Source organism: Patagioenas fasciata, chromosome 14 (genome assembly GCF_037038585.1).
Source record: "Patagioenas fasciata isolate bPatFas1 chromosome 14, bPatFas1.hap1, whole genome shotgun sequence".
Lineage (NCBI taxonomy): Eukaryota > Metazoa > Chordata > Aves > Columbiformes > Columbidae > Patagioenas > Patagioenas fasciata.
Window position 1 is genome coordinate 6,628,902 of NC_092533.1, and position 72,089 is coordinate 6,700,990.

Below are 72,089 nucleotides of genomic sequence, written 5' to 3' on the forward strand. Positions count from 1 at the left end.
CTCACAAGCATCCATTTCTGATACTGATGGAGACCAGCATTCCATGGCTGAACCTTTCTCTGGCTCAGAACTACTACTGTTGGGTCAGCCAAGGAACAAAAAGCACCAGAGCTCTGCAGGGCATTTCAAACCAGTCTCAGGACAGCTACTCCTGTTCAAACAGGCCAGGAGAGCTTGCAGAACTTTCAAACTGTAGTGCCCACAGCTGGCCATTGGGATGAGTCTCCATGGAGAAGTAAACACGTTGGAAGTATACGTGTAAGGGATGGTTAGAAATTTCTGTGGAAGGACAATGTGAGCTGTATTTGGAAGATGAAGAGTACAACTGCATACTAATAGGAGGTGTAGAAGAGGAATGATACCAGCTTAAGTTTTATTACCTTATTTGCTTTAAATACATTTTAAACAGACACTGCTCAACTCAAGAAGACTTAAACTGAGCCGATTATTCTGTGATCAATAACTTACATTACTTTTAAAGCCAGCTGTGACTCTTCACAGAGAGGCTTATGTTTCTTTGATGAAAGCAGTTTAAATTTACACTGTGGTTTCGAAATCGGGCCACATCCTGGCACAGATAAGCCTTATGTGCCTCTGATGTTTCCTCTCTACTCAGGGAGTTTCAAATTGTCCATCCCCTACAAACACTCCACTCAGACTCCAAGCAGGCCACCTGCAGCTCAAACACACAACTCCTGCTACTTGAAAGGAACACACCAAAAAGCCTCTTTCAAAGAAAACCTTCCAGGCAGCTGTGTTTGAAGAGGCAGAGACAAAAGCTTTTGCAACTAGTGCAGTCTTCAGAGGCTCTCCTGGGCACATGACTAAATAGCAGACTTCCCTGGTGAACCCGTCTTTTTCACTTCTGCATCAGTTTCTGCGAAGGATGATTTTTAGTTGGTAGCTCAGACAGGACTCCTCATCTCAGGCAAGCGAACCCCAAACTCATTCCCTGCTACAGGAGGTGGTTCTCTCCTCCTTGCTGTTCTGTACCAGGGCGGCGACCTCAGGGCACTAAGCACTTGACTAAAGCCCAACAGGGAAGAACCTCCCTTGAAAGCAATATGATATCCTACAGTAACTGTGCCTGAGGCTTGGCATCACTTCTACACAAGGTCTGGGGTTTTTTTTGTGTGTATGTTTGTGGTTTTGTTGTTTTTTTCCCCTGCTGAGTATGTCCAGCCCTGACCCCTGCCAGCCTGTAGATGTTTCCCAGAGTTAGTGTTGCTGCTAGATCCACATGACTCAATGAAGATGTATATGCACCTCACCAGAGTAGGTCCAGGTGCAGTCTAAGTGTCAATGTACGAACACATCCAGGTGTCCTACCTCTCATCTGTCATGCTCAAATCCCTTTAAATCTTCTCCCTCCCAGGGTTTCTGATCTACAGACAGCCTGCAAGCAAAACACAGGCTCTCCAGGTGATGTAATAACATTGTGATGTTATTCCCTCTTTGTTGCAAATGCCACTTCTCAACTTGAGTAATTAGGCTTTGAATAAGCCACTTTTTCTCCCTCAACCCCTGCTTGTACCACACTCCATCCTTTTTTGGCCCTAATTACAGAGAATAATAAATCCAGCTAGACAGTGCTTTTCTGAAAGGCAATTTGGTTTGACTTTTCTCAGCACTAATGAGCTCGTTAATAGAGGGATTTTCCCTCTCCCTCCCCTCTTCTAATCTATGTTTCCTTAAATAGCATCACACACACCAGTTGCTCTCCACGCCAAGCAGGTGAGACCTCTCCCTGACCCATCTTCTCCCCTGCTCTGAGGGAGAAAGGCAGAGGTCTGCATCTCCCAACCTTTTCCTTCTGTCAGAGGAGATGGAAAGCAAGTATGATTAATAACTGTTTATTAACTAGCACCAAGAGGATCACTCTTCAGTTCACAAGAGTGGCAGACAGAAATGCTGGGCTTCTACGAGCCTGCCCAGTCAGAACCACTGGGAGCTGGTTTAGCTGCTGGCCCAAACAGGAAAAAGACAGCACACAAATCTTGTCAAAACTTAGCTTTTTTGTTCACCAAAACAAAACTTTAAAGCATCTCATTTATCTGCCAAGCGAAATCTTTCAAGTGGCCTACAGGAAAAATGTTCCACCTCAGTCTCTCCTGTGAGAAGCGAAGGACTTGAAGGGGTAAAGTTCTCAAAAGATTAACAGCTTCTGCCTGTTCCGTGTTCAATAAAAGCCCTGCCAGAAACACAGATTCATTTTTTTCCCCTCCACGTGGAGAAATAACAGTATCTTCACATCTAAACAAAATTTCCTAACAAGGACTCTTGTCAGCAAGTATGTGAAAATCTAATGCCCAGTTTTTGTCCCCAACAAACTTTATCAGCATTTGCATGGACAGACGTTAAGCTGGATAAATTACTATTAACCTGAATCTAAGCATTCCACTTAAAGGTACAGGATGGAAATCACCACATGGCTGACTGTGTCTACAAAGTGGATACAAGACCCTAGAGCTCCAGATTCCATTCTCCATATTAAAAATTAAGTATTTTGTGTTTCTCAGCTTCTAGTTGGAAGTTTGTCAGAAACAATTCCACAAATTCAACCCAAATTCATAGATGGTTTCAGTTGCCTTCACTCAGAATATTCTCATGCCTGTTCTGGATCTAGAGTCATGTCCACTGTTCTGAAGAGCATACAGGTGATCCCTAAGTGTTTCTCTTCTTGAATCATTCACAGTATAAATCTAACCTAAAATAGCAAGTCCAAGACAACAAGGGAAGGTCTTTGTGGTGATGTGTGAGGTACAGAGAGATAACAATGACAGTAAATATTTCAGTTTTGACTTCTCACTCCGCATTTTTTTCCCATAAGCTCCTTATTTGAGAAAACTATTTTCCCATATCTCTCTGTAGCCTATTTATTATCATCTCTATTAATACACCTTCTTTCCCTGCTGAATCACTGCAATTTATCATTACATTAGATGATGAAATAGGTCTATTGTTTTAAACAAGGAGATTACTACTACCAACAGGATATTTCTCCATTGTAAAACTCCACCTTCCTCACCAAATGCAGGAGAATCATTGCTTAAAGCAGCCCTGAGGTGATCCAAGGTGTGAGGAACAAACAGAGAGGTGACATCCTGCTGTAAGAATGTATGGATCAAGTGAAAAATGACAGTGAAAGAAAACACATGCCGTTGTGACCATTGTTCACTCTGGAGTTTTCTAATAGTACTTTTTCTTAAGTTTATCTTTTATATAGATGAGGCTGTCAATAACTAATATGACACGTCACAGTCTAGATAACAAGAACCATCTCTCTGTGCATATGCCAGCGATTAATCACAGAACAAAAGGTCAGTCAGGAAAAGCATTCAGCTAAATATGAAGCCGCTTTCTGCTGGAAACCTATGCCAGCCTCTTGTATCCTTTTTGCGTCACACAGGTCCCAAAAACTGTCCCTTACAAGACCCTGAAATTTAACACCAGCACAAACATAGAACATATCTTCAACTCCACTGTGGCCAGGCAAGCAGGTTTGGTTCTTGCAAGTTCCTCTGCATTATCTCATCTTGTGGACACAATCTGTTTGTGAAATTAAAATTGCAATTACCACCACTGCTTGGAACTGCTGTATGAGGGCAGTGGCAAAGCCTCAGTGTTTCCTTGGGGCTGTTTATGCCCCAGAAATTGTGTCAACAAGAGGCAGAACAAAGATCAAGAGGGAGAGAACCCCTGCACCCCTATAGCTCCTCTCCAGAAAACCGCTTCACTGCAAGGGCTGCACTTCACTGCTTGCCTTTCCTCCCACATCCAGCCACTTTTACTGCAGACAGGAGCCTTGGCAGTGTGCAACAGAAATCAGTCAACACCAGGCACCACAGAAAACAAAAACCTCCAGTATCATTCCCTACCAATCCCCAGATCCAGCCTCTCCACACAACTAGTTTTAAGATGTTATTTTATTTCATTCTTGATTGCTAAGGAGGTAGTCCATCTTCTGCCCCCAGAGGTCTGCAGTACAGAGAGAAGAATAAGGATTTTTTGCCTCTGCCACAGTTTACCTGTGGTGAACTTTCTTCTATAAGGAATACAGGCAAAATCAGGGCAAAAATCAACCCTACCAAGTATTCTTCCTACATGCCAGTGTACTCGTCTGCTCCAGATGTGACCTCTTCTGGAAAAACACACTCTGGCTGGGCTATTCAGAGGCTTGTCTCAGATTCCTGCAATGAAGGAACCTATTAATTCCAAGTAAGGGCTCATTCTCTAAAGAGCTGCTGATAAAATTGCACTGATAAAATGAAGGTAATTTAAAGGTCAGATGAAATCCAACTCGTGTTCATCCTTCTTATAATGGAACATCACCAAGATGCTTCGTCAGCAAAGGGATATTTATATGTTTTAGGTCGTGTTTTTTTTTTTTTTTTTTAAGAAAAATTGCTTATCTGTAACAGAGACTCTGAACGTCTGATAGGAAACCTTCCCACATTAATCTATCCAACAGCTGGCGTCCTGCTGCCTGCCTGGGTGTCCCTTTCTGGAAATTAAATCTCCTATCATCTTTTTATCACACTTTGGAGAAAAGAAATGGGAACTAAATGGAGTGTTCACATGAGCAGCAGCAGGAGCTGAAACTGATAGGGCTGCATTAAGTCAAGTGTGCAAGAGATGAGCATGAGAGAAGTTACTGCTACACCGACACATTCTTCCTCCTTTGCTCTGTGCCCATGATGTTTTTCACCAGCCCAGTTCAGCTGCCCACACCATCCCATTATTTGACATTGGGCCCACAAGCCACACAGATTGGCCTGGGAACCAAATACCAAGTCTCTTTTATACATCTGTTGTATTAGGTTACTAAATGAAAAAATCTTCATCCTTTCCACAGTAGGATAAGCTATATCAAAGAGGAACATGCTTGCACTGCAACAGAAACAAGCTTTTCATGGTAGGCATGAGCTGACGGCGCCAAGGGATTCAAACTCAAAAGAGAAACTCCAGGATATTGAATATATCAGACCAGAGTGTTTCCTTCCCCGATCAGTGCTCCGTTTTCAGATCTGAACTGAAAGATATGACTGTTGGAAATTCCAGAGTGTTTGGCTAACATTGTCAAATAGCCCATTGAAACTCGAAGTAGTTCTGTGCTGAAGGAGGCTGTTTCCACTCAGAAGGACATGACAGTGTAGCCGCATCTAGGTAGCCCAAGCACCACGCACACTGTTAAACCTGATTTGAGACAGAAGTCTAGGCTAAAGCTGGACTTACTAGAGTGTTTCCAGTGTGCTAAGATTGTGTGTGCTGAGATACCCTAGAGCCCAAATAAACAGGGGCTTCCATACCATGAAATCCAATCCACATGCTGCTTCTCATCTTTTACACACCCTATTATTTGCTGACCAAACTCAGAAATCTGACATCCCTATCAGGAATATACAGCGAAACTGTGCCTGCCTGCAACACATGAAGCTTTCCCGCTGCCAGAATTCAACTGGTATGAGGTTCAGATAAACTTCCCCTTGCTGATTGAGGAGACAGAGCTCAGCTGGCTGCTGCTACCTGCTGCAGCAAGAGACTTGCAATCAGGTCTCTCCTTCCCTTCAGTCTATTCTCTGCGCCCATCTTTCACATGCTCCTCCCCAAATCTGTGTAATTAATATTAAACTTTACGGTTTTGTCCTATTAACACAATTTGCCCTTTCCAGAGGCAGATTAAAGAGTTTCCACTGGGGATTTCTTCTCTACTTTACAATCTTGCTTCTGTGATCAGTGCTGTCTGTCTCTCTCACTAGCTCCTAAGGGAAAAGGAGTGGGAGGGAAAGAGAAGACAAACACTTACTAGCAACTCCTTCAAAGAGCTAGAGATTGTGAATTAAACTGATTATTAACTCCCATCTTAACAACAAAGCAGGCTCCCCTTTTCTCCCTCCTTCTGCTTCTCCTGTGGAAATGATAACAGGTGATCGCACAAATCATGTGCATCAAGTTTCACACAAGTAATTTACTTGGCAACATAAAATCAACAGAACCCTCTTTGCCTTTCTCTCTTTTTTTTTTGGGGGGGTGGGGTGTGGAGGAGGGGTGAGGGATGGGGGGATGTTACTCAGTGAGAAGTACACATACATAAAATATTAGAGTATATAGCGGTAAAACTCTGAGCTTGCACATGAATTCCCGTTTGCATGACCCTTCCAGTTTGGGTCTTGGAACAGGAAAGACAGACACAGGTTGGCCCTGAAGCAGCTCTAATTCCCTTCCCAGCTAGGTTCTCTCTGATATTTTAATCCTGAATTCTTAAGAGGCATTTAGGGACAAACCTGACTCATCGATACATGTCACCTGCATTCAGCATCACAAGGGCTGGCAGAAAGTACCCATACTACCGTCACACATTGCCACACAAAAACCCATGCCCCACCACAACCAAGCTTCTCCAAAAGTCCTCACTCTGGCTCCTCTCTAACAGTAGTGTCCAGAGGTGCCACAAGTCCAAAAGAGCAAGAAGTGCTGGTCCCCATTAAAACCCCCATTCACCACCAAAATCTTCAGCCACCTACAAATTTAGTAATCTGTCGAATACACTCCACACCTGCATCACTTGCGTTTCCCAGAGACAATTGACAGACAAGATTCTCCTTCCTAAAAGCACCAGCGCCAGGAAAAAGTCTGACCAGCTGGCATCATTGAGGGCTACACATATGTACAATGCTGTACATTATCTGGTTTACTAAAACACTCCGTAAGTAAATAACTATTTATGGGACTGTGATGGCAAATGGGTAACTGAATTCAGACACTCACAACATCATCAAGAAAATCTGGCCAATGACAATTCACTAGGACAGCTCATCATAATAATTAAAACACAGTATTTAAAATCTCATTATAGGATACATGTTTACAGTAGATAAGCTGTTTATAATCAAGATGCATTTAGTGTACAGCAAGCCTCTTATAAAATCTGAATTAAGTGCAGAACAACCTGTAGTCATACAGCATTTATTTAAAATGTTTCAGGATGCAGCAGCTTTTTCAGCAAAGAGAACTTAATCAGTCCCTTGAGCTTTCCGTTCTGCTGCTAGGACAAGGAAAGTGCAGCTGTATTGATTTCTAATATACAGCACTGCCACGTGAGCCATTTTATTGGGCCAACAAACTGTTTAACAGACAAGTTCCCAGAGGTCTCAGGTTTTATCCAGGAGCATAGACACACCCTCTATAGGTAGGTGATGTAGCATTAACTGGAATTTACAAGAAAATACATCATATTACCCAGTGCCAGGAGAAGAGTCTGTGCTTCAGACTGCCTAAAATTCATTGTAACACCCCATTTCATTTATTTATTACTTTGTCTATCTTCTGCTATTGTGGTGTTTTCTGTACTGGATTCCTCTTAAGCTTTCCAAATTAGCACGGGCTTTTTCAGGAAAATGCGTTGGTTTAGCAGTCCTAAAAAAAGTATCCCTCTGTTTAATTTATATATGCATTACCCTGTTCCTAGTAATTCTGAGTGAATATTTAGATTCAGTAGGGCTTGCAGATGTGCCTCTTACACTTCCCAGGGAGACCTGTCCAACTTCAGCCAAGTTATGAACCTTTGTAAAGTGTTGGTTCTCATAGCCTTATAGAAGTTCTCACAAATTTCTGCTCAGTTGGAATTAGAGAGCTGCTTGTGCACATTCGTAGGACAAAAACACAGATGTAGACATTCCTACACAGTCTTTGAGCTCTCATATATGAGACTTCTGGGGATTCCTGGAACGCTGAGACTTGCAAGAGACTTTTCTAGGATTCCTTGGATTTACCAGGAATGTCAGTTAAATGAGAAGCAGCCCATCTCCAGGATCTGAAAACTCTATGCATGTGAGATAAAGTAAGTACTGTGACAGCTCACCTTTGGAAGCCATGGAGTGTTTTAAATCTGAATGTCGGTTCTCTATCCCAGTAGTTGCCCAGAGGAATTCAACAAGTAGGACAGCTGCAATCTAGCAGCCACAGACTTTGGAACAGAAGTGCTTCCTGGTTTAAAAGTCTAGAAGTGAAAAATGTCTTCTGAAGAGATGGATGGCACTTTATGTGGGGAAAAAGAGGCTTTCAAAGTTCTTGAACATTTCTGGAAATGGATATGCATATCCTTGAGGTGGGACACACAACACAGCCCAGATTTGCAAGCACTTTCCCTGTGAGAGACTCCAGTGGATAGCTTGGAGATACGACAAAATCCCTTTCTGGAAAGCAAAAAGTGTCCACCCATTTTTGGTGGACCAGTAAGGGTAGAAGCTTCTACCAAACCTGAAGGAATGTTGCTACATACAGAATTGCTCTCTGGGTTACCTATCACACCACATATTGTGTGATGATATATATGGATTACATACTGTGCTACTAATAGTTTGGGAGCTATGATCTTATGCTGGTTTCTCTACAACACTCATCAGAAATAAAAAAGATGTTATGGTTTCAGCTTATATTTCTTACCCAGAAAGCCCATGCAGGTGTTATTGGTTATTACATATACACACACACTTACATATAACACATTTATGTGTGTATATATGTATGTCCTGATAGTTTGATTATTCCTCCACAGACAATTCAGTCAGCTTTCAAGTACTAAGAAAAGTGCATTAGAATAGCTAGTGTCTGTACAATAAAGCTTTCAAAAATGTAATTCAGTACCTAAGGTCTGACCTGTTGCCAGAGTCCTTTCACTTCAAATAATATGAATACAAAAAGTGCAATATCAGAAATATCTCCAATATTTTTGTCCACACACAAGTCAGGTGATAGTGACCACAGTTCTCTTTCTCCCTGATAGTGAATTACACTGCTTCAAGCCAACGCTACTCCCTGCTTTACTTTCCCTATCACAGCCCAAGATGGTTCAAGAAAAAAAAAAAAAAAAAGCTGTCAGATAGAATTATACACCAATTCTACACCAGATGAAGGGAGTGTTTTTCCCACAGATAAGTTATCTGGGAGGAGAAAGGGAGATTTCTTCTCACAGAGAGGAGTCTATCCATCTATCCAGTGTTAAGACCATGACACATTACATGAAGAGTTAAAAAGCTGAGTTATATTTGCACTTTCATGTGCAAGCAGAAATGTGTGTGGATGCATTTTAGCATCTGCTACATTTAGACAATGAGCTAAAGGAGAGTACAACACCACAAGCTTCCTTGGATCCCACTGAAAGATGCCCGTTGATTTGATTTACTGCCTTTGTTTCCAGACGACAGCTTTGTAGATTCAGTAATCAAGCAGCAAATGCAAAGTGGAGCTACGTCTGGTCATATGCATGGAGATTTAATGAGGGGCTTGTGATTCCCCATGTCTCAGCCAAGCTGTTTCTCACCCTCAGTCTTTCGTGTCCTCCCTGAAACCTAACAAAGCCTTTTCTTTTTGCGCAGCCTACATAAATCACTTTCGTCCAATTCAATTGCTGTGGTACAAAACTATTTTCATGGGGAGGGAGAGGTATATAAAAGAAAAAATACTGGCATGGTGCAACATCATGAATGGACTTCAGTTTCCTTTCTCTCACTTGTCCAAAGGAAATGCATAATAATACACCATTTTTTTTTACCATAAAGAATTGTATTGATGCATGGGGTGTGGGGAGGGAAGGGAGGCACAGAAATCAGAGCTAGCATATTTTTGCAAAAAAATTTCCATTCTGTTTACAGCCCAGATTTTACACTTCCATTCCTTTTAATAAATACAGGTCACTGATACTTAGCAGGAATTTGCAAAGGCTTTGCAACTTTCAACTATTTCAGGCACACAGCAGGTAAAGGCAGCAACAAAACTGTACTGCAAAACTTGTAACCTGTAGCACTTTAGTGACCTTGCATTAGTTGAACTGTAGACAGACAAGCTGTCTGCCTTGAGAGTCATTAGAACCCATCATTATTTAAATATTTTGATGAGGGAAGAGAATTCATATTCTGATAGAAAAAAACAATCTTGAAGTTAAAGCAAAAAGAATTATGATTTGGAGATTCAGTGTCCTTCTCCAACATAAGACTTTAGTAATACCCACTGTGCAAGAGAAAGGTCATTAATCATCAGTATCTTAGGAAAGTCAAGAGATTCCATTCATTCATGCTGGCAGCCATTTAGAGGAGGAGCCTCATCAAGTGGTATGATCAAGTAGAGCGTGTACAAGATTACATCAAAGAGGAGCATTCCCTTCATTCAGATTTGGCAGAAGACAAGTCATCAAAGATGACTATGCCAAATTCCCTTTGTTGAATCCAATGATTAGTCCACATTGTCTAATTCCCTTCACCAGCTGGTGGATAATATCACACAAAATGTACAAAACAGAGCACACTGAACAAACTTTGCAGCTCCTCGGTGGATGAAATTTTGTGCAAGCCCTTTGCAAACAGTTGGCTGAGAGATGGCATGGAAGAGGGCTTGTACCTGTCATAGGGTTTGACTCAGCAACCTGCAAAGAAATACATAGCCCAAGGCAATAACAAGCTACTTAGCAAGTATATTAAAATCCCTGTTCTGTCTTTCACCTGAGGCATGAAATATGGCACCTGAGGCAAGGTTTTTAGGTGAGGTAAGCATCTCAACTCGCACACAACCCAGCTGAGATTTTCAAATGGCACCTTTCACCTCCAGTAGAATTTTCAAAAACAGTTATCAGTAAATCTAGTGCAGAAGTGCCCGTAGTAACCCAACCCTATATCAGCTCTCTGCCTGAAATAGAGGGGTAAAATCAAGATGTTTTTTTGAAAGCCAAACAAGTAGCTCATATCAGTGAAGCTCAAGTAAATTCTGCAAATCCACAGGGGCAGAGTTTCGAACAATAAAATAAAATGCAGCTTGGTAATAAGTCTTTTGCCTAATGACCTCTCAAAATCACTGCTTACCGCACTAGGGAATAACTGCTTTGGGTGGCAATGAAGCAGCCAGAGCTGCCATACCTCATGAGTAAAATAACCTCAAAGTGTGTCCACTAACTTGAACAATTCAAGAGAACACTGATACTGAAGCAAAAAACATGTTCTACCAGGGACAGACCCCTACTGATACATTACATCTCAGCGGTGCTATGAAACCTGAAGGCACCTCCGATGGGTGAAAAGTCTTTTCTTCTGCTAATGCCATGTGAAAAGCTACCCTGTTATCAGCACTTCCCGGTGCACTGGAAACTGAGATTGTTAACAAGAGCAGTTCCATACCTCCCTTCAGAGCCAAAAAGCTTAATTGAAGTGGATGGAGGATGAGACCCTTTTTATTCATTAAAAGAAGAGGGATCTTACATGAGTTCTTTTTTTCTTTTAGATATCTGACATGCAAATATTTCCATTGCCAAGAGCCAAAAAAAAGAAAAAAAAAAACACAAACAAAAAAAAAACCCCACCAAAACGCAACACCCCACACCAAACAAACAAACAAAACCACCACCAACAAAACCCACCACCACACACCAGAAAAACAAACCCCACACAACACTGTAGCTGGTTTCTTTCACAAGTACCTGCACAGCCTGTAAGGAAGGAGGAGGATATGGAGGCCTCAGCAATTCTGTACAAGACACTTCTACTTGACTACTAGGCACATTTGAGAGAACATAAATATTGTGTATAGTAACAACACCTTGTGTGTGGGGGTGGATGTGCACGGATGTAAAAACCTTCCCCAGCCCAAAGTATCAAGGTAAGTTTTGCTCCAGCTTAAAAGAAGAGAAAGAAAAAAAAAGTAGTTGGTAGACACTTTTCTGGCCCCTAGTTCCTGGTTACACAGAATTCAGTTCAATCCATTGGTTGTTGCACCAGTTATGTTTCACTGCTGGCCACAACTTTTAAAAGGTAGACCTGTTTATATGTAAATACTGACCTCTTAAATGAGATGACATTTTATCCCACTCCAGCAGTTACCCTGCAATAACCATCTTTGTGGTATCTTACGTTGAACAAAATTCATCACTCGCAGCCCAGAATGAAGATAACACAGAAGCCTCCCAGACGATCCCACCTACAGTGAGCTTTATAAGACTCATCACTTTGAAACAAACTGATAAATACAAGGTGAAAACACAAGTAGCTCCAATTAAGACCCTCATTTGGCATCATTGTAAATGATCTTCAACTCTGTCATTTGCACAAGTGTCAAAGACAGACAAATGCCTTTTGAAACTATTTGGATTCTGCTTGAAAATATAAGAAACCTGGCAAGTAAACAGTCTAAAAAAATCACAACACACTACAGCAAAACTAAGCAGAGAGCTAAACTGAACTGAAGAGCAAGGCAGGACAGATCCAGGGAGAGGAGTTCAGCCAACCAGTACCTGATGATTGGGGTTACTTATAGTAACAGTGATAAAATTGACTTCCAGCCATTATTAGATCTCCAGTTCATCTGCCCTTAGCTTCTCAGAGAGCAAGAAGTAGCTAAAAATCAGGCAGTGTACCGAACCGATCTGGGTAACTTCACCATGGATATCCCTATGGGCAAGTTTCAATAGAAGTTGGTTGGCTGTTTTTTGAATCATCTGTGTTAAGTCAAAGGATGGGAACTCCAAGGATCTGGAGCCACCCTGACCAGGGCCTGCCATTTACAAGCAGAACATACTGTACCAAGACAAGCAAACAACAACAGCCTTGGCACTGGGTGGAGGTACAAGACCATACAGTGTAGAGGCAAATAACCCCAGAGGGTTTCAAGAAAAAAAAAAAAAGCAAAGTGGAGGGATTAAACAAGGGAAGTTGGAAAGTAAGTTTTATCCAGAATATATTCCTTTTCCAATCACAGCAAAACACATAGTACAAAAGGTGCGTTGTGAAGGACCTTTGGGGTCCCCTAATAAGACCTGCCAAACTCACATCCCTTAAATTTACATTTCTTTTGACATTGCTCCCTGATCTAAGTCATCTTGATTCCTAGACCTGCTCCAAACATCTGTTGCAACCTATTTTTGCCTCTGTTTCCCCAAATAATAAAGCAAGTACCACCCCTATTTCTCTCCAGTAAGAAGAAATGGTTGAATCTCAGCAGAACTATTGTCAGGCCCACACAAATCACTCAGTCACCATCATCACCAGGATAGATGAGAGCAAAGCAGATCAGATCTTTCCCTGAAAAGGGCAGTTCTGAGGCTTTTTGACAGGAACAGTTGTGAGGCTTCTTTGTGTTTATACACGGAGATTCATCTGTTTTCTTGATCTCATACACAGCCACCCTACTCTCCAGACCCAAGGTAGTGCAAGGAGAGCAAATGAGGACGAAAGGAAACAAGTCCAGATACCTTCAGTATCAAGAATATCAAACTTACAACCAAGGAGAAACCATATGAGACAGTCAAATCTCTTAAAATGCCCATTTCTAAGGGAACCAGAAGGCTGACTTGCCTCTAGATTTAACCCACAGATGCCAAGAAATGATTCTGCCTCCTGCTCTTTATTGTGCGTCCCAGTAAAAATGCAGGGAAATACCATTTCTCTGTCACTGTGTGGGTCCTGCTAACATTGCCAGCTTGGAGTTCCTCCTCTGGTCGCTCAGCACACTGGGGGTTAGAAAAACACAGTGACAGCCGCTTATCCATGTGGGGATAAATACCAGGAGAGCAAGTACAGTAAGGTGCCAACAAGCAGCAGGCAGGAAAGACTACAAGGAATTGCACCCCTGGGAACCTCGATGAGTTGAAATCGGAGCCTGTTATTAATCCAGCTTGATGTTGAAACCCAGTAGCTGGAGTAAATCAGATTAAACTCCTCCTGTATCAATGGCTAGAAACCAAACAGGTCTTTCCTCCCTTTTCTTTTGAATGATAACCCAAAAGATATTTCTGTCTGATTAGCTAAGTAAACATATTACTCCAAAACAAATAAAAACAGATCAAAACATCAGGTGAATTTTAGTATAGCAATAAGATCCTTTGAGATACAACCCGAAGTGAAAAGAAAAAGTTGGTTATTAACTAGCCTGGGGAGCTACAGTAGTGGTGGAACAAGCAGTTCATTTCTCCTCCACAGCTAAAAAGGGGTTAAAAGTGACTGTTTCTTCACCATAGTGATTTTTGAAAAGCACAGGACAAGTAAACAAAACAGAACTTAGAGAAGAAAAATTCTGTTACACTGGGACAAGAGAGAAGAAAGAAATCCTATATGATTGAGGAGACCTAAATTTTAAATTCAGTTCTCAGAAGATGATGAGAAGCAGAGCGACACGCTGACAAAGTGACTAAGAAGCCCATTCCTCCCCAGCCAACACACTCAGCACCCTGTGAGCACAGCTGAGCCCAGGATGTTGGAGCTGCGATAAGAAATGCTTCTTACCTGCCCTGGCCTTGATGGCTCTGGTGTTTGCCAACCTCTTTGCAAAACCAAATGCAAAATGAGAAAAAAAAAAAAAAGTGAAAAGGCAAAAACACAAACAAAAAAAGGCAACACAGAGACGTTCCTTAAAAGCCAACAGCAATACAGACCAACTGCTAGCCAAGCAGGTCCTCCACGAGATGGAGACTTAAGGCATGTTACGCTTGCCCTGTCAAGGGAGACAATTTCACAGACTTCTTAAAAAGACAGCAAATTGGGTTAAAAAAATTGAAATAAGCCAAAACGTATCAGCGCTTCAAAGGTTAACAGCTTCTGCTGAACAACATGCGTTTATCCAACCACGTTCCTGAGTATTTTTTTTAGCCCCAAGACCAATGAGCACAGCTAAGAGGAGGGCCTTGGGATGGTGGAGAGGCTGAGTTACCCCCTCCCCTCTGCCTTCCCTCGTCTCCACCTTCCCCTCCTTTTTTTTTTTTTCTTTTTTTTTTTAGTTTAGTAAATTAATGCAGCAAGAAACTCCCAAGATCTGGCAAGTCCTAGCAGGGGGGAGAGGGCAGAGGGGAAATGAGATGCGTTAGGAGGACACTGAGCCACTTTCTTTCTGAGCACAATGGGAGTGCTTCCCAAGAAACTTCCCTTTCACTTCCCTCTGCTCTAGCCCTGAGCAATGGGACACCTTCCCTACAGCAGCAATAACTTATTCGGGAGGAAAACAGCCCAGGAAGCAGGAATCAACAGCAGCCACACGGCGGGCAGGAAAGCAAGACAACCGGGACTGCAGCACGGCTCCACACAGACAAATTCCTGTGGATGTAATTAGGAAGACACCCGGCTAGCGACGGAGATTAAAGCCCCAGGTTATTGTTGAGGGTCGTCCCCCCCGCCCCCATCCTACCACCACCACCCTGATGGCAAACCTACACCCCCTGCGTCTTCCCCTCTTGCCAGCCTGATGTCCGGAGCCAGATCCCGCTGAAGGGAGATTTCGGTGCGGGAAAGCCTGCTCCTCCGGCCCCGAGCACCACTGCAGTGGCGGTGGCGGGGGCACAGGCGGAGAGGCGGGACGAGCCCAGGCAGCGCCGGTGCGGAGCGGAGCCGCCGGCCGCTGGGCAGGCGCCCGCGGAGCGCCGCGCTCCGCCGCTGTCCAGGGTGCTGATCGGGAGGGGCGCCCGGTAGCGCTGTCCAGGGTTGCCGGCCCGAGCCGCCCGCCCTGCTACTGCCCGGGGTGCCGACCGGAGCCCCCCCCGGCCTTCCCCCTGCCAAGTCTGCCTGCCGAGGGGTGCTCGCTCTCCACACCCATTCTCCCCAAGTGTCGGGTTACTTTATTGGCCAACCCCACCGGCCCACCCTCACGGAGTACAAAAAAAAAAAAAAAAAAGACCACACTAACAGCGAGAACTGGAAAAATGTGCAACGTCAACGCGCTTGGAGTCTACGTGTGGGAGACGATCGTTTTCTTCAGGTAAGGCTCGGCTTTACGGGAGGAGTGTGTGCACAGCAGGTGCTGCTGGGCTGCCCTGCCGTGCCCACCCCAAGCTCAGGGCACAGCCTCTAGGTACAGCCTCAGACTTAGGAAAGAGGTGTTCTGACTTTTTCGAGCTGCCTTCTCGCCTCCCCTCGGTTCCCCGAGAGCGGCTACGGCACAGTCCCGGGCTCGGGACTTTCCGCGGCTTTGGGAGTTACTCCGTTTAATTAGCACCGCAATCTCGCTAACCGCAGTGCTGAAAACATCGACCCCGGCTGGTTGCAAAGTGACAACTAGTGGCGGCTGGGAATGCTGCACTTGAATTTGCCCGGGTAAATATTCCCAACTCGCCCCCTCCCCATCCTCAGATTGCAGGTTAAGGTGAGTTGCGTGGGATGCTCTCACTGCTTTAGCTCTGGTATCTGAAGAAATCGAGAGACTGCCTTTCAAGGAGTGCTCATTCTGCCTCCACAGCGTGCTATGTCTACAGTCACTCAAAGCAAAGAATCGCCTTCTTTCCCAACTGTGTTTTTCTTTCATGCTGTTTCCAAACCCTTCCCTTATAGAATCTAAATTGAAGTCAAAGCAGGTGTGGTGAGCTTTTTGCTATCATATCCCTTATCAACTAGGTGTATTTTGACTCCAGTTTAGATGTGTTCAGTTTCTCATTAAGGCTAAGGTAGGAGAACGAACAATTTTAGTCTAAAATAATTGTTTCTGGTCCATATCCCCTTGCAGTGCTTTTATTAAATGGACAAAAATAAATACTAGAGGGTAGAAGCTCTTCTGTATTTGCATGAATAACACAGCCTCCTGTAACAAGTGATAGATGACAGATATATGCAATGGGAAAAAAAGACACAACCCTTCTTGCACTACCCAAACTTGCTCAGTCTTAGACTTCATTTCAGTTGCATGGCTCTTACTTCTGCATTTGTGCATTTCAGAGTCTCATCTTATAATTTAACATGAACAGACAGACATTATTTACATATATATCACTGATGTAATACTTATTATTTTATGAATCACAGTAGACCCGCTGATACTGGCTAGACTTTTCTAGCTAGCGGTCTCTTTCGTTTTGAACACTAAAGCCTTTCCAAGCATAAAAATAGGGATATCCTCACTTTTCCTGTAATTTCACAGAAAATCAAGGACAGCAAAATTGTAACATGAACTCAAAGCATTTAATGTTTATCTGTTAGGCAAATCAAGAAAGAATGTCTATAAATAACTAAAAACATCAATATCTGAAAAGCAACGCACAACAGCCAATACTTCAGAGCCATCCTTTCTCATCTTAGTGACAAGTGTGAAGCAGAACTGCATAATATAGTGGGGTGGACTAAAAGGAAGCATATCTATGTGCAATGAACTCTTTAGTTAAACAATGTTAAACCACAGAGACTTAGAACAACAACAACAAGAAAACAAACACCACACCACCAAAACCATACACAAATGTTCTGGAATGTTGTCCATAAATAACCTAGAAGGCAAAAGGAAAACAAAACAGCCACACAAACAAAAAGAATGCATTTCCAGGCTTGAGATTCCTATGGCCCTGCCATTAGAGCACCTGACAGGTTCTACACTGAACTGCCCGAACAAGTGAAATCGATACATACTTGTCTTGCTAATCCTGTTCTATGATGCACTTATGTATCATAAGTGCGCACATGAATCACACAACACATGTGAGCACTTACAGATTCTCAGCACATCAGTGAAAGTCCTGGGCATTCAGAACCTTGATAAACCAGTCCCTTCGGGTTCTAATCTAAATGCTTACACTGTTATAAATTATATACATATGCATCTACATACAGGTGCTATATATGATTGTGTCATATAGTGTTTAAAAAAAACCTATTTCTGGAAGTTTCAGTCTTCCTGAAATTAACGTTCAAGAAAATTTGAAAATGCTTTAATTCAATTACAGGAAGATGTTGAAACCAAATTGTTCTGTGTACTGCAATCATTTCCAAAACAAGGAAAAAAACCTCAGCAATTCCTGCTCAGAACTGACTCTGAGCAATGTTTATTTTCTTCTGCTTTGTGTTACAGGCCAAAAATCTACCAGCCTTTCTGGTCCAGGAATAGCTTTGCTATTTCAGTTTCAGTAAGTGAAATTTATTCATTAACAGTCATTCATAAATTTAGTGTGCCAACTACTCCAGCACTCAGTCATACATAATGTTTAAAAAATCTACAAGCTGATAATCCAATAATCCATAATAGGAGTATGCATTGCTTTAAATTACAGGGTGTACCACACTTTTCTACCAGCCTGTCAAAAATATTCTGGAAACAGAATCCACTACATGTGGGCAAAACCACCACAAAAGTAAAGAAAAATCCAAAGTCCCCAAGGAAAATAAGCAGCCAGTATAGGATATAAGACTAGATCTGTTGCTTAACAAAAATGTCTTTCACCAGCCTTTTAAAAAACAAGACCCCGTGGGAAAGAGTAACAGCTGGTGTGTGAATGCAAACATTATGGTATTGCCAATATGATATTTGCTTCTGTTACAGTTGGGGTGTTTTAGAAGGAATTTATGGTAAACGGCTTATTCTGACATGCCTGCCTTTATGGAAGAGCATTTCCTATTTTACTACCTGCCTTCTCAGACTGCAGTCACTTAGCTGTGACTAAGACATTTACTGAGAACCTGGGATGAAGCAGGGATGGAAGCAGAGCTGGGGGACGAAGAGGGTCTTCTGACAGACAGGTGGCTTGACCAAGCTTTCCTTACATGTATGTCTGCAAGGCAAAATTCTATTTCTTGAAAATAAAATAGACTGATAGTGTTTACACAGGGACTTCGAGATGTCCTGCTTATTTCTGTGGAGACACAGGCAAACATTCTCCCAAAGCCTGACTACATATACTGTCTGTTCATACCATGCTTCAGTTGTGAATTCCTTCATGCAGAACAAAAAGCTACCTCTACCCTGTGGTGATCTTGCCTGGTCTTTCTGTTGTACTACAGCATTTTAACAGATGTAGTGGTCCAGCAGAAAACACTGCATAAACCTGGGGTAGGAATGTACCTTGTAAAAGTTAAGAGATGAAAGCCTAGAACTGTTGCCTTACTCAACTGGACTCTGTCCTGTGCGGCTTTGAAATTGTATGGGCCTGATTCTTATCTTAATTGCACTTCTGTATATCAGGAATCAGCAGCATTACTGTCAAGATCAGAGCTGGCCCCTTCTGAACAGCACTCTGTCAGGTAACAGGAGCGACTCAAGGCTCCTGCTCCAAGTGATTCACAGGCTAAAAGTTGCTGCCAGCCTCAAATCCTACTGGCTTGCTCTAACTGGCATTTTTGTATTCCCTCCCGTCAGCAACAGAGCTCATTTAAAACAATCAGAAGATGCCATTGTGAATATGAGGTGTCTTAACTTTGTGGAAATAAAGACTTTTTCCTAAAACAAACTTGACAAGTAGGTGATTGGAGAACTGCTGATTTCAGCCCCTTGAAAATACAACAGAAGAAAAGGCAGAGGAAGGAAAATAAGAATAGCATGCATGTTCTCTCCAAACCTTCTGCAATAGCTCTGCAGTGCTAGATAGCATTACAGAGGTAACTGCGAATGAAGCACTAGGCAGAGACTTCCAGAGCCACAAGTTAAGCAACATAGCAGATATTCTTAGTAGTTAGAGTATTTCCCTCCCACTAACTAAAATCTACTAGAAGCTGTGCCTTATGACCTGTTGTGCCTCTGCCAACTCTGTCGGCTTCTCCAGGAAATAGAAATGATTTAGCAAAGACTTGGAAAACATACCTCTAAGGACACTCCTAAGCTGCTTTGGTCTCCAACCTCTAATAGCCCCATTAAAGACGCTGCTAAAAGGGTTAGATATTCAAGGTTTGAAAATGTGATGAGAGAGACAATTCTACCTAGAAGCACTTATAAATTGTTCCACAAAGAGAGATTAATTTGGTGTAATCTCAGTAGAAGCACAAAATGTTTGGGCCTTCTATGGGGACTTTATACACACTTCCATCTATCCATAACAATTCACTTGCATTTTAAGCAATTAAGACAAATCAACGCAAAACATTTTCTAACACAATCTAATCTTCACCTTCCTCTCTAAACAGCTGCTTAACTCCAGACCTGCTCTCTGGAGAGATCAGAATAATAGAAAGGCTCTGCAGATGTCTGGGCAAAAACAACTTCCTCCTCCTCCTTCTGTTGGGTACAAGGAGCAGAAAAACCATAGATAATGACCTTGGTTAACAACAACATTACAAACAATTGTTATTTCTCATATGCACTAAAGAAAATATCATTCATTTCTGAGGTGTTCTGCAGATTTTAGGTAATATTTTAGCTGTCCACCTTGACTTCCCCTGAACATTACTCTATACTTCAGCAAGTCCCACTGAGAGAATACGTATTTACTGTTCAAATATCTGAAGGGAGCTGCTTCTGGAAAGAAATCAATATATGGAGAGAACGGTAGGATCCTGCCCTTATGTATTAATATAAGGGCATTACAAAATATGAATTGTTTACAGAGACCTCCTTCAAGAACGAGAATTTAGGTATGGGAATTTGGTCTTCCCTTCTCGCCTCTGACTATTTTAAGTGTCTCAGATTTAATAGCTCAGAAAAAAGGCTGAAATGTTCATTCTGCTACTGATCAAGTGATTCAAATCAAAAAGCACTTGTAAGCAACAGCAAACCGCAGTTCCCCTGTTCTTGAGCTAACACTTTCCTTGTTGGTTTATGACTTTCATCTCACCAAATCCTCATGAGCTGACCTGGATAAAAAAAGGATGCTAGCATTCGAATTAATATGTTAATCAAGATCCAAAATTAAATTACTTTATTATCCCAGCACTGACCAGTGATCATATCTATGATAGAAAGCCAGCAGAGAAGCCTCTTCTCATTTCATTCTAACACGCAGGTTAAAAGAGCTCTCCAGATTTCAGTACTGGGAATGAGCTGTCAGACAACCTAATGAATACAACTGCTATTTAGGTAGTGATGAAAGACAGTTGTTTTAAAAAAATAAATTATGCTTTAAAATCACAACACCCAGATCAAACCCACAACATTTAAATATGTCAAATCATCTAAATCTGTTCACCAAGTTTCACTTGCTCATTTTCTATAACGTGGAGCTTCTCTAAGAATCCCAAGGTGATCAGTATTTGGACAACAGATAGTCTGATGACACATTTTGACTTCTATCTGTTTTATTTGCCTGTATCAGCTCTCACTGTTGTGGCACATTAAATCAGGGTTCACTGTTTCCAGTAAATTACCCTTGTGATCTGCTGCCGTTACCTTGCATACTTTCTGTTGACCTGTGTCTGTCAGCAAGAGCACCATGTTTTCTATTCTTATGAAGTATAGTTACATCCCTGCTGCTCCAGTGCAAGGCAACAGAAGGACCATCAGCAGCCATGCCCAGAAAACTTCACATCAGGCTGTCTGGTTGCTGTGTTCTAGACCTACTTGCACAGCCCAGAAAAGACCAACTTTTGCACTGCAGTCAGCATAATAAAATATTGCTAATTCAGTAGACCAGTTCCCCTTAGAGAAGCCAATAAGTAAAAAAAAAATATAATGCCTCTTCTTTATTTGTGTCACCCTTCCCCCACATTATCCAAACAATTCACATTTGTGTTTACAAAGCCAGAGACTGTTTCTCTCCAGGGGAAACAGTTTACAATGACATTTCTTAGCTAAGGTGATTGGCTGGTGGAAAACAATGTAGTCCCTTTAACCTTTGGGCAAACTGCTGATATGGTCCTAGAGGCATGCATTGATCAGACTGGTGCTGTAGATCAGAAGCACTTCCAAGCTGCTCCTAAATCTCTACTGATACTTCAGGAGACTGAAGCACAGAAACTGAAAACACAGAAATACAGCTTTTGTACTCTCAGTAAGGCCAAAGCAAAGAGAGGGCCTGCAGAGAATGGAAATAGATGGAGACAGATGCACCCATCATTTACACACGCCGAGCACTCCCCATTATGCAGGCAATTATTTCATCCGTATAATGCACCATGGTAAGCTGCTGATTTGGGGACTGCACCACATCTGGCTGGTACACAGACACAGTTGGCATCCTGTAAATATATCTCTGCTGGATTTAAGTGCCAGCTGAGAAAAGCAAGAGAAATCTTAATTTACCAAACCCTATGAAATTTGGATTTTGAGAGGGAGGGGGAAACAAAGGAACACACTTTTGCACCTGCTTTCCTTTTGATTTCCCTCCGTCCTTCCACTGTGGCTCACTGCCCATAAGGGAAACAAACAAACAAACACACACACAAAACACAAAGACAAAAAACCCAAATGTCTTAACAGACATCCAGGGAACACTCTTGTTTGTATCAGCGCCACATTTCAGGGTGGGTGAAGAGGGGGAAAAGAAAACTACCAAGAGGCTGCCAAGACAAGGAGTGTCGCATGCACAGAACAGCAGGGCTTGCAGTGCAATCAATCATCGCACACGCTGCCTTCAGACGAAAGCGGCTGCTGGCAGCTCCCCCCACGCTCTTGCCCTGCAAGCGATGCCTGTCCCTATGAACACTCACCCAGGATGGGGATCCTGCCCCCCAGCCCCAGCAGGGCTGGACCAAACACTCAAATCCATAAATAGCAACAGAACCAGGATCAACGGCAGATGAGACCACTGTCGTACGCATTTGGTTCAGCAGTAAAATGCAGCTGAGCCAGGAATAATGCAGAAAGTCAAAATTAATCACTTCTCACCTTTACCCAATTTCCTTTGAATTTTTTTTCTTCTTTTATTTTAGATGACGCAAGTAAAAAGATGCTTTGTACAAAGCCCCAGGCTCAGGTGCCTCCTCCTCTCTCTTAAGGAGAAGGTATAAAACCTAGAAGCATGTGAGGGTCAGTTGTTATTAGTACCCTTTAAAAAAAGATCCTGGGTTCCAAATGCCTTTGTTGGTACAAGAGCCTCCACATGAAAAGGGTCAAATCCCCTACTACAGCAGGATCTGTGCACCACATGTATTATTCGCAGCTGGGAGTAAGGAGGTAAGGTGATCTGAATTCCTGGGTGAGGCAGCTTTTTCTTATCTTGTAAGAACTGCAAAGACAGGCTGTAGACCAAAAAAAAGTGACTTTTGGGGGTTATCTTTACAATTGTGTCTCTTTGTTTGCTCCCAGTGCTTTTACCCTCTGGAAGCACTGCTGAGCAGGGCAATAGTTCCCGGCATATACACACACACACTGACCTTTTTCCTGCACCAGAGCCCACAATATCCAATTTACAAACCAAAACATGTGTTCCACCTCTCCTTCCACCCCATGTGCCTGAGAATCATGAGCATCCTCCAGTTTCCAGCCCCATCCATCACATCCTGACACAGAGCTATGGGCTTAGAAATCATCTCCCAGCAGTGTGGCTGACAAAGTACAAGCCTCATCAAACACAACCTGCTCTCCTGCACCAACGCGGGCCCTGCAGCGCTGCCAGGGTTGAAAAGCTGCTCTTTTATTTTTCAGGGAGCTGAAGAGACTGAATTCAGTGGGGCATCTGGGATGGGGAGGAGAAGACCCCTCCTGGGCAGGGGAACCAGAGCTTAGCCATTCGTTTCACAAGTTACATTTCATTATGGTTCATGAATAAACTGATAAATTACACCAGGAATCACAGACAGCACAGAGGGAACATTCATCTCCAGCAGGGTATTTGCATTGCAATAACAACTAATCCTATCAGAAAACATCAAAATGAGCTCTCTTATCACACAACTCCTTTTACACAATACAAAACACACACAGCCCCAGTTTTACTGTGGGTAGAACCCACAATTTTATGAGTAGGTAATACACGTTAGCTCAGGAGGTCTTTTCAAAAGATCTGTAGCAAAAAGTTCCAGAAGATAAAATTCCACCACTACTCTGCACTGCACGTTATCTCTTTTAAAAGAATTCTATTCATATCACCTCTGATTTATCAAAAAAGAAAAAAGCAGTCACAATATTCTTATCCAATCTTAACAAGCAGCATAAATCCTTAAACTAAAACTAATTTTTAAAAAGCTGCCATAGCAAGCTATTTGAGCTGATGAAAACACGACTGATAGCACGACTGCAGAGCTATAGATAGAAGAGCATCCACAATTTCTCGTAATTCTCTGACATTTGCCTGGTCTGTGATCTAAAACCTTCTGATGTCAACTGAGGTTCCCACATCTCTCCATCCAAAGACTAAATGAAGAGCACATCAGTGAAGAGAATATTGTTACCTAGAATATAAGCCCTGACTCGTAAAGATGTTTTTCCCCTTTATTTAGTGCATTTGAGAAGGTGGTTTATGCATAACTTTAAATATCTGACTAGTCCCCCAACTTTAAAGGGAATATTCAGTATGTATGATACTAGACACATGCTTTTGTCTTTGCAGGGACTTTGTTTTTCCATGAAAAATGCAATTATAAATTTTTTAAAAACCCTTCAGTATATGCACATGTAAGCGTCAATGCTAGTGTGTGCTGGATTCATTTCACAAGTAATTAAAAGCTGAGCATTGACTAATGATTTGTGTGAGTTGCGTTTTCAAACCTGTTGTAGTGGCTTAAGATCACACATCTCCAGAAAGCCACTGCTTGTGCTCCAAGAGCTGTAGATGTTTCTGGAAGAGGGATTAGTTTAAAATGTCATTAGAGAAAACACCCATGGCTCAAAACTTTATTTAACACATGCTTTTTTTTTTTAATATGCAACAAGCAAGAGTGACCATGCAACATATGAGAGTTTAAATGCCATCCTTGTAAGAGCAGAGATCTTCCATACAACTGAGCACTCTTCCTATGTGATTTGTTGGTCTTGCTGTGTTCTTCCCATCCCAACTATATAGAACATGCAGATTTCTACCTCCTGTCACTGATCATCTGGTCATTTATTATATTCTTATTGCTCTGCCCAGGCAGCGTCAGCAATTATTCTGAGTGCTGGTGTCTTTCCATAGAGTTAATCAGTGTAATTGGGATGTTTTATAGTTTTAGGCAGGGTCTTTCACCATATAGGATAGGATACATGAGCTGCAGGAATGTAGCAGTGGAGCACAGAGACATTGCAATGCTGCAGTCTGAAAAAGAGATTTTTCTCCAGTAAAGTTGTTGCATCTTTCCCTGAATGGGAGTGATCACAGAGGGTTAATTCCCTGAGGCCCGTGGAAAAGAGCCTCCCAGTTTCTCTCTTCCTGTACAGCCATGGGGACCAGTGATAACGTGTTGTACAGGACCTCTGAGAGTGTTTTGGGATCCTCTGGATTAAAACTTTAACTGATTACATCCTGCGACTACTGCAATGCAGTTACTTCTGGTGCAAAAGCTAGAATTGGTTTAAACAGCTCACAGCAACAGAGCACAACCACCCAGGACAGAGACAGCAACGTTCTACAAGCCTACTTTTTCTTTCCTGTCCCACTCCTCCTATCATTAATTGGGATAAATAATAGCAAATTGCCCAGTTCTTTCTCAGGGTGAAATCTCTTTCAAGAGGTTCTTGAATTCTGTATTTCACCAGTCTTGCTGTACACAATTATTTTTCTATCCTGTCCCAACATCTGGTCTGCTCCATGCTTCAGTTGCATAAGCTCTCAGCTGAAGTAAGAAAACTACCAAGTCAAAATTTCCCCTGCACCTCCAAGAACTGGCTTTGCAAATTCACCCTGTAGCACGCTGCACGTCTGCACTGCATGGACTGCAATCACCAGCAGCTGAGGATGACCACAGGGATTGCAACCAGCACACCTGTAACACTCAGAGCTCCTTCTACTCTGCACCATGTCAGGCCAAAAACATAGCATCAGGGCACTCTTCTCCCCATAAACCTCCACTCTTCTTTTATCCTATCCATCTCTACTGCTGCAGGCCAGAAATTCAGACAACATGACAGAAAAAAGCATGCGGACAATGAGTTTCATCCTTTTTAATTGAATTGCATATCAATATTGATTGTGCTATTCATTTTGATAGTAAATCTAATCATTTTTTTTCAAGTCTGCTTGCAGTCTGTGCCAAGCCTTCCCAGGCCAGCATCTGGCAGCATTTCCCGCAAGATAACACGCTGATGTACAGTCAGAAATAAGAGTCTGGGTACAGAGTTCAGGGCTGCCCCTTTCCACCCGGAAAATCTCTCATCTGTCCGTCCTCTCTCAGGCTGCTGAAGACAAGATGGAGATGGACAATCCTAGCATCAGCAGAGGCTGAATCCAGGCTGAGCTCTGCTGAGCTCCAGCCTCTGCTCAGGGGCCTCTGTGCCCAAGATACATCTCAGGAACCAGGGAGGTGGTTCAGGAAACCCAGATGAGCAGAGCAGGGGCAAAGTCACCATGGATTACGTGATGCATTTCTGCATCCAACCGCCTGACATTCTCTTTGTGACTGTGGTGGCAATTGCTGGTGGCAATAAAACCAAGCTAGCGAATTCTCTTGTGTCCCTAAGAGCCCACACTGCTCTAGAAAGGCCTGGCTTTGAAGGGAATGGTGGAAACAGTTAAAATGGTCACCTCAGTTTACCTCAAAGATCTGACAGATATTCCTCTCTCCTGGTATACCTGCTTACAAAAACATCACATTTGCATGACAAATGTGTGAGCCAGCTCACCTGAACACCACTCCAAACATATCCCTGCCAAGCTTTCTGGCTTATGTTGTGTTTCAAAAATACAAACAAACAAACCACTTCAGAAACCTTTGCTAAGCAGCACTGAACCAGAGTGAGTGATCAGAGATCTTCTGTTTCCCCAGCCTGCAGAGAGCCCAACCAGAGCAATAAACCCAGTGCTGTTCTCTTGAGCCACTGATGTTGCATCAATTTACCTTCCCAGGGATCTGAGTCTTCCACACTTCGCAGAGATACATTTCCCCTGCAAACACTTGTTTTGCAACAGTTTGTGTTTCTGCTGCCAGGCATTATTTTTTACCCTCAGAATTAATGATTAACAATTAGATTATTTGACAGGGGAATAGAGGCCCTGTGCTAATTAAATTCCTTCATCTCTCCTCTTCACAAAGGAATTAAAAAAAATATTTTTCCGTATCAGCATTCAACCAGAACAGGCCAGTTTGTGATGTTGGATTTAATTAGATGGACGACCATGGGCACAGCCAAAGGAAAAAAAAAAAAGGCATTAAAATATCGCACAAAGGCCATAGGAATGGGGGAGGATGAGGAAACAGCTAACTGGGGAGCTGGGAACCGAGCAAACTGACTCATCCTGACTGCAGAAGACCCCCTTTCTAAACAAAATAACTTCTTATGAAACTACAGGATCTGTTTTGTTGAAACAAAATAATACAGACAGGGCAAACAATGTTTGTATAGGCTGGGAGAAACCAGTAATAGCTGTCCTGTCAAACCCAACTGCTCCATTTTAAGGGGTGCATTTCTCAGGTATCCTGAGCAGCTCAGCCATTCATCTCCACCAGCTTTCACCCTCACATACCTGCTGACGGGCTAAATCTCCAGGGTGCTTGGTGGTATCTGCTTACCTGCCAGCATTAATATCACAAAAGGTTATGCTAATTCATTGACCCTTTGAAGAGATCCTTTCCATTGTCGTTGCTGTGATGACTGCCTGAGGGCGTTTTCTGAGCCACATACACTAGGGGCTACACCATCCCAATCGTAAATAAGACACTGTCTGCTATTAAAATGCACCAGGATGCTCTCAGCTCAGACAACGCTCCGCACCAATGCAAACTACATCCTCCATGTTTTTGTTACATGTTTTACCTCTTTGTTTGGAGAATAAATTTTCTCTCTGAACACCACAACCACCCACTCTAAATTTCTAGCTCTCTTCTATCATCAATAATTTTCAAATCACTTGGCAATTTCCCTCTCCTTGTCTCTGCTGGGCCAGGAGATGAACAGTCCTATGGGACTTCCAAGGGTGCTTCTTTAAGAACCAAGGGATGAAGAAAATCCCGGAAAGCCCCCAAGGCAGCACACACAGCAATGGTTCAGATAGATCTGGAAGAGAGCAGAAGCTGAGAGCATTTTTGGATGTTGTCTGAGCTCAACCACCATAGTGAAGCTCAATTATCACAACCAGAGTGACTATTTCAGGGTTGTGTTAGATGCAATCCATCCCTTCAAAGCATGGTGAGATGGGCCAGCCTCCCTGTAGCCCCCAGAGCTGTTTTCTACTATTACTCCTGAGCTAGAGAGTAGATATCCACCTGCTGCTCATAGAGCCTGCTGCTGAAAGGGCTTTACTATCCACTCATCCTCTGCTTTCTTGCCTCTTCTTCTTAAATTTAGAGGGAAAGTTGTTACCAGCTAGTTTTAGGAAAGCATTTAGTAACCAAATAGAAACTGGAAGAAACCCAGAACTCATAATTCCTAGGTCACCTGGGTAACAACACACAGCAGCCAAACAGAGTTTCTAAAACATAGAATCACAGAGTGGTTGGGGTTGGAAGAGACCATCCAGTCCAACCCACCTGCTAAAGCAGGTTCACCAGAGCAGATCACACGGGAATGTGCCCAGGTGGGTTTTGAGTGTCTTCAGAGAAGGAGAATCCACAACCTCTCTGAGTAGCCTGTTCCAGGGCTCTGGCACCCTCAAAGTAAAAGTTTCTCCTCATATTCAGATGGAACCTCCTGTGCTTGAGCCTGTACCCATTGGCCCTCCTCTTATCATTGGGCACCACTGAAAGGAGTTGGGTCCATCCTCTTGACATCCACCCTTGAGATATTTATAAACATTGATGAGATCCCCTCTCAGCCATCTCTTCTCCAGGCTGAACAGACCCTGCTCTCTGAGTCTTTCCTCATAAGGAAGATGCTCCAAACACACACCAGGAGGCACGAAACCATAATGATAGTTTCAGCACATCCCCAAAGGTGCTCACAGAAACTACTCATAGGGATGGGCATGAAGCTGCAGAAAGCAGTGTGTCCGTGGTCCTCTCCCAGATGATTGTGGGAATAATTTGTCTTAGATACATCCTTCCATGTAGGAACCAAGCCCATGAAATTCATTTACTTCTAACTTTGAAGCAGAAAGAATCAGAAAATGACACCCAAGAAATACCAGCAGATTCACTCATTGTAAGTGGAGGGAACATATTCAGCATGGGCTTTTGCACTGGATTTATGGAAAATCCAAATGCTGGTTTCTGTGCTTTTCCACCTATTTTTTTTTTTAATGAATGCCGGCAGAATTGCAGTTTCTAATTATCTTTTTGCACTTAAAGCTTATTAGGTTTATATTGCCTCTTCCCCCCTCCACCCAGGCCCCCACTTTTCCACTTCCATATACTGCCTCCAGTCTACAGTTAATGAGAAGAAATCAGTGTATTGCACTATCTGGCATCTTGCTGCTGAAGTGGCAGGAGTCTTTGGTTACCAAGTCATTTGCTGCTTAATTGAAATCTTTTCTCTAGACTCATTGCCATGCAGACACTCTATTGGAATGCAAGTAGTCGAGCCCAGTATTGATTGTCCTCCCACTCCCAGCTTTCTTCCTCTGAGTTTGCAAATCTACTGCATCCTATTATTCTCTTTAAAAAAATAGGATAAAAAAATTAAAAGCCATCACCCATTCTACAACCCCATTTACCCCTGAAACACACTTGTTTGTCTTTGCATAGCTTATTAGAGCAGAAGACAAGAAATGGTGGGTGGCTATAGTAAGAGCTAGATATGCATTTTGTCAGATCATCTCCAAACATCAGCACACGTCAGCCAGTTCAGATGAGGTCCTGTCTGGAAGCGGATTGTGAAGATACAAAGGGTAAATTAAATACTAGTTTTAGACTCTCACTAGGAGTGATCTGGAGTTTCTCTCAACTCTTCATTGCAGAAGTTCAACAATTTTTAACAGTTAAAGCCTAGCAACCAGAGAATCCTAATGCAGTTTCAGCTCGCAGAAGCAGCCAGACTGCAGTTGTGAGTTTGCAGAACTGAAAACAGGCTTGGCAAGCTATTGCTGCCAACAGTAGGAAAGAGACTCAGTTCAATACAGGTCACTACAGACTCACAACTTTGAAACTATGGCATCCAAGCCCTTCTGAATTCCACCCATTTTTTAAGTCCCCAGGGAACTCTGTCATTCAAAATGCTCTTGTCAAGCCCTTGTCTAGATAACATTTGTGTCTAGAGTCTCAGCCCAAACTTGCATTGTATGAAGAGGTCTTTCAGGGCTGGGTCATGTGAACACCATACGACATAACTGTCCTGAAGCTCTTCCTGATAGATTTTGCATCAGTATTTAGTACTGCTCTTCCGAAAGACAGCAGGTTTGACTACTGCCGAGTATCTTGAGACAAAGTTGAAATGCAAAACTTCCCAAGGTGAGGTCCTCATGCTGTAAGAGGACTCTGTGGCATTATTTGTGAGGATAGACGCAGCTACATTGTCTGTACCAGTTGTTCACATGCTTAGGTCTCTCAGCTGCTCTGCCGCAGTGGTTTCTCAAAGTTCCAGCACACCCTTTGTACTTAAAAAAGAAGTCAGGTTTTCAAAGGGTGAAGCAATGGGTCTGACTTCCCCCTAAGCAGCTTTCTTTGGCATATTATACATTTGCACTGCAGTGCTGCCTGTAGGCTTCAACCAGCATCAGGCATCTGAATCTACAGGCAGAGACAGCTCTTGCCCTAAGCACATTGCATGTCACCTATGATTTTGGACTCGGGTATTTTTGTTCGGTTGGTTTTGGTTTCTGTTCCCCATGCCACTAATCTAGGTGCTTTTACAACACCTTTTCAGCCTGGGAACAGATCTGTGTTCATGCAGAAGCCATATAACCATAGGAAAGGAACTGAAGTGTCTATTTCTGTCTTGGAAATCAAACCTTCTTGCAAAGTTCAGAACGAGCACCTAGTATTGTAGGTCTCTAGTTCCTGTGTAAATGGCAATAACAGAGGCTTCTTAAGCCCATATCATAGCCCTGCAGATCTTGTGGACTCCTGTAGAGTCAGAAGGTACGTTGCCAGCCTTAGATTATTATCTTCTACAGCTAGATTGGTAATTTCACTCTTTCTGCCCCAGAAGCCACAGGGGTCCCCAAAAGATTTCATTTATTTTCATCCTCAGTCCAACATGAGTATCACTTCAGGATCACACTCCAGACACCTCCCAGTCCAGAGACCAAGTTGCTGTATTCAACTCGGACTCCTGCATTGCAGGTACCAATAGCAAATGCTGGACTGACCAGCAAGCGGGAAGCAAAAATACATCTATCCCCTACAGTCCCAAAGGCTCCGCAGGAGCTGTGCAATCACATGACACTCATTTAAGCCTCAAATTCCAGATTGCTCTGATTCTACCTGCCTTTTGGAAAATTAGGCTGTCAGACTACCAAATATGCTCCTTGCTATTTGCCATGTAATTAAGCAGTAATTGCTGCCCAAGGCTAATCTCAGAGTATATTTTTCCTGTGGAGCTCAGTGCCAGAGTTCACATTTGTAATTTAGTGGCATGCCAAGGAGATATACCTAAACTCACAAAAGGATTTTCTCCACTCATCATCTCTCTTCTACTTTGGTGGCAGCTGTGATTCTGTATTCAGAGATGTTTGGGCTGGGCAAACAAATTAGCAGAGACCAGCCTCATTAGGAATTCACATGGGCACCCATCCTGCCTCACAACGGGGATGAGATGCTGACTGCTCAGTTTCTGGACCCCAAACCCTCCCCAGAATGGGATGTACACTAAAACCTCCACTTTCTTTCTATTCACACAGCCTGGCAGCCTCCAAAGAAGCTGAAGCAGCAGCACGATCTGCCCCCAAGCCCATGTCTCCTTCCGACTTCTTGGATAAGTTGATGGGGCGAACTTCAGGATATGATGCCAGGATCAGGCCAAATTTTAAAGGTATGCAAAACCCCTTGCTTTCTCACCTTTGTTTCATTTTGGGATCAAAAACTGCATGCAATCCTCATTAATGCCTCCCTAACTGTATATACATGAACTGTCTTTATGTTCATATGAAATATGTATGATAATGAGAGATTTGGCACATTGATCCCTTGTAGATGTCTGGAAAGGCATCTGATTTCCACTCAAGATGTAAACAACCTTGTAATACCTTTACTAAGAGATAGAAGTGGGATCTGCCCCCTCTCAGCCAGCATCCAGCCCTCTTGAATGTTCATTTCTTGCCCTTCTTTTTTTTCCCTGCCACCAATTCCTCCTCACCCCAAGTGTCACTAGCAATGCTAAGACAGGGCTCCCAGGACCCATTAATCATACTGGTAACACTTGCCATCCAGCTTCAAGTAATAAGCTCTATCCTGGGCTTTTAAACCCAAATATAGGTGAGAAGGTTAAGTCCCAGCAATTAAATAGGCAGCAGAAAACACTACTGTTTTTATCCAAACCACAAAGAGTTAAAAAAACCCTGTAAACCTCCCTACCTCTAAATTATGCACACACACAAAAGAAATTAAACTTTAATATTTAATGAAATGTATACATTATCTTCCTGCTGAAGGCAGCTGTATTGCATTTTTATTTGAGATAATTTAATTTTGGTTTTATTTCAATGAACTACACCTTCCCCACAGGGCAGTTTTGCTGGCTTAGCCTCCCACACATAAATCAGGCTCCAATTTATATGGGAGGCATAGGAGGTGTTTTACAGAGCTTGGGGTTGTAGCTCTCAAAGCATGCCATTTAAATTAACTGTAGTAACTCATAAGGGCATTTTAATGGCTTAGATCTGAATGAAAATAATACCAAAGATCCATATCAGATTGATTTTTGGGGAGGGGAATATTAACAAAAAGAAGATTGCAGCTTTTCCATAGAAGCTGGAGATCCACTTTCTGAGAATAAAGCAGCAACATTTGGGCCTTGGTTTAAGTTGGAGGATGAAGTCAATAACCTGGGCAGGGCAGAGCTGAACCCAGCAGATGTGGGACGAGGGTCCTCTTGCCCAGGCTGCACCCATAACCCTGCTGCTGGAAAACTACATTCCTTCACAGCTGCAGAGTTGGCACGTTTCAGCAGTAGGTGGGGAAGTTTCTAGAGCCTCACACAAGCTAAAAATAATCAAAACAAACAACAACAACAAAAAAAAAAACAAACAACCAAACAAACACACCAAAAACCTTGCTAAGTGCTAACAGCTCCCCTTGGATGCAGCAGGAAGAGCATTGTGCCTCAGCAAGGGCTGGGCTGCCCCAAGAGTCATCTTCATGTGCACTGGGCCAACCTCATCCCATACCCAGCTTCGCCAGAGCATATTAGCACAGGACCAGAATCTTCAGGGATGAGCACACGCAATCATCCAGGAGGTCAGCTCAGTGTTTTCCTTACACTGTGCCCTATGGAAGGGGAAGTCACGTGCACAAGAACATTCTGTGTGGTTCATGAAATGGACCCAGAGAAGAAAACTATTACTCCTGAGCTCAAGAAGAGGAGCACTACAGAAGGTATAAAATGCGCCTGATTAAATGCGTACTTTCACCTGCTGGGTAAACATCACAAGCCTTTTGGATAAAATGAGTTGCTAAAGGAGGAAAAAAAACCACACCATTTTGTGTCTGATATTTTAGCTCATGCCTGTGTTTAAGAGTCTGGAAGAACAGCTGCACAGATTGAGCAGGACGTGAGCTGCTGCTGTGCTGGCAAACGGCTGTCTGGGAACTGGTCAGACAGAAGCCTGCTCCTCATACCAAGAAACTCCCAGCTATAGAGACAATAGGTGCAATGGCTGCAATCCTACTCCTGCAGAGGGCAGGCACAAAGTTTCAGATGAGGCCAAAACTGGAGAGGAGGAAAGGGAAACAAAGGGGAGAAAACCAAATTCCAATTCTTACTTAGTAATAAGGAATTTTCATTAATTTCCACACATGAAGACTTTTGCAGTGATTAGAGACACAAACCTCTCCTTAAAGCCATTCCCCACCTCCCAAGTATTTCATTTTGCAGCAGCTGCCAGACCACAGATGTGGCCTTAGCAGACAAGCATCACTCCCTCAGCAAGGCTGAGCCACCAGGCAGTGTTTGAAATGCAGACACCATCCTGTCTCCATAAAGGATGGGAGAATAATCTAAAAATTCACACTCACCACTCCCACAGATCTTACATCCCCAGAAGCATCTGTCAGAGGGATGATATGAGATTAATTCCCCCAATGTTGAAGGGGAACCATGGTTCTGGGGGCAGAGTCCTCTGCTCCCTGCCTGGGCTGCCTGTTCCCACCACACACTGGGCAGCACCAGTAGCAGGTCCTTTGGGAGCCCCCAGAGCAAAGCCCCTTTTGCTCCTTTCCTCCCGTTGTTAAAGGCTCTACAGAAATCCTCTCATTCTGCAGGCAAACCACAGGTCTGCCCAGCACCAGATACGGCTCTGGTTTCAAAATGTTCTCCAACTTTTTGCGTTGTGCTGAACTGCAGCTCTTGGCATCTCTCTTGGTGCAAATGCAACATTTACACCTCAGATCCGTCAGGCAATATTGTGATCAATTTCTAGTCATGCTGATACCCCCATGCACCCGTACCACATAAACAGACTGGCCCAAATGCCCTCTAACCACAATCTTCTCATCCCTTAATCCTCACTCCTCTCCTTTGGTAGTCCCTTAACTTATCTGATACAAGCAGGGTAAACAAAGCTTCAATCTGAAAGCAAGTGAAGCCCAGAAGAAGCGTGGCCCAAAGTCTGGTAGTAACTTCTCCCAAAACAGGACAGCCAGGGAATTTCTGCTGGCAGAGCCCTGAAATTTCCTGCCCAGCTGTGAGCCTCAGCAGACACCACCATCATCCCATGGGGTGCTTGCTCCTCTATGCAGACCGAGCCCTATAGCACACTCTGCTGCACTGGCTCTGCAGGAAGCACATTGTCCTAGTTCAGAAATATTTAGATTCTTTAAATTAGTATTTTAAAAGTACACACCTCTAAATAATAGGGCCTTTCAATAATCTCTCGGCTTTTTTTCTGGGAGACACTGCTATCATGTTCTAGGTGAGCTGGCCACCCATACAGCTATGTCAAGATATGTAGAAAGTGTCCTGCCTGGCTGTGATTCCTTTTCATTGAAACGGTTCACAGAAGAGATATATAAGCACTCTCCCAAACAGACACAAAGCAGGAACATGTTTTGATGTCAAACTGGCTTCAGAACCAAGACTAAACTAAACCAGGTCACCTAGACCTTATTCCCATACTTGCACCTCAGCCACACTGTTCCCACAATAGGTTTTAATATACTACAGAGTGGAAATACTTTGTCTTATAAGCACACGGTGAACCACTCTTTCAATCTCTATTTGTCATGCAGGTCCACCAGTGAATGTCAGCTGCAACATTTTCATCAACAGCTTTGGGTCGATTGCAGAAACAACGATGGTAAGTTTAAAAAAAAAAAAAACACAAAAACAAAAAATCAAAAAAATCACAGCACAGCTGCTCAGCTATTGGCTCAGCCTCACTGCATTCCCAGCAAATGCAGCATCATCCTCTCTTTAGTGTGACCAGAGGAAAATATTGCCTGTATGTTTCCGAGTTCACCTAAGGTTTCAGTAAATTGATGGTCAGCACACAAGACTCACACTGCATGTAGTTGAAAAATCTGCGTCTCTATGAAAACACTGTACAGGACAAGTATAAGGGTCAGAAAAGGAATGAAACAGTCTTTTCTGAAGACATACCTAAGGCTCCAAGCTCAAAAACAAAGTATCTACAGCTGTTTCCAGGTGCATATAAATCCAGAAGTTTGAATCCACACTTTAGTGAAGGGAAATCTTCTGAACTCAAATTCGACCTGCACCAGATTTCAGATTCCCAAAGATTAAGAGAATCACTAAATTATTATTTTCTTGGAGACGTATTTCTGTTAGACAATGATTTTTAATTAAAAAAAAAAAATCAAAACCAATATTTGCAAGTGAAGGCTCACTTCAGGCAAAATTAGTGAACATTGCTAAAGGCTGTATCTAATTGGCAAGACACTAGGAGCAGAGGATCACTAGAAGAGGAGATAATTGCTCCATCTGAAAACTATTAAAGATTGGTTGTGACATAATCAGTGAACAGCAAAGGAAAACTCTGGAGGTACAACGGCTTTCCTCAGTGCTAATTATAGATAATCCAGAAATATGGTGTTTCATTACTCTTTGGTAATTTTTTTTCCTAGAAAAACGTTGAATGAAGAATGCCAGACTCCAGCTTCAGGTGCTTCATACATTTAGGCAGGATGTTATAGGATTTACATATAGATCACACTATTTGATTTGAACAAGTTACTTGTCTTGCACGCCACTGTCAGAGGAGATCAACAACCATATACCAGGGGTTGCGAGTCTCTTCTGACACTATACTATTGTTTTGGAAATGTTTGGGGTTGGGGGCAGTTCAGCTCTAGCAGCAGAGTGGAGAGGAAAAAAAACCCCCCACCACACACCTGTTACTCCATCCAAGCATAAAGAAACCCATTCCATAGTTGGATTACAGCATTTGTCAGAGCTCATAGATGTCATAGATGAGAAGCGTATTCATGGATTCATTTGTATGTAAAGCAAAAGAGAACTAGAACCAAAATACATGTCTATTCCTAATGTACTATTTAATTGGATACCTCCTTTGGTGTTACAGGCAATAAATACTCTGCTCCTACACAATCCAGCAGAGATGATCCACAGCATGCAAGGGAGATGGGCAGGCCCACACAGGACCCTTTTGTAACATGCAGAGCAGAGCACGTTACAATGACATGTTTTTCAATCCATCTGTCCTCCACTGTGAGGTGTATTGGAGCAGTCATACCAAGATGCCATAGGATCCCTGTAAGCAGGATGCTCCATAAAATTAACAGAGTAGCATGAGAGAGATGCAGTTCACCTCCAAGGCATGCTGCAGGGACTTGCTGTCCTCTCCAGATGCCACTCATTTCACAGTCTATCTTCCATAGAAAAAATTCCCATGGGAACCCGAGAGCACCCTCTGGGCACATTGCTTTGTCTAGAAATACCCAAGCCAGCTCTGACAAGCTAGTCCAGATGTCAGGCTGACGCAGCATTGCACACAAGCTCCTATAACGCACTTCTTTGGGGACGGCAATTCTGCTTGTAAACGCTGACGAGAACACAAACGACATAGGTACTAAAACATCTAAAAATGTGAGCCTGGCAAGTTGGAGCAGACTTTAGGATTTGCTAACCTGGGATTTAATCTGCAGAGAAGCTGGTCTCTCCCCTCTGAATACAAACAAGCAATCAAAGATCTGTAGACGGGAAAAGCTTTGTTTGGAGAGAGGCAGTTCAGTGTTTACGGTAAAGAAAGCAGTACTCTGTCATTGACCCTTGGGATTGACGATGGTAACACTTCCCCAGCTGCTTCACTCACCAAGAGAGAAAGAACAAGACTATGGTTTAAATCACAATAATTAACCACTCTAAGTCTAGCCAGGTTCAGGTTACAAGTACTATGTCATCTTATATTTGGTTACTATTGCACTACTACCTGCAAGAGAAGTGTCACAGGGTTTTATGGATAACACACATGCAATTAGAGAAGCCTTTAATGTATCCCCATAATGGGGCTGGTAGTTCCTACAGAAAATACCACTATTGCCATCTAAGCGTATGCTACCTGAGTCTCACAAATCACAAGGTCACCATGCAGAGGATGAGAGAAATTGGAGGTGAATGCTCACTTACAGTTTGAGGCACCATGAAAGACAGAGGAAGAGGATACAGGAAAATACAAGAAAACCCTAGGCATTTTATACAGCCACTGCAGTCTACTAACCTCAGAAGTGAAGCTAAGTTGGGACCAAGAGAAGGTACAGACTTCCCAGAGTGGGGAGAAAGCTGATATCTGCTCCATAAATCTTCAAAATGAACAAGGCAAGAAAGAGAGTCCTAAAAACCGTTGCAAGGCTGGGGGTGGAGGGGAGAAGACAAAGTCATCTACCAAACTGGATTCCCTGAAGCAGAGCTGACTTAGAGCAAGGGAAATGAACTCTTTTAAGCATCCTGCAGAACCAAAGACCCAACGTAAAAGCCTCTAGCTGTGCACATAATTGATGGGACATTTACATTAGATTGTAGCTCATAGCTTATATCCATCAACTTTGCTTACAATGATTTCTGAGAACAAGGGAATCTGTGACTGGGAACACATCCCTGTGAACCCAGGTGCTTCGAGGGGAAAGATACTGCCACCAACAACAGCCACCTTCCTTCTGTCCCAAAGCATTACTACAATAGTGCATCCAACAGCAAGGGATTCCAGAGGACAAATGCAAGCTGCATCCAATCTATGTGCTTATTTTCATTAAAAGCACCAAATACCACCACATGCAACCACAAGCCATAAACACATTCCCCCCAGCCACATCAGAGTAATAAACCTATAGCAGAGCTACAAATTCTTTGTTAAAAAAAAATGAAATCAGAAGTCAGGCACCTAGAGAGCAACAGCTTGGTTTTAAGTGAATCAGTTTCACCAGCTTTGACTTTTCTTCGTAGCATAGGACAACTAGTAGGATTATCTAAGCATTTAATCTAACAAATTGCCAGCTATAACAACAACAAAGTTCAGTGATGCCCTCGATACCTCTTCCAATGGAAGCTACGGTTTTATGTATCTCTCACTGGTTTAGGCAGTTTGGAACACTCAGTGCTCAAAATGGCTGCTCCAAGTCCCATGTTTTAAAAAGGAGCAAACAGGAGAGTGTAAAGGAAAGAAAACCACAAAACAGCCAGCACAGGGTCCTCTAGATAGAGTGTATATATGCAAATTCATTTCTGCTGATTTCATGCCATCTGAAAAGAGCAAACCAAATGTAACCTTCAGGCAGCTGCAACAAAGCCACAATTGGTCTCCCAGCATCTCTTAAGGACAAGAGAAGCTGGAGGCTGCAACTGTCCAAATGTTAAATACTTGCTCAGACACATCTTTGCATGAGCTTTCCAATAAGATAAAAAAATATCCCACAAGACAAACTAAGCAATTCTCTCCAGCCTCACAAGCCACAGGGCAGCAGATAGCAAATATGAGTGATGAAGTGTATGGGTCACGTTTAATACCATATTCACTCAACCCAAGGTCAGTGATAGAAGTAAGTATCAACACACGAAGCCTGTAGCAAAAGCTAGGGTTTGAGCCAGTCATTCTTAAAACCAGTCATCAGTCCCACAGAGATGATAAGCACGTATCAAGTCACACAATGCAAAATGAAAAGGTTTTCACAACATCTCACAGCCTGCTGCAGTTTTAATGTTAGACCTGCAGTGTTTTGGCTGCGGGTTGTCTTCGCACTGAGTGAAGGAGGTGGGAAAAAGAAATAAACAAACAAACCACAACCACACCATGAAATGAGACTGTGCAACTCAAATATAAGGACACTCCAAAAAACCTAACAGAAGCTAAAGAACAAGAGCTTACTACTGAACTCCTAAGCTTGAAATTCAGGATGGTTCCTACTGCCCACCCCCCAGCAGCTCCATCCATAGTCCAAAGGAATACGCTTTCTCCTCCTTTTGTAGGGAGACCCAGAAAAACTTTCTGCTTTGGGTTCCAACACAAAAAACCCACACAAACTTATTAAACACCAGGGTACTGCTCCCACCCCTCACCACATACCTACCTTCCTCAAACAAGCTTCCTCCTCAGCAGCACATCCAACACAGCTACTAACCCCACAACCTCCTGCCCTTGGCCCAGCTGTGGCTTTCACAGCAGCCTTCAAATTGGCTACAGCCCTGGCAAGGTAACGAGGTCCCTTATTAACCCTTCCAAGGTCTGTTTGCAGAGTGGTGTGGTTGGGTTTTTCTGTTTGTTTTCTCAGTCAGTTTTCATGCTCCTTTGCAGAGCAAGTAGCCTTAAAAATGTTTATTCATTCTTTTTCTAGAGAATTAATGCGATGCCAATGAAGCCCCTTGTGTTCTGCTGTCCAGGTGGGATAACAGAATCCCCTCCTGATGGAGTTCAGTCACTCCCCTGTTGTTTTCTCTTTTTTTTCCCCATCAGCAATAGTAAATCTATCAAAGTGAAGTCTCTCACCAAAACTGTTCAGTGTAGAGGTTGGTCTGACAGAACCTCTGAGTCAGGAGCTGAAATTTATTGAGTTTACTGACAGTCCCCACTGCTTTTTCACAGCACCACCCCCAGCCTGCCAGTGCTTTCATCAACTCACTCATCATCAGATGCCAAGACTGGGGTATCCTGGGAAGGAACAGTCTGAAATGATCTCTGTTTCCTTGGCTCTTTGCAAAGCCACTAAGCAGAATTTCATTCCAGCATTATCGAATTGAACTACTTTGATCACTTTGGTTATTTTCTTCCTGCCCTGTGTCATTTCCCCATTGGGACTAAAATGCTTTTTTGCCAAATTGCAAAGCTCCTGAACGCCTTCACAACACAGAGTTGCTGCTCTCCACTCCTCAGCCTGCATAAGATGCTCAGTGCCTGGATGTGATTGGCATGCAAACAAGGAGTTCAAGTGACAAGGATATGGAGAAAGAGTTTGTTGGGTTTTTTTTTCTCAGTTTGCAGCTCCACTAGAAACCTTTTTTTTACTTGAAAGTTCACATCAGAAGTTGGTCCCTTCTGTCTGTCATTTAGGAATAACTGTGGACTTCTTGGTGGTGCTAATTAAGATCTCATACAATAGCATGCAGGAGAAACACTGCGTATCTCCAGATAGCCAATGAATGAGTGTTGTTTGGCTCATCACCTCTCCCCTTGACTGCAATGCCTAGGCATGAAGCTTTCAACACACAGGGTGCTTTATCTGGTACAGAACACTATAACCTTTATCTCAGGCTATATCAAAGCCACAGACATACCCCATTTGCTCTCCATGTCTTCTGCTGGATTCTCGGACAGTGTCCTGTCCAGTTTACAGTCACAGTGCTTGTTTTCACATTTATATTCAAGTAAGCATGGACACAAGAAACCTAAAAAGCTGCTCAGCATCTTCAATACCACAGTGCAATGCAGCTGTCTGTGCTAAGGAAAAAGGCATCTGGGAGGAAACAGGTGTTCTCAGTGGCCAGACCAGGACTGTGGAATAAACCAATTGAGAAGGAAGATCTTCCTAAACATAAACACACACACAGAGGTAAAATACTAATGCCATGAGAGGGCAAAGCCAGAGAATTGCAGTCAGTGCATGTATTATATTTCTTTGTCCTTGTCTTTTTTATATCACAATGTAAATGCTCAGTTGTCTATGTTCCATAACAAAAAGCACCCACTGCAAACACTTGTCTCCAAGGGAGACACACCAGAGTTACTCATCACGCTGCTGGATATGCCCTGGATGGAGGTGGTGCAGTCTCTCACACCACACATTCAGGACATACCTGTGGACTCTTCTGACATGGGACATGAGTACAGGACACTTGGCTTCTGGGCATGAGCAGTTAATTTTCATTTGGCCTATGAGCATGTAATTAAGGTCCTTCATCATGGTGATGAACACTATGGCAGTCATTCTGTCGATAGCCCCTTATACCTGCTGTCGTGGCAATGTAAACCACACTACACCTCTTTTCTCACCCTTTTCTTTCCTTTTGGCAAGTTTTGGAGCTGAAGCAGTGAATTTAGTCCAGCAAAAAAGCTTATCTGTGACAACACAAGCTGTTGTAGAGAGATTGGCTCCCTTTCCCCCTCCCCTTCCAATACTCCATCAGGCTGAGAACACTTCTGGGCAGCTACCACTGAAGTTTCTTCCAAATACGAGTATAATTTGTGTTGTACATGACATAAGCCCCCAACTGGAGCTGACCTGCTAGCATCCAGTGTTATTTGTAGCTGAATAAGCAAAACAACCTTTTGCTTTTTACCTATTAGGTCAGTGACATCGATTTCCCCTGACTGCAGTGGCTGCAGATCTTTACACACAGAAAAGGGAGAACTGAAAGCACACAAATCTGTTCAGGGAGCTGCTGGATGCCATGGAAAGTGGAAAATCAGGGTTGCTTTCTTTTGTCAGGTTTTCGTGACTGGGTAGTCCTGCACTAAGACCGTGGTTCCTAGCTGTCCATACCTATTCAGATTTTCTCAAGACACATTATCCAGAATCAACAGAGATGAATGATCAATTCCACTAGGACTTGCGAAGGTGACAGTCGGAATATCAGGAGAACGAGTGTTGCAACTCTTTTTCATGTTCAGAAGTCCGCTCCTTTTAGCATCAAGTCCTTGCTCCATTTGTTGTTGTCACAATCATTAATGCCATTAGCAGCTTCTGTGCTACAAGGATGCAGATGGCACTAAATGAATTGAAACAGGTTCTAGACCATGGGCTTGGCTGTGAACTAACCCATCCAAAACCACCCAAGACACAATCCTCTCCAAAGCCTCCAGTATGAATGGACTCCACAAGAGTCTCGTTCTCCTGGACAAGAGGTTGTAGGTTCATAAGCAAGACATCATTTGAGGCAGCAACATCAGAAAGACTATTTTCCACATGCATGCTTCAACTCCAGAGCTTTGCGTTCTCCAAATGGAAATAACAGACCTGATGGCAGAGTCAGGGAGATCCCTTCAGAAGTGCCAAATGCTCTCACTGAAAGGAAGGTCCTAGTGCCTGCAGCAGGTATTAGATACCAGCAAGCGAGTCAGACATGCTCCATTAACTGTCTGTTAATAAAAGTCTTCAAAGTACATTAATATTAAAAAGGCACCAAAAACCCTTCATCATGATAGCAACTATTAGTTTGGGCCAGGGCAGTGAAATTGGTTTATTATGTGCTGCTCTTCAGACACAGTCTGCCTCTATACTTAGAAAATGCCAATTAATTTCTGGACATGAAGCTTTTATCCCTCTCCTGATAGCTGGCATGTCCTCTCCCCATTTCAATTTGTTGGCTCACTTTCCTATGTGAAATTCAGCAGAAAGGGGGCATGCAGATCACCCTGGGAAGCTATTGGTCAGACAGGGAGAACAGAAATTGCCTTTAATTATCCAGGACAGCATCTGAGCTCAACCTCAGCAGCCAGCCTTGGCCTGAGGAACTCGGGGGAGCTGTAAGACACATGGTTATGAGGCAAATACCATTTTGGATAGTGCTGGGGGACTAGCTTCAATTAAAGGAAATTGCATGCCATAAAATCTGTAGCATTTATGGCATTTTGACATTAAAGACCAGAGGGCACTCACTTAGGATTAGGAGAGCAGACTTCATGCACATCCCTCCCATCTTCACGTACTCTCAAGGACAGCTGTTCCCACCAGTTCATCAGTTACCCTTATATCAGTGGACACACAGGGAACGTCCCTTCTCTGGCCTGCCTGTCTCACTGTGCCTGTTCTTTTCACAAATCTGGAAGAACCAGAGATAGTCACAATGCAGAATCATTCAAACTGAAAGGAAATTGGTTTCAAAGTCCTTTTCCCCTTAATCCTCTGCAACAGTCAACTTGCTGACACCAGCCCTTATGACCCCACAGCTGAACATCACTTCTCCAGCCCTGGGGTTCAGACTAGAGGTCTCGACACTTCACACACAGCTGGTGATTGCTGTGACAGAGGGATGGAAGGATAGGCAGCTACTCATGCTATGAGATAGCTGTAAGCTACAGAGCTAAAAATAATGACAGCTCCTTGAGATTTTATGCCAAGAAGGTATTGGGAAGTTTGGGAACGTAGGTCTAGACATGGTTTGTTTTCAAGAATGATTTTAGTACTTGTTCCCCAGTTCTCAGGACTTTTAGCCTGCTCTGAGCACTAACTGTGTTTCTCTGCTCCCTGCTTACACCGTGCAGGATTACAGGGTGAACATCTTCCTGCGACAGCAGTGGAATGACCCACGGCTGGCATACAACGAATACCCAGATGACTCTCTGGACCTGGACCCCTCTATGCTGGACTCCATCTGGAAGCCTGACTTGTTCTTTGCTAATGAGAAAGGGGCCCATTTCCATGAGATTACCACAGACAACAAGCTTCTGAGAATCTCCAGAAATGGCAATGTCCTCTACAGCATCAGGTGAGGTGACTCAATGGGGAGAGTGCCACCAAGGTGGAGGAGGGCAAAGCCAAACTCTCATTGTTCAACCTAAAATGAGAACATAGAGACTTTGAGAAAAGAAATTGAGAGGTTGTAAGTGGGAGAGCATTCAGTTAACAGCATCATAGCAACGTGGTGGGAAGGAACCTCCAGAGGTCTCCCATGCAACCATCTCCTGACAATTGATAACGGTAGCTCAGGTTGGCTGTGACTTCGGTCAAACTGAAACGTTCCATGGATGGATATCCCACAGCCTTTGTGGGCAGCCTGTGCCAATGTTTCATCCTTCTGTTCTTCTTTGAAAAAAAAAAATAAGGGGACGAACTTTCCTATCTCCATCATCTCCAAATGAAAATACAGGTTTCTTCTTAAGTGCATTTTCTTGTGAAAACCAAAAAGAAAGAGGACATTCATGATGGAAGGGCACAATGTATGTAGTTTCCAAAAGGAGAAACAGTCTTTCCCCTAAAAACAAACAAAAAAAATCCATCCAAAGCGCACTGCCGTTTTTCTAATTGGTTCTTTGTTCCTCCTATTTGCAGTAGTGAAACTCTAATCAAGGAACTTACAAGAAGGTGGACTTTGTCCCATGGACCCAGAACTCACCATGCACAGCACCGGGTTCACCCAAAATCACCCCTGAGCATGCACTTGTCCAACATGTGCTCAGCATCTCATAGCCTGGTTGCAGCCACAGTCACCCCTGTTTCACATCCGTCAGATATTTACAGTAAAGCCTTCTCAGGTGGTTTGTCTGAAGATCTAATCGAAAGCTTATCTCTCTGATTGATCAGGGATGGGGTCCCCTGCCAGAGATGTGATGAGAAAAACAAAGTGGACAAAGGCTAGTTGTGACTCTCTTCTACTGAGGTGTTTCTTAAATACAAAAAATGCAGCTGTTTTCATTTAAAAAAGGAACTTGGACAGGTCAATTCTTTCCACTGTCAGGTCTTCTGCACCAACATGTCTCGAAACTCAAGCAGAGAATTCTTGTGTCCACCATAATGATTTAAGTTAAAATATCTTTCCCTTCTACTAAGTATCGTGTAGGTCTGATGATAGAAAAATTCAACTCCTGTCTCCCAGGAAATTCTGCTATTTCTACATCAAGGCAAAAAGCTGAAAAATCTAAACACTTCAGGGCACAACATTTTCAGCATTATCAAAGCAAATAACACAAGCCTAAATCTCTGAATCAAATCTTTTAGTATCAGCTTGTTGAAGCAAACAAACATTTTGAGCATAGATCATGGCACAGGGCAGCACAGCAACACCACAGAAAATACAGCCTGCGCTTAGTGCAAAATGGAGCTTCAGAAACAAAAGTAGAGTTCTCAAGAGGCACAGCAGGATTTCAGGAAGATAGAGAGATTCACATTGACTTACAACAGGGCATTTTCCCTGCAGAAGATACTACGAGAGTCTTTCTTTTCCCCCACAGCAACATGTGATCTTGACCAACCTCTTTTTTTTTTAACTCCTGGCTCAGAAATACTCTGTTCGAAGATTTCCAAACAGTCCCAGTGTCTAGAAATGCATCTGGGGTGTCCAGAGGATGGGTTTGGGCTTGCTGCTAATCCAGACTGTTGTGAACATGAGGCAAGAACTAAAAACAGAAGCAGCAAAACTGTTTGGTGTGGGAACTCTTTGCTCTGCACAGTCCAAAACAACATTGCAATAAAAAGCCATCTGCAGCAGGTGGCTCTGGTGGGAATTATATCACAGACCCAAACGCTCGGCATTTCTGATGCTTTCCAACACCACATGTGAAACCACAGGCAGGGAAGTGGTGAATGATCAGTCATTCCCCCCAGCACACTAGTGTGTCCCAGGCAAGGTACCAGCCTGTTTGCAACATTGAATGTTCAAGGGGTTCATCCCCTCATCGGTACCACAAACCACGTGGCATTCCCTTGTGCTGTCTTCTCTCCTCAGGATCACGCTGACTCTGGCCTGCCCCATGGACCTGAAGAACTTCCCCATGGACGTACAGACGTGCATCATGCAGTTAGAAAGCTGTGAGTCCTGCGCACATCTTCATTTTGGAGAGGAGACAACGTGTTTTCCCTCCCCCTTTCACCTACCATCTCCTTCCTCAGCCGCAACCCATTCCCAGTTCAGCCTTCACTGGAGACTTGCTCAAGACCCACTTGGTCAGGATTTCCATTCACTCAGCACATGTGACATTTCCTAGAGAAGCCAAACCTTAAAAGATCCCCTGGGAGGAGCTCTGGCTTCCTTGTATTTACATTGGCCTTTCACTTTGGAGGAGAAAGGTGGAAGTGCTTTCAGTTGCAAATGCGATTTTTTCTCTCTGGATGAACATTTGCCCCTTGTACACATTGTTTATCCCAAAGGAGGGAGAGATAACGAACAACCTCACTCAGAGAAAGAGGTCAAGTTTGAAATAATAGCAAACAGCCTAGCAGGCCAAATTAAATAAAATATGTGATTTGTTGCAGACACTGCCCCAGCTTTTACCATATGCATAAGCAGTTCTGCCTAAACTCAGATTAAATCATTACAGCACTGCCAAGGAAGGCCAGGATAAGTCCCTGCCTCCAATCATAGCTCTCTTCTACAAATCTGTCCCTTTTTAGATCAGCATTTATTTTGTTTCACGCAGTATTTGTCCCGTCCTCTCAACAGTTGGCTACACAATGAACGATCTCATATTTGAGTGGCAAGAAAAAGGAGCCGTGCAAGTTGCTGATGGTTTGACTTTGCCTCAGTTTATCCTCAAAGAAGAAAAAGACTTGAGATACTGCACAAAGCACTACAACACAGGTCAGTGCTGTTTACCATTAGCTGCTGGGTTCATTCAAGAGAAATTCAGGACTGTGCATCTGACAGAAGCTCTTGCTACATCTGGTGGCACTCTGGTAATACAAGGCTTGCCCTGCACAGCTAGAGATAATATATATATAAATACACATAGATATGTTATCAGTAAATATACACATATATAGCAAATAAAAAGCTAATAGACACAGATGTGTGGAATCCTCTTGTCCCCAGTAATACCTGCATCAGTTCAAGTGTGTTTGGTCTGAAGTTCTCTCCCAGCATCTTTTATCTTCGATGCAAGGGAGCAGGCAAAATTTAACTGACAAAGGACATATTGCCAAGAGCTTTCTTTGCTATGTTGATGTTGTACATTCATATTTCAGAACTGGACAACAGCTGTTAATTTCCTCCTCTAACATGACTCTAGTACTAGGCAATGCAAGGAAAGTCCCCAAAAAAGAGCTGAAAACAGAAGGCTAACCGTGCCTTATCAGTAATCTTGCATGTATCTCTCATTGTTCTCAGGCAAGTTCACCTGTATAGAAGCTCGTTTCCACCTGGAGCGGCAGATGGGCTATTACTTGATCCAGATGTACATCCCCAGCCTCCTTATTGTCATTCTGTCCTGGATCTCCTTCTGGATCAATATGGATGCTGCACCTGCTCGCGTTGGCCTGGGGATCACCACAGTCCTCACTATGACCACACAGAGTTCCGGTTCCCGAGCATCACTGCCCAAGGTAGGAACACACTTATCTTCGTAGGGGGGCAAAATGTGCACTTTCTGGGAACAGCACATAAGTCAGTCACCACACAGATCCTCCTGCTCAACACACAGGCACTCTGCTGCCATTCCACTATTCTAGTTTAAGAGCAAGCAGAACAAATTCCAGTCCCCTCCTGAAAAAACTTTAGCAGAGTTTCTATGACTAGCAGCAAAACTTCCCCTAAGATTCAGCACTTGCTGCAAGACTCATCACAGCTCCCAGTAGCCAGGAGCTCTGTACCTTACAAACCCGTGTGACCATCACACATTCTAGCATTTTACTCACTTGACCATCATATTTTTATATTACTGACATTCCTTACAATTAAAGTCTTCTGGTATGATCAGATTGGATTACTATTTTCCTTGCATATAAACCAACACAATCAAGACCTGGATAAATTAAAAACTGTGGAACTATTGCTACTTAACAGCCCAGGAGCAGCTACAGTGGCCTGATAATACACTCATGTTAAATTAGCGAGATTTTGATATTCGGTAAGAGATGTCACCTGTATCATGGCTTGGTCAACTCCTTCCAAAGACTGTGGGAGTAACATGGTAAGCAAAAAGCCATTTGAGTGGAAAAAAACACCCCATCTCAGTTTCTCTCTCTGGCTCCTAGGTGTCCTACGTGAAGGCCATAGACATCTGGATGGCTGTGTGCTTGCTGTTTGTGTTCTCCGCGCTTCTAGAGTATGCTGCTGTCAACTTTGTGTCCCGGCAGCACAAAGAGCTGCTCAGGTTCAGAAGGAAGAGGAGGCATCATAAGGTAATACACAAGGCATGCAAGACACAGCTGAAACCTGTCCAAGCAGAACATCACTACATGGTCAAGTGAACTGAGCCACTGGCTCCCAGGGAAGTCCTCAGTATTTAGTCAGATGTTAAGGAGTGTGACACATCAAAAAGCAGGGCTACCTCAGTGAATTGTGTCTCTTCTAACAGTCTGATGATCCCTTGAGTCTAGCAAGATGCTTTTTGTTAGCCAGTCAAATGGTCTAAGCCAAAAGGGTTATTCTCAACAGAATAATTTCCACGCAGCAGTGTTGTGGTCTGAGTTCTCTACAGAAGACACAGCGAGGGCTGGGGGAGAGGCAGGTGGGGCAGTGGGAGGGATGTCTATCAGAGGACAGTATCCCCAACAAGACAGCCAACATTAGCCTGGAGGTAAGTGACACTTCTTTTGTCTCTGTCATCTCTGTGTTCAAAAGCATCTGCTTCTCAGACTGACTGCAAATTTCTCTCAGAAGGGAAGAGCATTCTTCTCAGCCTTGGCCTTGCTCTGTGCTCCTTCGCCATGGCTAATGCCAGCCTGAGCGTGCACGTGTCACACGCATCCCCTGCAGCCCGGACCCTTCTAGCTTTTAGGCTGAGGTACCACAGCAAAGATTTCACTTCAGAGGATGCACTAGGAGGAAACAGAAAGGTGGCTGTGATCACAACACCAAAGGCACTTAAAAATTGCCCTTCATTAACTAGTAGAATCAGGTAGGTGGTATCAAATTTTCAGCACCAGGCCTGAGAGTCAGCCCTAAACTAGCATTAAAAAAACTCAGGAGAGCTCCTAGGAGATCACCAAAATCTGCCTACAGTTTTACTCATACATATTTGTCTACCCTCTATTTTGAAGAACCCTTCATGATCCATCACACCCAGAGACCCCCCCCATTCCCTTGCTTCACTGTCGCAGTGTCCCAGCCATTAGAAGGCTTTCCCAGGGTCTAATCTGTCCTACAGCAGTTCAGAGTGTGTGTTCGTGGAACTGCCACCATTCCAGGAGGCAGCAAGGATTAAGGAGCAGGAATCCCCGTCTCTTTGAAGATTTGCCTTTCTCTGCTTCAGTTGTCCTATCTGCAAAACCAGAGATAATACTTCACTTGTCCCCAACACAGGCAGGACCAGGGATGAAAATTGTTGGACAAATGCAAGGGAAAAGAAATAACAGATAAGACCATCAGCACGCATCGATTTTGTCTGGCCAGAACAAGACCTTGCCATCTCAAAATCAAGTGAGACAGTTTTGGTTGAGAAGGTGCAGTCTGCTTAATGGAGCCAAAGCTAAAACCACCCAACATGGGTGTCTTGTAGTGCTTTCATCTCTTCATCTAGATTCAGGTATCCTGTCTCTGGATCTATGGTGGTGTATGCAGATTGGTCTGTTGATAAAACAAGATGAGTTTAAAAGATATTTGCTAGAGATGTTCCACTGAACACAAGGCTGCTATTACAATCCCTGCCCAATCTCACAGCAATTTAATTGGAACAAAGCATAAACAAAAAAAGCGAAATTAACAAGGTTTGCAAGCTTATCAGAAAACTAGAAGCTGACTGTGAATATGCAAATGGCCTAGTGCAGCTGCCAAAGAACCTAATTACTCTGTCCTGTTGTGCTGACTTGTGTGGGTAGCTCTGCCTGGTTTAGGTATGGCATACAAGGCTGAAAACAAGTGAGGTGTTGCAGCGATCCACGCTGGTGGAGGCAGCTGGGGAGAAGACCAGCCCATGCCCACATTTATTAGGTCTGCTCAAATCACAACCTACGAGCCATTTTTCAGAGCTCTATGTGCCAGACAATCGTGGCTGTTTTGCTTTGCTCAGGTATGCCAGCGTGCTCTCCGTTCTGCTCCTCTGCCCCAGACCCCAGCACAGCGCCTCCATCCCACGCAGCTACCTGCTCGGTACAGGGGCCATCCAGAAAAGACACTCTGCAAAGGAGAGGGGAAGGGGCAGCGGGACACGTGGGGCAGGCAGGTTACGAGGGATGGGGCTGGTGGGTCAGTGCTGGGGGACAGAGTGTGGATCAGCCTCTGTGACAGATAATTAGTATCATTGGTCTAGTAATTAGCCTCAACAAGCAGAGACTCGGGTGTCTGACAATGCCTCTGCAAAGTGCTGGTTGTATTACTTGGGCCAAATTTGGTTTTCCCTGTGATTACATCCCTGTGTCTACTAATATAGAGCCTGCAAAGCCTCCGCTGAAAAACAGCGATAGCATTTGCTTTTAGACTGAAAAATAGAGAATTTTCCCTGCTCAGCAATTAGAATTACCACTAGCAGCCATGTCTTACTGCTGACCTATAGACAGGTGTTTCTGTTCCTCACCTGGAAAACGGCTCGTGGGGAGGGGCTGCGGGGGTCGGGGTCCCGTGGGCAGGTGAGCTGAGGGCTGCTTGCAGAGGTCTTTTCCTGGACGGGTCTCGGCGCCTGCACATCCATGTAACTCTGTAGGAAGTCTTGCTCTGCGGCTTCGACTACCTGAGTTTCATGGAGCCCACTCCTTCTGGGCGAGCTGATACAGCACAGGCAAAGCAAAGAAGGTGCTGATAGGAGCAGGGGTGGGGGGGAGAGGCAGAAGCAAAACAGGGGATGCAATTGGAAAAATGAATACAGTACCATAAACCCTTCAAGTATGTCAAAGCCACCAGTGGGGTGGAAGTCAGTCCTGTTCTCCATGGGGTGCCTGGATCCCCTGATTTGCATCTGTGTGTCACACAGCTGGCACCCCTCTATAAGGCTGATCTCCCAAGAGCAGAGGGTTTGGCAAAGGATGCTGAGGTCGGGGCATGACGGTGGCGTCTTCCCCTTGCAGAGCAGGAAGCTGTCAGCGGAGAGCCTTATAGCGAGGGTGCACGGTCTATATCTCATTTTAAGTAGAGCCCCATGTTGAATCTGTTTCAGGAGGATGAAGCTGGTGAGGGCAGGTTCAACTTCACGGCCTACGGGATGGGACCAGCTTGCCTACAAGCCAAGGATGGCATCTCCGTCAAGGGTGCCAACAACAACAACACGGCCAACCCCGTCCCCCCACCGTCCCGCTCCCCCGAGGAGATGCGAAAGCTCTTCATCCAGCGAGCCAAGAAGATCGACAAGATCTCGCGCATCGGCTTCCCCATGGCATTCCTCATCTTCAACATTTTCTACTGGATCATCTACAAGATCGTCCGCAGAGAGGATGTGCACAACCAGTGAGGGAAGGGGAGCAGCTGGGAGGGAGCGAGCAATCCTTTATATATGTGCAATAGCAATGCAGCAATGCATGAATTTAAGAATGTGGCAATATCTACTAAAAAAAAAGGGGGGGGGGGGGTGGAACTGGGAGGGACTTTTAATCATGTGAACTGAGGATGACTGGCACAGGGAGGAGAAAAGCTCTTGACCTAGGGAGTTCAGGGTGGGTTTTAGTTTTACAGCATAGGAAGGTTTGGATTGCTCCAGCTGCAATCCAAGCAGTGTAATATATTAATATATATTCATGCTTAATTATAACGCAAAAAGAAAACAATCAAAAAAACACAAACAAAAAAAAAATCCTTTTTTTTAGCCTATTAACAGCTTAGATTCTCAAGTCACTGGAATGATTCATAATTCCATGTGCAGAAATGCTTTATCTGATTTTTGCTATAGAAAGGCCATACTAGTCAAGCACGTGGGGAAAAAAAGCCCTAACAAATGAAAAGAAAAAACGCTTCTCTAGGTTCTGCACTTTGAAAAGGGGATAGATGAGGAAACTTAAGAAAGAGGCTGTGAGTTGTTTATTTTATATTTTTATTTTTTTTAGTCATGGTTTTGCCAATCAAACACTTTGTGACTTTTGGATAGAGGAAAACAAATACATTATCTCTCCCATCCTCATCAGAGAATGGGAAACGTTAGAAGGACATCAGGGCTTCCATCAGAAATCACAGGTACCTTCTGTCCTTTTAAACAACCTGGCAGGATTCAAGTCCCAGGAGTCAGAAATAAGATTCAGAATGCTAGAAATTATGAAGAGTTTTTAAAACAGCTCTTTTGTTTTTCCCAAACACCCTTTTGCCATGTTTGTTTATAATAGGGGTAGGATGGAAGTGTCCGTTGAGTTAAAGCAGAAGTTATATTTAACATTTAGAGAAACCAGGCATTTTCAATGCCTTGTTGCAACAGGGCCGGGCGAATGGCAATATTGTTAGTAAGGGATGGGGGGTGGGAAGGTGTGTACAGAGAGAGCAGCTCTTATTTTCAGACATTTCATAGTAGTAGTATTCATAGCAAAGCTCTGAAACTCTATTTTTGTATCTATTTTGGTGCTGCATTTAGCTTTAATGCGGATGGGAAGCCGGAGCGGGGCTGCTTTGCCGCAGGGGAGCCTGGCACAGTTGGGTGGGGATGGGGAAGGGAGGGAGGGAGGTGGGAATGGGTGAGCAAGGGGGTTTCCCTTTGGCCCCGTGGTAGCACAGGTTGGTGTTGGCAGCTGGGGCTGGGGGGGACACATCAAATGCATTCAGGGTGTTCTTTGAAAGCCTGGCTTGGGGCTGGCGTGGGCAAGTCAAGGGCTTGATGCCCCACTTGCCCGGCTGGGACCCTGGTATGAGCTGGGCTGCAGCACCCGTGTGATTCGGTCGTGTTCATTTGCACTTTAGCAAGGAGGGTAAAAGAGAGTGTGAAGGAAGAGACAATCAGTCTGCACTGAAGCACTTGGGGTCAGGTCTTCATTAGGCACTAAATGAAGGCAGAGAGACAAGCAGCACCCAAAGGGTGCTTCTACCATCCTCTCCTGCTCAGGACAGGGCTGCAGCTGAGCTGGGCTGGGCTGCAGATCCCACGCTCGCCGCAGGAACACAGAGCTTCCCAATTGCAGAAGCTGCCACCCCCACAGCAGATGGAGCAGCTCCCAGCAAAGTGCCCTCTGGTGCTGTCAGGTCCCATCTGGCCCAGGGCAGCAGCACCCAAGCCTGGACTGGGAGGTTGGGACCCCATGCTCAGCTGTGGGTGTCCCAGCCAGCACAGCAAGAGGCAGCTATGGGAGAGGGCAGGGGAGCGCAGGGACCTGTGAGCTGTCCTAGCACAGGGTCAGTGCCAAGAGGAGGAAGCCCAGAGCGAGCACCAGGGTTCTCCTGGGATGGGTAGAGTGACACCCATCTCCAAGGCTGCCAATTCAGCACCTTTCACCAGCACTAAATACACTTTACTTTAAAAAAAAAAAAAAAAAGAAAAGAAAAGAAAAAAAAAGAAAAGAAAATAAAGAAAGAAAGAAACCAAGGATAAGAGCAACAAGGAAAAAAAAGAGAGAAAAAAACACACAATGGGCACTGTGTGAACTAAGGCAAAAGGCAACATTTCCGAAAGTTTTGGCAAAGGCCACATAAGTTCCCCGAGTCTCTTTGCACTGCTGAGACAGGGAAAGGGCATGTGGCACCAGTGCGAACCAGTGTATCAGCCCCTTCTCCCCCTTTCCTCCATTGGAGCAGCAGAAAAGCTGTGGGCTGAGGACTTCTCCTTCCCCTGGCAGACAGAGCTTTCCCACGCAGGGAGATCTCAGGCTGTCGGGCAGAGCCGCTATGGGACAACTTTCCGAGCCTTGGCTGGAGCCCAAGTCCACTGCTGGCTCTGGTTTTGCTTGCTGAATTATTGAACTCTCTCTGCGTGCACGACGGGCGGTTGTGCCAGCTGCGGGTTGTGTGATCGCTTCAAACGGCGCATCCTTGTCTGAGATGAAAGAGCAAATCCAGGGAATTCCCCTCCTGCCCGACAGCGGGGCAGAGGCTTGGCAGCCCGCATACCACGGCTCCTCGCTCATGCAGGGGAACAACTGCAAATCACTGTCATTTGGGCAAAAAGAAGGTCTTGCCTCTTATGCCCAGGCCTTGTACTTCGAAGTTGGGCAATTCGGTTGTCATTCACACAACTTCTCGCTCTCCCCAGGCTACCTGGGACGTCCACTGGGGCACAGCCAGCTGCAGGGCTGCGTGTTTCTTTCCTAACCGGAGCTGCTGTAGGTTGTTAACATCCTCCCACCCAAGTGAGTTTTGATCCTACAACCCAAGGGCGAGACCAGAGCAAGAAGGAGGAATATGTTCCCACCTCGCTTTATTCTGCTCTAGCTTATAGAAGGGCCTCAAGACCAAAGAGAAATCCCATGTTCATCCTAGACCTACTGCTTGGAGATGCAGATAAGCTCACAGTTACTGCTTCACTAAAGCTCTGGTGTCACTTTATGGCACTAAGGCCAGAGGAAGGCAAACTAGGGACTAGAAGTCATCAGAAAGATGCTCGCATTTCCTGCTCATGTGGAAGCACTTCTGCTGCTAGTGAAGCCCATGAGAATAGGACAGAGATAAGAATTACATGCTTACCAGCCTGCCTTTGCATCCAGTTCAACTCTGCCAACCACCAGACACGTTTCATGCTCACCGTAAGCAGTGTTATTTTCTCTTCATTAAGCAGCCAGTTTCCATTCAGGCCATTTTCCAGCCTCAGGGCTGCCTGCACAGTGACAGCAATTGCATCCCAACGTGAAATATGCTGGGTCTTGGCAAAGGTCTGATGGTGCTGAGATAGCTGCTCCACAGAGCTCTCGCCAGACAGCTTCACCATACAGACAAGACCTTAGACTGTCCTAGGAGCCCCTGGCAAGTCTGTGCAGTTCTCAAAATCAAACATTTCTCTCCATCTGTACTTGGCTGTGTTTAGTCTCCGTATTGCAACAGAACCTGCTTTGATAACTTAGCTCATCTTCAAAGTAGGCTACTTTTAATAGTGCCAGAAATTACATTTATTAGCAAGAATGTACAGGATTTGATACTGCGAGGTAGCCTTATGCATATTGATGGAATTTAACTTGGTAATTGTTAGCTCTTGTTAAGAACGAGGCTCAGAAGCAAAACCTCTGAATAAAATAAACGATAGTTAGTTGGCAACTATCTATAGAGAGAAAATAGGGCCCTAATTCACTTGGACTCTTCAGAAAAATGTAGCTTTATCCCAAATGGTATTATTTCCAGCTGTTGTTGGAAATGTATCACTTCATGAGGAGGAATTATTTTTCCTTATATATGAACATAACTTGGGGAAAAGAAACACAAGTAGGATTAACTTACTGTTTTTCAGTCAGGTTGATGATTTTCTCCCACTTCAATTCCTGATTAAAGCAGCTTTCCATCTGGGATCCCAGGACCATGGAGATCTGAGGGAGATGCTGAAGAGGTCCAGGACGGAGCAGTGAGCACGTACGGTGCTACAGAACACAAGGCTTGGCCTTGACCCTGGCAAAGCACCAGCTCTCCTCTAAACACACAGGCAGGGTGATTCGCTTCATGGGTCTGGTAGTGTCCTCATTCCTCTTGTCCTAGAAGCCCTTGCTGGCCAGGGCTGGGGACCTTGCTCCTAAAAGTATCAAACAATTTCAAATGCTAAATATTCTCACAAATTTTGAACCAAAACTTTTTTCTTTCCCCAGAGTTCTTTTTTCTGCCCCTTCTTAAGATCAGATCTTTCATTTTAAGGCAAATCCAAGACAATTCAAATTACACTAATGCTTGACCTTCATTTCAAATGTAACTTGAAGACCTTGCTTGGTTTCCTAATGCTAGAGGAAAAAAAAAGATTAGAAGTATTTACAATTTATATTTTTTTAAAAAAGAAAGGAACACATGAAAGGAGAGCAGACTGTTTTAAATGGTGCCATATTTTTCTCAGATTTTATACAATCATATTTTTGTATTGTACTACCATTCCTTAATAAAACATAGTTCTCATCCCTGTGCCAAAGACAGACAATCTATTTCAATACCCCATTCCATACTCCAAAACCTTGCTACCAGCAGCAGTGGATAAAGCAATATGGGCTAATTCTCCCCCAAAACCCAGTCCTACCAGCACAGTTGCAGGTCGGGGGGTGCTGCTGCCCCCTGGACATGGTGCATCTCCCATCTGGGTAACTGCAAGCAGCAGATCCTGCCCTGCTGGAGCATCCCACAGAGCTCAGTTCAGTGAAAGACATATCTGATCCCTTCCTTGCCAGAAAGAACCTGACCTCTCCAGTCGTCTTCTCGAAGGGAGATGTAAGGAGTACCTTGTGTTGCTCCTTTTTCAATAGATTTCCATCATTTGTATGGAGACAGCATACTATTTAATTAGAAAATCGGAATACTTGATTGTTCATCCAGGTGATAATATGAGCACTAAAGCAGAAGCTAATATTCATTAATTTTAGCACCTTTGAAATTACTTCAGGTCCTTTAAGTCTTCCCATCCCCTCTTCTCCTTCTCCAACAATTATTTCTTAAGAGTAGCTGCACATCTCTCATGTTCAAATGAATCTACACAACTCTTACTTCAATCAAGCATATTGCATTTTTCTGCGTTCATTTCCCTTCTTTCACAATCTGAACTTTCATTTTCCAGCTATATAGCAGCTGTTTAGTGGAAATTAGGTTCTTATATTCCTTATCTCCTGCTGTAGTGTGTAGCAGATGGTCCCTAAAGAAATAAGCTGTTGTGAGACAGGGAACGTGTAAGGAGCTGTTGCACATTTTGCACAGGGCATCTGCCTGGAGCTGCTCCCGGCTCTGCCTGCAACCCATGGGCAGATTCACTCTCCTTTGAGAATGCTGGGATGAGCAGCCCTTGGGTGATGCCCTCAGGTGATCCCACACTGAGGGAGGACTGAAGTGCACAGCCTGGGCTGGAGATACTGGAGGTAGCTGGGTAACGGGAAGCACAGGCTGAGCCAGGTGAGGAATCCCAACCTGTGATCTCCCTTGCAGCATGTGTCCTGTGCACAGTAAGCCTGGCCTTTGCATTTGTAGGGTCTGCAGCTCTTTCAGTTAATCTCTACCCTCACTCACCCTGTCACATTGGCCCAGCATCATGCTGCCAGTGAAGGACCAAAGCACCTGGTACTATAACATGGCAGAGGACACAAACCACATGGCAGTCTATGAAGAGAGGGATGATTTCAACACCTAGCAGAGGAAATTACCAGTTAAGCTGTCAAATGAGGATCCTGGCGTAGACTAAGAGAGGAAGAAAAAGCAACAGGAGAGATTTGTTTGCATGCCACATCACTCTCTTCTCCTGGCATTCAAGGCGCACAGCACTAGCAGGTATGATGCAAGAGTCAAAGCTGGCAGCAAGAACTACAAGACTGCATTAAGTAATCATGACCATAAAGCCTAGTAAATCTGGGTTGCAGTCCTCATGCACTTAACTGCTGAGCTTCTGAGTATAAGCTGTAATGGCATCTTATCTACGTAATATTCCTGTTCCTGGGTTTATCATAGAGCACTGAAGCATGTGCAGGGATGAGACAGCTCCCAGCAGTGCTGGAGATGGGTTAGCCAGGGTTTGACCCAGGCTACACACAGGACAAGTGCACATACTGGGAACAGGTTCAGCACAAGGGAATGTTGCCACTTTGGGGAAAGGCAGGGATGGCTTCACATTGGCTTAATGATCCCATCAGCACTCAAAGCATCACTGCTGGGGCCTGCAGGCTGAGCTTGGTGCTGCTGCAACTCCTACCAACAGTAAGAAGCCATCCATAAAAAGCACAAGGGAGAAGGACCTCAGCAGCTTCCCGACAGTGGTAGTTCTCAGCAAAGAGAGAGGATACAAAACCCTATTACCCATGTCCAGCCTGAGATTGGTTGGTGTTTCCGTTATAAATTCATCCATCTTTTCCTGGGTGTGATAACACCATAAGCCATCAGCCTGGCTTGAAATCAGCTTTTATTCATAGATTTGCCACTTGAATTGCATAAGTAGCTTAAGCCAAACAAGGACACCCCCTTCACTTTGACTAAGCCTGGCTGAGGCACAAGGTGTTATCACAAACTGTGTGCTCTGGCTCAGAGCTGCAAGTGTGTGTCATTGCTATGGCAGGTGAGTTAAGCTTGGCACAAGCAGGGACAGGTAGAGCTGGCCTGGAGCTGCCCAGTGTGAGGGATCATGAGGAGCTTTTGGTGCCAGGGCTTTTGTGGAGCTGGTTCCAGGACTGTTAGCACTGTAGGAGGCTGAAATCATCTTCCCCAGTGGGTCTGTGGGAGGACGTGTCTGCCTCATTTAGGCACCATTGAGTTACTTGTCTTGCTAAGACGTGAATCAAGCTTTAGGCTGCAGACCAGCCAAACCAGCTGGCCTGGGTTGAGCATAGCACAGAATTTGGGCACTAAACTACAGGCTGAGGTTCTAGCCTGAATCAACCTTGCAGTGAAGACACCCTCAGTCATAATTACACTGAAGACCTGACAGTGGTGTTGCTTAAATCAGCATGGCCCTGTCACAGCCCTTGCAGAGCTCAACAAGCCGTAACTTCCAGCAATGGCAGAAATGGGGCTTGGGCTTCATTGTTTCTTGCTGGGCACCTAATCCCCAAACATTGACCATTATTAAGCTAAAACTATGCAATGTTAAACAGATTGTGCCAAGGGAAGTGCCTTAGCCACCTCCCCTGGATACACACTTAAAGTGTTTTAAAAATTATCCTCATCACAGTTGCTTGTGATGGCCTAAAGAACTAACATGTGAGCCCCTGAGGAGCAGGGCCAACTCTTAGCCTCATAGTGTGCCACAGATCCACACAACTGTGCTGGGACCACAGCTTCACCTCTGAGGCTGCAGTGGTAGAAGTAGAGGGGTCCTAAAAGTTAAGCTTCTTATCTAAAAGTAGAGTGAGAGGAGGGACCAGAGGTGAGAGGGGAAGAGCGGAACAGGACTCATAAAGTCATAGGGGCTTGTAGTACTTACTTAGTACTTACTCCTCACTGGAGTAAGCACAGTCACAATTGCAACCCCAGTCCATGTGGTCCTCCAGGGAGCGGAGGCTTTAAATACTGCTGCATGTTCTTTGAGGGGCTGGAAAAAGAATTCATGAAGCTTGACTTGTCCCAAGGAGGAAGAGGTATGGTACAGCACAGGCAACACCACCTCTAAAAACAAAGCATGAGAAACCAGCAAATAAAGGAAGGAAGTGGAGAACGGGCAGCCTCTGTAACATAAAACAGTGCTGGAAATGCATCTTGCTGAACAACTACACACTAAGGTGAGGGACACTGGTACATCCTTCCAGGCAGGAGCATGATGAACAATCCAGGCAAGTCTTTGATCAGATGCATGTCTCCACTTTCTATCAATCCTACTTTTTTTCCAGGAAAAATAAAATAAAAACACATCATTCATGAATTGGGCTATTGATACATAGTTTCTCCACCATTTTGTTTAAGTAATTGTGACCTGTGCTACTGGTCACAGCAGTCAAGCTCAGCTCTACAAGAAATGCTCAGCTAGAGGCTGACCCAACAAAATTGTAGCAGAAGAGAGCAGAAGTTCCTTTCCCTTACACTTGCCTAGGCGGGGGAAACACGCTGCTCCTGCCTTTGCCTACGCTGAGCTTGTACTAATTCCTTTTTGCGCCCCTCTTTGCAAACATGCTCATGGTTCTGTCCAAAACACTTGCATTCTTCCAATTCCAAGGTTAGATAAGAAGTAAGCACGGAAAATAAGCTCAGGAGCAGCATGGACCAAGTTGACAAAACCCTACATTAACCGAGTTCAAGTGGAGAGCTGTAAAACCAGCACCGCCATCCCCAAGGTTGATGCCTCCTTCACTGTTCTCCAGCACTGAGCAGGGTTACTGAACTTGACAGGGCAGTTGACAGACACATGCATTTCAAAACCACGATTGATAACATTCCCCCTTAAATCAGGTGAAGACAGCAGGTTAATTTGGGGATCTGCCAGCTTCGGGAGTATGTAAATTGGAATTTTGGGGGAAAAAAAGCATTAAGGTCCAAGCAGTAATGCTATGTGAGAATCTGAGAGATGGGTATATAATCTGCCTTCCCCTTACTGGGAAGAGCTACCTGTTGTTCTTGGATCCTGCCTTTGAGATCCATGTTGCTGTTCATTGCAACATCCGAGCAGCTCACTGTACAATCTGTGCTCCCCATGACTGGTGCAGCAGGTCAGGAGAGACGGGCCAACTCCAGAGACAGACAAGGACATTCAGGCACAAAGGCCAAGTGACTTAAGTCACCACACGCATGTGGAATGAGTTATCCTGAAAAAATTATCCACCTGGAGTATCTCAAGTCTACTGTGAAATAGAATTGATGCACAAAAAAGATAAGTCTGTGTGGTTCCCAAGTCCGGCCACAACATCCTGACAGTGCCAGTCATGGCCAGAGCTCAACTCTTCATGGACTCGCTGAGCTACAGGAAAGAGATGACTGCTTCAAAAGAACTGAAACAGAAGGCAATTGTGCTAGAAGCCTTTCACACACGTGTTTGAGATACAGCAAAACTTCAGTGAATTGAGATATAAAGAAGCAGCAACACACTAAGGACTTCACCCAAAAATGGCCTGACATGCAAAAGTCCCAGTGCATTTCATGGCAGTTGACCATCCCTGCAGCATCAACGAGCGCCATTCTGGAAGCAGCCTTTGAATTCTGAAGAGGCACAAGCAGCTTTTTGTAACCATCCAGCCAAGAGCAAACAACAGCCATAAGCGGGTGTAACATCCTTGTTGACAGTGACATTTTATGGACTGTGTTGTCTACTCACATTCCACCACAGTGTACAGCATATCACGCTTATTAAAACTGAGATGAGGAATAATGAAAACCTCACGTGTAATTTATATTAAAAACAGGGAGAACTGAGGAATTTCTCCCTTCCAAGTAAAAACGCACACGCATTTACATTGTTTTGTAAGTGATTTTATCTTTAGAAGAACAAAAATACTTAATATACTTCTCTTCAGGACAACCATTGCACATTTGGTTTTACTTTGGAGGGGAGATACAAACCCCCACAAATAGCAGGAATACTTTCTAACCGAAAGCATACAACATAAATGGAAGTGGGAAGAGCTCAGCACCTAGAGTGTTTTCCTTGTGACCTGGATAAATGATGTCTCCGTTTCTCAAAGGTATCCACCTCGCTGGTCAGACCCCAAAGAACCTGGTATCTAGGAAGAACACCTCACAAACACTTTGGAAAAAAAACACACCCTACGGAGTAATGGCATTGTTTTATCCCTATTTTCTGTACCTCTCCCATCTGTAAGCCATTTGTATGGAGACCAACAAGAAAAATCTGTTTCCAAAGCTTGACTAACTGAAGCTCATTTGTTCCAAGACATAACAGTGTCCCGATGCTGTTCATACTGGGGACAGCCAAGGGCTCTGACAAGGGAGCTGGGCTGGGTTTGTGGCAGCACCAGTCACCTGAGTAAAACACAGGGTTTGTCACCACAGAGAGAGCACAGCTGTGGGACAGACCCTCCGGCAAAGGGGCAGGACAGACCACTGAAGATTATACCCTCCTGAGATGCCTGACTATCAGAGCCCATTTATCAAGGCTCTTTTGCAAGTATTCAATCCAGATTTGAGCTACTTCTATTTTTTTGTGTGCATGCTTGTTAAAAAAATAAAATCATCAAGATACAGATATTTTCTCAATCTTGTTTTTAACGAGGACAGGCAATGAAGCCAGAGCATTTTCTTTTCACTCCTCAATCTTACCGAGACCACAGAGGGAAGAAGTAGCCTTAAAACTGCCCCAGTTCCATCAGCTCCTTCAAGCACAGGAAAGAGGCAGCTGGTGTTAAGACAACAAAACTCATCTCCTTTCGACTTCAAATAAGCTTCTGTAAAACAGCCATTCAAATAGTTCATATTCAGCTGCTGTAGTTGTCTTCCTTGCAAGGTAGGTGCTAAAATATCGGCATCTCACAGGAGATAATTGGAAAAGTATTCATAGGATAAGAATTAATCACTGGAGATAAGGTAAGAGGACCTCTACTGGTTAATTAACAGAAGTCTGGAAGAAAACAGAAAAAGTCAATGCTTGTTGATTTTCATGCTGCTCTCCCCTTAAGAACAGAGGAGGGACTAGAGAAATACAGAATATAAAGTGTGGTGCCCCTACGTGAAACTTAACACATAAAATTCTTCAAAAACAGTAAACTAGCTTAATAATGAAGTGCCCATGTCTTCTCCCTACCCACCTTAAAGAGGGATCTCCCTGTCTTTTCTATACAAATTTATTATGTATACATATAAATATATAGATACACAAAATTGGTATGGCCTTACACTCCATTTAAGGATATTTTGCTACATTGTCAGAGTGCAAAGCAACTGCTTCCTTACAAGCAGCATTTTTACATCCTGATGAAATAAACCTGCGACTTATACAATTTGCATGACCACACAGAAACAGTGGCAGATTATTTTTCTGGCTTGTAAAAAGTTTTAAAACAGACGTTCTATTTCAGCAGTTTGAAGATGGAATGTAAAGTTTCTGCTGTTACATGTATATAAAATATATTTATTGAATCATACATTCATGCTGATTCCAATAAAAAGAAAATAAAGATTTTTCTGAAATACTCTTCATGGATTTTCAGTGCCAGAGGTTCCATGCTGCAGCTCACACTGCAGGTACATTCGTGCTAACATGAAATTTCATGAAAATACAGCAAAACCCCCAGTTTTATTGTTAAGCCTTTTATTCTGAAGAATAATTTCTCCCACCTGTGACCTCCTGAGCTCTACCCCACATCGGAATTTGTACAACAGCAGCAATATCAGCCTTGTAGCCACAGCATTCAGACTCTGCAAGGCCAACACCGTTCACTCACACACTGAACCTTCCTCTCACAGGATTTGAGGAAGCAGAAATGAGTTTTCCACACGTGATCAACAGGGACGTATCACATCTCCGTATGAAACACCCCATAGTTCCTCTGGGCTTTCGCACCACAACAATGGGTATTCAAACAGAAAGTTCTGTTTGCGTTGTCTTTGCAATATCCTTGATTTTAAAATCAGACACAAAGCAACAGCAGTACTCTCAATAGAGCCAAACTATGCCTTGAATTCCTATGCAAGCTGAAACAGGTTCTGGCAAGGAATTTAGCTGTCTGAGCCTAGGGTCCGTATAAAGAAGGGGTAATTCACATCCACTTTGCAAGGTAGGACACAGCATTATTTATACATAAAGTTCTTTGGTAGATGAACCGACCTTGGTGCAGACACCCAAAACAACATTTCAGCATGTTAAAGGACTGCCACTCACACTGAAACGCAGAGATGGACATGATAAAGTATTTTTCCTTCCAGTCAGGTGCTTTGTCAAGTTTGATGCATCAGTGGAACAGCAGATCCCACTTGGCTTGGTAAGTGGCATTTTGTGACAGAAAACAGAAGGGCAACATCCTGCCCTTCAAATCTATTCTGAGAACACACCATTACTGTAAAAATCTGCTGTCTTTAAAGAGCAATGGAGTTCGAAAGAATTTCACTCAGTTGTTTCATATCTCCTAACCAGATACGCTATTAACGAGCCCCCTTGCCCCATCTTCCACACAACATGCAAACAAGACTATCAAGATTTTAGGTGAGCAGTTTTTCAAGTTACCAGCCAGGGTAAGAATGGGACTGCTGGGAAATGAAATAATCAGAGATAATGACTTCCTGATAAAGCACACACAACTTTGGGAAACTGCTTGTGTGCCATGTGCTCGCAGCCCCAGGCAGTAGGGTGTGGAGAAACAACACATTTTGTTCAAAAAGTTACATGTCTCCAAAACACAGAATCAGCAGCTGCAGATATCAACTCCCAACCTTCACACCCGCACCCAGAGCTCTCCTTTCCACCACGGAAAGCAGACTCCCAGACCTAAAGGACATGCCTCTGCCACTGCTGAACAATGTTTCTCATTCACATTCAAGTCAGAGCTGTTATCACACAGCATGTTAGCACACAAGGCTGTTTACTACTCCAAGGGTAAGTCATCTTTGCAAAGCCCCACTGCCAACACCACGCTCACCACCTCCACACTTGCCTGTGTGTGGTTAGTGTGTGCCTGGGACACTACAGTTTCAGCTCTCAGCAAATACTTCCTCCAAAAATAAAAAACCTGCAAAGAATGCCCTGCAGAGCAAGTGATCCCTGCCTGAAACCTCAGCTGCAGAACAAACAGCTGCAGTGCTCACCACACAAATTTCACTTCATCTTTACAGAACAGCCCCATGCAAGTCAGGTGGTACTTAGAAGTACTCCCAGAGGAGTTTCAGCCTGCATAAGGGGAGAACTAAGCCTACTTAACTGTGCAATGCCCTTAACCAAAGAAAACGCAGCAAAGGCAGCATGGCTTCCAGTTCTGGTTCGGGTGGTATGAAATACTACTGTAAATGAAACAGTCTTATTTCTGCTTGTCATACACTATTGAAGTCAGAAGCCAGATCACACAAGTCTGCTCTCAGAAGGCCAGGCCATTAAGGTATCACAAAAGGCTGTTCCCGATACTGTTTGTGTGTCTTGCATAGGTGCTATAGCAGCCTGTGACACGTCTGACCAACTTTTCTCTGCTTCCCAATCTCCACAGAGCACTGGGACATCCAAGAGCACTTCAGCAAACTCCACATCACTCTTGATTAAAGGAGAGGTGCTAACATGGAGACACAGTCCTATTCATTTGAGACTTCCATGTGGCCTTTGTTTCCAGAAAGAGTTCCATCACCTTGGTTGGAGGTTAACCTCCTTGTAGCCGTCCTAGCTCAGTGCAGCCAGCCAAGGCAAATCAAATCGTGACTTCTTCATAGTCATCTTCACCATGAACGCATGCAAGGCCTTGAAGACCTTCAGCAAGAGACACCGAGGCCTTAACAGCACAGTCAATGCAGAAATCAGAAGGCCTTGAGGCTACTAGAAAGTTTAAACAAGAAAGCCAACATGACAACATTTTAAAGCAGGTCTTTTCAGTAAACTTTGCTATTAGCTAGTCCCAGAACCAAAATGCAAATACTGTCAACTCTGCATTTTTTCAAGATGCCGTCAACATAACTGGCTTTTGAAAAGTATTTCTTAACAAGACATTCCAAGAAAATTTTATGTAAATATTTTATTTTGCCTGTCATCTTGGACAAGAACATAACTTTCTGGGTCTTTCATTATTGAACATATTGAGAGTATGATTCATACGAAAACAAGCATACACTTCACCTTATAGGCTTTGAAATTCTTCACTGACATTCCTCAGCTCTTTCTCAAGCCAATGAGCCAGAACTGTCCAAACTCCCACTACAGAGATGGTGTTTCAAGCTTCCGGGTGCTCTTCCAGATTTGGTTAAGAGCTACAAAAGCTTCCATTAATAGCACTTTGTTTACTCTAAAGTGCAACCTCTTACTGCAGTTTTGGATTTAACATCAAAACCAGCAGAAACCCAACAAGTGAGAAGAAAAAAAAGTCACAAAGAGTCAAAGACTTCCATTGCACACCTTCACTTCATGGTCATTCCTGATACAGAGAATGCAGAAGGATTTTTCACTTTTTAGAAAAATACCAGTTACCACCACAAGAGGAAGCAGTACGTATTTCCAGCACGCTGGCTGTGAGAGCACATACCACAGCTACTGCTGTCACACTCAGCTCCCATCTGATCCATCAAGATATTTTAGTTTTCAGGAACAGATCGTAAGCAAGTCAATCTGAGAAACATTCATAAGGAGGGAAGGGACAAATAGCGTAACACAACTCTGAAGATGAAGCTAAAATAGAACAGAAACCAAAACTCTGACATTTAGCATAACCAGGCTCGACCATTAGGTTTGGCAAGTAAAAGGCAAAAGTGACTGTGTTGGAACAGGTAATACCTACCTGCCCTTTGAACAAGGGCAGCTTTGCTCCAGCTTTAAAGCAAGCAAATGGCAAGAGATAGTGCGTATGCACAACAGTTACGTTAATAAATCAAGAAAACAAATGATGAACCCTCACACATACAAGAAAACTTACTAAGCAGCTCTTTCATATTACTGAGAGCTCTGAAGGTCTGGTGTAGACTCAAAACTCTCATTTTCATATCACAGAATTAATGCTGCTTTGTGCAGTACAATCTTACAAGATCTGACTGAAATTACCCAGCTTTGTATTTTATTTTGTTTCATCTTTCGGAGGCAATGGAGAACATTGAACACGTTTCTTAACACCAGGACAGACAGGTATCTTCTGCGCTTCCGACAAAAATGCCACCCATCCACTCCAGGTCTGGCAGAAGCAGCGGATGAAATTAATGCCCGAACTGCAAAAATAACTATTACATACAGTCGTTTGAACTGTAAAACATGTGACAGAAGTACTTCTGCTTCAGTTCTACTTCTGTGACATCTGTCATGGGGTTTGCCTGGCCTCAAAATTATTAAATTCTGCATCCAAAAAGTACTTGTTTTCAATTATTCCAGTGTAGCCAAACTGATGAACAAGTGTTAAAAACTTCAGCTATAACCACTTCTACACCTCATAAACCTAGTGACTGAAAAACCTCTTCACCTTGGAAAAACTCCAACATACTCTTGACTTGATAAAGCAAATCTAGACCTTTTTTATTTTCATTTTTTAAACAATTTGCCAAGACTGGAATGAGAGATAAATAGAAGGCACAACAATTTTGCTTTTTTTATACAAATACAAACTAAACATGAAAAAAACCTCCCTATTTCAATAAAAAATTTCACAAGTTCAGGAAAAGTGTTTTAAGAGTCAAGTTCTAGACATTTAAAACCTATCCCACAATCCAAAATTTCAAAGTGGTAAAACAGTAGTTCGAATTCCTTTCCTTGATCATGTATCAAAAGAAAATATTCTACAGATACCCATTATTCCACTTTTACAGTGCCACAAAGAGAAAGGTGAATGTCAATTTTTCAAGTGGCAATATCTCCAGACCAGAGGATGTTTGTATGACCCTCAAAGGATAAATCGATAGAGTTTTGTTTTTCTGCCCTTGAAATTCTTGCCAAGTACTATGTTTTCCTACAGGCTCTTGAACGCATGCATGTGAAATATTATTCCACTGACTGAAATGCACCCAAATTCGGTAGAAAGGGGGAAGAAAAAAGAAAAAGAAAAATCAAGAGACATTCCTTTAGGAAAGACCACTGGTACCAAAAAAATCCAGTCCGTAAGTTTGAGGTGAACAAGAAAATTCAGTTCTTTTCTTTTTAAAATCCACTTTTCCTAAGAGGTTGTTCCACAAAGCTGGAATCTGGGACAAGGACTAGAAAAAAATAATCACAAAACCATAACACAAACAAAAAGGGGCCAAAATAGTATCAAACGTAGCAGTCTATAACAGGCTAGGGCCACATTCCAAGATACCCAAGGCTGAAATTCACAAATCTGCAGGAAAAAGGGTTTGCGCCACCATGTCAACATCCGTGATGCATTCACTGGCGTTGCCCGATCCCCCTTCCAGCTCCAAATCCTGGCTTCTGGGACATTCCTCCACGCGGAGGCCCTCGAATCCCACCTCCCAGCCCCCCACGAGTGCCTCCAGGTCCACGTGGTCTGTTATCTCTGCGGTCACCCTCCCTGGCAGCTCGTGTTTTCTTCTCCTCCACGTTCAGGCGCACTTCTCCCCTGAACATGATGGGCTGCAACAAAAGCAGAAAAGGTATTTTCATTAATGACTCCTCAGTAACTCTTCAATTGTTGCTACAACAACCTTGTCTCATATCCTCCTCTCCGTGAAAGCAAATTAAAGTGTTTTATTGTTGGTTACTTGAAAATGGCAACAGTCAAACTATGCATCCAGTCTTGTGCTTCACTGTAGAAGATATAGAAGATGATGTGAAAGAGTAGCACTGAAAAGCAATCTGGGGCTTAACATGGAGCATTTTGACACCTTTTAGAAAAGGAACTGAACTATTAACAGTAACCTGCTTTCATGAATACATGGCAATTCACAGTCTGCCACCATGCGGAGTCCTAGTTCATTTTTCTTATGGTATGAAAACGTCAGATCCCCTCTGCACAAGTCTTGGTAGCAGGAGAGAAAGACATCCCACTTACTGTAAGATGCTTAAGAAAGGGGCCAAGGGATGAAGAAAGGGACCAGAAAGAACCTTTTCTTGTTAGAGTAATCAGAAGAACATCACCAGTTATTCACAGACCAAAAACCACTGACTAGATATTTATTTACCCTGCTGCTAAGGATCTTCTGAACTGGTTCAGGATCATCAAACACCACAAACCCAAAATTAGGGAGCTTTCCACCACTGTTGATACGGAGTTCAACAACATTGCCATAGCCTGCAAGAGAAAAGCCAAGTTCTTGGGTCATACATTAGAATGCTCTGTTGACCACGCTTGTGGCTCCAACCCCCAAGCCCCAAGAGTACAGCAAAGCAACTAACTTACTTTGGAAAAAGTCTTTAAGTTCAGATTTATCCACATCGTGAGGAAGGTTCCCAACAAATAACTGATGACTGTCCGGGTATCTCACAATCCGTCTAGTTTCCACATCACCTTGTTCACCCTCACGAACTTGAACAGAACAGTAAAATTTGTTTAAGAATGGCCAGTCCCCACAAATAATTTACAAAAAAACCAAAATGCAAGCCATGGTCAGAATTAGCACCTTATAAGTCAGAATTCACACTGTTTATCCATTCATATATGTAAAAGGTAAGCATTATACCCTAACAAATTTGTAACTGCCTGCTTTGCATCACCTGACTGAAGCTAAACATGTGAGTAGAAACCTAGATACTTCAACAAAATGCTAGTAAAATTCAGCTCTAAAGTTTGCTGGACATTCAGGCCAAGATCATCTAAAATAACCATACCCACAAGAATAGAAATCATTGACTTACTAACTAAAATAATGAGATTTTTCTTAAAAGGTTTAATCATCAGTTTGCAGAAAACAACAGTTTACTGTTTGTTGCTTCTCTTACTTGGTCTAGGACCCCTCTGTGGTGGGATGCTTGTTCGCTGCTCTCTCACTCGCTGATCCCTCTGAGGTCTCTGAGGTGGGGTCTGAGATTCAGGCTTTGCCTCAGGGCGGGGCTGTAAAAATTCAACAAGTTAGGAGGAAAGAATCAAACGTAACAGTAGAGTTCAGCTTTTAAGAGCTCACTATCAAGTTGTTGATAAAGTAACTTGGAAATAAAGGAAAAAAAAAATCATAGTTCTTTCCAACTGTGACCAAAATGCATGTTAGTTCAAGTGGGCAAACGTCACTTGATTAAGAATTTCAAAGTTGGCTCATCCACAGTTAAATACAATAAAGAACCTGCCCAAAGTGCAGCTGCAGTTACACAGCTGGATTGTATTGCACAAACTCATTCATGACAAAACCTCATTCATGGACAGTGGAAAAAATTAGAGAAGTTGCCTCTTCTGTTAAGAGGGTGCAATCATTTTACATAGCAGTTACATCCAGCACTTGCATGAACATTCTCTGGTTTTCCCCCACGAGAAACAACTTTTTCAACCCAAAAGCCATGCAATAACATTTTTTTTATTAAGTCCATCATGAAACACTGAATATGAAAGTCTTCAGAGTCTCTGAAAATTCAGATTGTAAGCAAGTAGATTTCACCATATTTTGCCCCACCTCAGTTTAGTGTCAGTCAATTTAACAGTTAGGCTTCTTTAGGTTCTGGACTCCTACCTGCGAGACTGGTACTTTCACAACATGAGGTGGTATTCCCGATACTGGAACAGCTCCACTGGGAGGGAGGTTCTTACTGGTTACTGATGCCCAGGAAAACGTCTAAAAAAAAAAATTGTAACTCAACTCCAGACACTTTTATTCTTCTGAAACATTACTGATAGTACCATTAACAGACACAAGATAATAGTAACAAATTACTATGTGTACTTGAAATTCTGGATCCAGTCACTGAGTGTTTCCCCACAATTCCCTTCGAATCTTTTCAATTTAAAAGACAGTGTAACAGCCATGGAGTCACAACTCCACCCTATTACTAAATTCTACATAGAGTTGAAATAGAACACAGCAGTGGCTTAAGACCAAGGATCACATCGAGGTTAACTAAAGTACTGGTTTCCTGAACACTCATTTGCCCGCTTTTGCCTCCCTTAACACTGAAGAGTGACAAAAATCCCCAGGTAGAAGTCACATTTCACCCATTTTCCCAATTCAGCATGTTGGTTGCAGTCTGTTCAGAATTCCAGCACCTTTGTTTATAAATGAAGAATCTGAGTCTGGCTGCTGTCACAGTTTCCACACCTACCAAACATACAAAGCCTTACCTTAACTCTGCATATGTTAACCAATTAGTTACCAGCTAGAATTTCAACTACTGTTATTGTATAGTAACTAATGGGAAGGATGCCAACTGGTGATGAGAAGAGCAATTTGGGCAGGGGGGAAATTACAAAGCATTTAAAACACTTCTAATTCCAGATATTTTTCCTCTTGCCATAGAGGGGATCATGATCTGTAAAACAACAAGAGTGTAAAACATACTGATGAAACCACCACATCATAGAAAAGAACCATCCACTGTCATTACCCTGGAGTCCTCTTGCACTGCAGGAGCTGGATCAGCCGGAGCTGGGGAAGGACTCTTTTCCACAGTTTCTTCTGGAGCCGACTCCTCTAATACTGGCTCAGATTTTTCCTCCTGTGCCTCTGGTTCAGGCTCCTGTTCAGCTTCTGGCTCCGGCTCAGGTTCTGCCTCTGCAGCTGTCTCTTCCAGGTGTTCCTCAATGTCATTGCTACTAACACCACAAAGAGAAAAAGAGGTGGTATCATATCTCATTCTATTACTGGGCTATAAGAAACACTATTTGTCCGCTATAGAAATTGGGCACATTACAATGAAGAACACAGCAAATCTGTTTAAATAAGGCCACATTGCACAAGCATGCAAGTTTCATGTTGCTACACTACAGAGCAGAAAAGCATTACATCTACTGAAATCTCAAAGTCTCTGCATTCAGCCTAACAGCACTTTGTTTTCAACTGCCCAATAAACAAATCTTTTGATCATCAAAGAGGAAAATACTAAGTAATAATACATTTGTTTGACCTGTTCTACAAGCAGTCTGTATTGCACAATATCCGACTTCACCTAATAAGATATTATTACCTGACAGTCTGCTCGTAATAAGCACCAGTATCATCAGGAACAGCCTCAGGCGTCTGCTGTCTTTCCTCAGGTTCTTCCCCTTCCTCCTCTGATTCTAAACGAAGTTAGAAAAGGAAAAAAAAACACATCACACATATATTTAGTACTTGGTTCAAAGCACAACATCTTCCACAACATGCAGGTGAAGTCCACTGAAGAGCACAGAGGAAGCACTATCATGATGCTACAGACATCTCCTTATGCTTCTGCAATCACTCGGGGTACTCACTTTTGACCAAGTTCAAACAATATGTTCCAAACACTTCAGAGAAGCAGATTTATAGCCTACAAATCTGACTGCAACTGCTAAAATAAGCTTTACAATTCTTTTAATAGAAAAATAATACACCAAAAAAATAACAATCATCTGCATGTCACAGCTCCTTGCTGCAGTGCAAGGAAACTACTGGCAAAGAAAAAACCTACAAGAACAAAGCTTAATGTTGATCTGCCTTCTCCAGCAAGAACATTTCCTCTGGTCTTGGAATGGAGTGTTATTACAGATCCAGAAACAAATACAAAAAGTCCTGCTACTTACCCTCTGGAGGCTCAGTGTCAGAGTCACCAAAAACCTCATCTTGATAGCGGAAGATATCATTGTGGACATAAAACTTGTTTGCAACAGAACCCTAGAAGCAAATCAAAGGGAGGAACCAATTTAATTACTTCAATTGCAGCAACACAAAAACTGAAATAATGGGAAAACAAGAACAGATGAGGTAAGTCATCCTTCCCACATAAGATTTCCTCCTTCAAACTTTCCTCCTTCAGCAAAATGTATGTTATCTAGAGGAAAATACAAAAGATACTTGACTTGCTAGTATAATGCAACAATAGGAAACGATGATATTAGTTCTTTTAATTCCAATAGCTCACAACACTGAAAAAGGAGGAGTGAGAACTTTCTGGGGTCTAAATTATCCAAGCCAAACTGAAAAATAGGTGGAAAAAAAGGATTGAAAGATCACTTATTGTCAATTATGTGAACTGTTTTGTTCAAAAAAGGTTTCTTTTGAAAAGCCAGCTCAAGTGCTAAGTCGGTGCTTCATACAACAAGTCTGGAACCCATGTTTTCAAATGGTAAGAAGCATTTTCCTGTTTCTAAGAGTTCTTTTCAGTAAGAGGACTAGTGCTAGGAAGGCAAATCAAAGATAAAACAACTTTAAGA

At 43.4% G+C, this 72,089-nt stretch overlaps 2 protein-coding genes across 5 annotated transcripts in view; one reads left to right on the top strand and one right to left on the bottom strand.

Annotated features, from left to right (window-relative positions):
* Positions 1–15,667: 15,667 nt before the first annotated feature.
* GLRA1 (glycine receptor alpha 1) lies at positions 15,668–51,265 on the top strand. 2 transcript variants are annotated; one of them, XM_065849081.2, is made up of 9 exons: positions 15,668–15,723; positions 31,433–31,563; positions 34,977–35,044; positions 43,415–43,638; positions 45,595–45,677; positions 46,309–46,446; positions 46,972–47,186; positions 47,838–47,984; positions 50,870–51,265. In XM_065849081.2, the coding sequence occupies exons 1-9, from the start codon at positions 15,668–15,670 to the stop codon at positions 51,182–51,184; spliced, it is 1,377 nt and encodes a 458-aa protein (XP_065705153.1). In that variant the 3' UTR covers positions 51,185–51,265. The 2 variants fall into 2 exon arrangements, with proteins under 2 accessions (XP_065705153.1, XP_065705154.1); XM_065849082.2 differs by lacking the exon at positions 15,668–15,723 and having other exon boundaries at positions 31,485–31,563; positions 50,894–51,265.
* A 13,603-nt stretch (positions 51,266–64,868) lies between these two features.
* Positions 64,869–72,089, bottom strand: part of G3BP1 (G3BP stress granule assembly factor 1) — a 21,754-nt gene continuing 14,533 nt past the window's right edge. The window contains exons 5-12 of one of the 3 annotated variants that reach the window (XM_065849070.2): positions 71,460–71,550; positions 70,883–70,976; positions 70,304–70,508; positions 69,436–69,537; positions 68,717–68,828; positions 68,178–68,303; positions 67,960–68,090; positions 64,869–67,411 (exon numbers count right to left, since the gene is read on the bottom strand). In XM_065849070.2, coding sequence (XP_065705142.1) covers positions 67,205–67,411; positions 67,960–68,090; positions 68,178–68,303; positions 68,717–68,828; positions 69,436–69,537; positions 70,304–70,508; positions 70,883–70,976; positions 71,460–71,550 — 1,068 coding nt within the window. In that variant the 3' untranslated portion in view covers positions 64,869–67,204. Of the gene's footprint in view, positions 67,412–67,959; positions 68,091–68,177; positions 68,304–68,716; positions 68,829–69,435; positions 69,538–70,303; positions 70,512–70,882; positions 70,977–71,459; positions 71,551–72,089 lie in introns of all 3 variants that reach the window. The other 2 variants (XM_065849071.2, XM_065849069.2) reach the window with 2 other exon arrangements.

Bases quoted from the DNA above. Each gene is read 5' to 3' on its own strand.
- GLRA1 (XM_065849081.2), top strand. From the start codon at position 15,668: ATGTGCAACGTCAACGCGCTTGGAGTCTACGTGTGGGAGACGATCGTT. The intron at 35,045-43,414 runs GTAAGTTTAAAA...TACACCGTGCAG, and splicing joins CGATTGCAGAAACAACGATG to GATTACAGGGTGAACATCTT. The intron at 47,187-47,837 runs GTAGGAACACAC...TCTGGCTCCTAG, and splicing joins CCCGAGCATCACTGCCCAAG to GTGTCCTACGTGAAGGCCAT.